The 72,089-nt window shown below is 37.2% G+C and overlaps 2 protein-coding genes across 2 annotated transcripts; one reads left to right on the top strand and one right to left on the bottom strand.

Moving 5' to 3' along the window:
* The first annotated feature begins 30,282 nt into the window (after positions 1-30,282).
* Positions 30,283-33,114, top strand: LOC149255034 (GTP-binding nuclear protein Ran1B-like). Its single transcript, XM_089454928.1, has 8 exons — positions 30,283-30,438; positions 30,551-30,627; positions 30,735-30,810; positions 31,100-31,188; positions 32,070-32,159; positions 32,269-32,448; positions 32,538-32,615; positions 32,723-33,114. The coding sequence occupies exons 1-8, from the start codon at positions 30,283-30,285 to the stop codon at positions 32,790-32,792; spliced, it is 816 nt and encodes a 271-aa protein (XP_089311054.1). The 3' UTR covers positions 32,793-33,114.
* Positions 33,115-47,396: 14,282 nt separating this feature from the next.
* On the bottom strand, positions 47,397-47,899 carry LOC149255033 (non-specific lipid transfer protein GPI-anchored 5-like). Its single transcript, XM_089454927.1, has 2 exons — positions 47,581-47,899; positions 47,397-47,461 (listed from the first exon to the last, which is right to left on the bottom strand). Exons 1-2 carry the CDS (start codon positions 47,897-47,899, stop codon positions 47,397-47,399), a joined length of 384 nt encoding a protein of 127 aa, XP_089311053.1.
* Positions 47,900-72,089: the final 24,190 nt, after the last annotated feature.

Below are 72,089 nucleotides of genomic sequence, written 5' to 3'. Positions count from 1 at the left end.
AGATTTCAGTACAATCATGGCTATTCTTGAAAAATCACATTAGGTCACAATGAAGAGGACCTTCAAGTATTTGCAAGTACTTTTAGATATTCCATTTTCTATCATAGTGATGTTTCAAGGAATCCACACTTAACATAAATACATGGTTATGTGGATTCTTATTGGGTAGGGAAAGTAAGTAGAAAAAGAGATTTATAAGCATTTGTGCATTTCCATTTTTTGGCACAACAATAAGTTGGATGAAAAAGCAACAAGTAGTGGTTTCTTTGTTCACTATATGGGTAGAAGTATATGTTAATGAAATTGTGTTCAAACATAAGGCTGACTCAAAGAACTTTTATAGTTCAATATGATAATAACAATGCCATTTTTTTAGCAAAGAACTTGACCTTTCATTCAAAGATAAAGCATGTGTATAAATAGGAAATGTGACACTTTTCATAATGTTGTGGATGCATTGATGAAACTAGTGAGCACATAAAATTTCAAGGTATTGTGAGTCTATAGGCCTTATAGTACTTAGAATTTAGCCCACAGTTTCCCTTATAGTCTTGCGAGGTATAAGTTGCAAAACATTGTGACCATAGTTTCCCTTGTAGAGGTATAAGTTGCAAAACATTGTGACCACAGTTTCCCTTATAGTCTTGCAAGGTATAAGTTGCAAAACATTGTGATAGGTGTGCCATACGCCTTGCACCCTTTAGTGGAGTAGGCATTGATCACTATAGGCGAATAAATCCTCAAATACCAAGAAGAAATATTGAGTAGTGGTAGCGAATAAATGCATGTCAATAGTAGTCAACGAATCCTAAGCAATAGGAAATGACCAATTAATCTAGTGATTTGTTGCATGTGGATTGGAAAACCCTACAAGGTTTTTTGTTATGTTTATTTATTGAGTGCTAGGATTGGTGGAAAACTATGTGCCTAAGTTTAAATTACTATTATGTTTTGAAAATTTCTATGGAATCTTTATGTTGCTTTTGAACACTCTTGTTGAGATCACAACATCTTTGTAATATATTATAACAATTTAGTTGTTAAATGATACATAGAGCATGCTTTAGAGTGTGGGGTTTTTAACCAAAAGGTGTTTTTCCAAGAAATTTATATGTAATGGTTTGTTATTTCTTTGATTTATTTTTGCTTATAGTAAACTTGTTTACTATTATGTTTGCAAAATTTCTATGGAATCTTTATGTTGCTTTTGAACACTCTTTGTTGAGATCACAACATCTTTGTAATATATTGTTATTTCTTTGATTTATTTTTTCTTATAGTAAATTTGTTTAAAGTTTTTATAAATATTTTCTCATTGGTTAGTGTAGAGAATATATTAAGAAGTTCTACTTCTCCTTTCATAAATGATTATCATAACTTCTACTTACTTCTTTTCATAAATGATTAATGACTAAATTAAATTTAAAATATGGTTGGTGGTAACAAAATTTGAAGACATCAATATACAAATACAAAGTATCAAAATACCTATTAGTGTCATTGCTTAATGACCAATGAGACAACAAATAGTTGCATGATACATGAAAAGAAAATTGTAAAATATTTTTATTACATAGAAAATTCAAATTAAAATTTCAATAAAATAATAAAAATCCATGAAATTTCAAAGAATTTAAAGTGCTGAAGTGATAAAATGAATAAGTATAACCATTTTAAAACTAAATTAAAAATTTCAATAAAATAATATATAATTTCAATAAAATAACAAAAATCCATGAAAACTTAAAGAATTTTAAGTGTTGAAGTGATAAAATTAATAAGTATAACAATTTTAAAACTAAATTAAAAACTTCAATAACATAACATAATTATAGATATGAACTTTGACATTCTGCATCTTCATTTTCATTATGCCCGCCTCTAACAAAATGATACCAAATATCGTGCATGCCTCAATTTTATTGCACAAGTTTTAACACAATGGTATCTTCGCCGCAGCAGATGCAAACAAAATGCCAACGCATCGCCGGCTCGGGCTCTGAATTAACAGTTAACTTCACTCAACTCAAACGTTATTAGTTTTAATTGGGTAAATCACACACATCTTTCCCATTTCTCGCACGGTGACTCCCAGAAATGTAAAACGCGAAATCTAAAAAGCCCTCATTATGTTGGAGATATTTAGTACATCAAAATTAACACGGCTATGGATGGATTATCCCTAATCTTTTATCATTAAGCAACCCTGTAAATAAAAGGCTATGGATTATCCCTAATCTATTATCATTAGGCAACCCTGTAAATAAAAGATATAGCAGGTTTGCACACATCCATATTATAATAGTCTCCACGATGATCCCGCTCAAAGAGATTCATTAATAACCCTAAGACAGCAAACCCTAACTCTGGATGATGTCGCCACCGTATAAATATTTGAAATCCAATCATGCCTGCAAGAATCTTATTAACTCATTCAAAGAATATACAAGAACTGTTAAAAGATCCTTTATTTCCTAAATGGCTAAACAATGAAGCAAGAAAAATTACAAAATGCTCTTTCGTCCAGAAGAGAATAGCATCCACAGAACCCACACCTATAATGTCATATACATAAAGAATAACCTGAAACAAACCCCTAACCTACAACGGCGTATACATAAAGAATATGTTACATATCCGAAAATATATATATATATATATATATATATATATATATAAGAACTAAATAGTAGCTGCCTGCAATAGATCTCAGTAAAATCGAGAGGCCAGGAAGGGGATGAAGGCGGCGACGAGAGTGGCAAATAGAGAAGGGAGGAAGGGCAATGAAGCAGCGCCTGCCTCCATTGTGGACTCGGTGCTGCTGCCTTCACCTCTGCGGCTTCTGCTGCGCTTACCATTATCATCAGAACGACCAATTCCAGAGTTCTTCTATCGTCGATAATGGGCATGGTTCGCATAGAGGTTTGGGTTTGTGAAGGAAATGAGGGCGGGGTTGATTTTCCAGAATGAATTCAAATTTGAATTTGAAATTGCGTTGATAGTACGCCATGCTTTTGGAGGTTATGGCATGGAGCATACATGATTGTATACGCTCAAGTTTTTAAATTATGCGCGGGCTAATGAAATTCAAATTTGAATTCATTCTGGAAAATCAACCTCGCCCTCATTTCCTTCACAAACCCAAACCTCTATGCGAACCATGCCCATTACCTTCACAAACCCAAACCTCTATGCGAACCATGCCCATTATCGACGATACACCACATGCCATGATACATATGCCGCTCGTTTCGATGGGCATCAATACAAACAACGATGGCATCATGCATATCTCCATCACTATGCAATCGGAATCTGTTAGCCGGAGAACGGAGGCGATGTCAGAACCCGTCTCCCAAGACTGTCCTTAGACTCTGTTAAGAGAGCATTTACTATGCTATAGTCCATGAAATAGCACTTGCCTTTCGTTATGGCTGTATTCAGTTATGATGAGACAGATTATGTCTCTGTTTCTTCTTATCTAAAACTTTGACTGAGATGTTAAGTAGACTTTCTTTGTTTACACGAATGTTGCAAATGTATCTTTCTATCAGATATCTACTAAGACTATTATTGAGAGAAAAATACTAAGATAGAGTATATCTCCACCTTTGGGAATGCCGACAACACTTGACTCTCCATCCACGAGTATGTCAAGAACACTTGTCACAGCGACTGTGTTGAATATGAGACAATCATTACGTTTCTGAGATAGTGTTTGCACAAATACTGTATCAGGATGTCGAGAAAATGAGATTTATTTCACCAAGGCAGAGCATCGAGCTCATAGTCTATTATAACCATCAAAGACGATAGAATATTTCTTCCATCGAAGCACATAATCATTATCTTCATGTGAGATACATGTATCACTATATCATGAGAATTTTCTGAATGATTTGAATTATATTCTTATGTGATTACTCCAACTACGTATATATAGGCGTTGGTCCATGTATGCAAGCTTACGTGAACTTAGTGAACCATTGCGTCATTTTATTGAGTGGACATGTCATCTCTATATATTATGAAGCCAACTTAACTATCTCTTCATCATTTTGTTGGTAGTCTTCTTCTTTGGAGGATGGCGCTTGTATTGGAGGGCTACTTAACACTAGGTTGACCCATGTACATTACATAAATTCTCAATTAACATGATTTTGACTCTTTGACTTTCCTAGACCTATGGAATGAGAAAGAAACTCATTCATATAATTTACAAAAATAATATTTATTTTTCTTGAAAAGTACAAAGATCAAAATTACATTGACAAATAACGAACCTAGTTAAACTTTTCTTCAACACTCCCTCTCAACTAGGGAAGTATTTATAATGGTACTCGATCATTCTCAATCTAAAGAATTTCTCATAAGAAGAATCAGATTGGTAATCACATCTATATAACATCATATCAACGAACATTGTCATAGTGCAAGGCCTTGACTAAAAGCTCCATCTCTCTACGAGATCATTGCTACAATGTTGGAGAGACCAATGATTTATAGACACTTTCATCATTGTCTCTTAAGTTACATACCCACTCGAGTGTTCGCTGAGTATGACCTTTTAGGATTATTCTTATCTTGGGTTCCCAACCCTCAGAGTATATCAATCCTCTTGCCTACTCTTATCTTGGATGCCCTACACATCCTCAAAGAGTATCAGATGCTAGATGATTACGCAACCCTCCATTCTTTCTTCCTAGGCAAAGACAAGAATGTTGTGTCTATCATGTGTCTACATTTCCATTCATGGAATTCAACTAGACTTACGGTTATTAGTCTTGGACTAGTGCATGACACATGAAAAAGAAAAACACAACTGTCACTCCTTTGTAATTAGGGGTAATCTAATTCAAGCTCTCTCTTGACCAGGGACCTGTCGAAGCTCCCTCTTAGCTAGGGACTCTTCTATAGCATTGAACCTTATACTATTCTGTCTTGATTGAGGACTAAACCTTTCTTTCCTTTCTGCACATGATTGAGTTCTTTAACCTTTAATACTTTTGTCTGGAACTTGTCTTTCTCTATCTAGCATGGAGACCACAAATTTCGGATGAGGTTACCTTCTTGTTCACCGACATTAGTTACCTCACTTATGAATGATGACTACCTTCTTATAATCTTTCCTAGATCTCTCAATTGAGGTCTCATGAAGATATTCCTTCATTCTTTGATACCTTTAATCAGGTCTAAGTGATATGACCTTCTTTACTTCATTTCAGAGAATATATCTTCTAGTATTTCACATATCTCTTTTATGTCTCCTTTCTTGCTACATAGGGATGAGAGAACCTTAAGAATTCCCTCCCATGAATTCAAATGAGACCTTGATATGTCCACTTACTTCTCTTAACTATGAGGATAATTACAATCCTCCTTTTTCCAGATGAGTAAATTTAAGTGATTTCATATGAATCACATGAGTCTTCTTGATTCATTGCAAACAATGCTTGACCTTATTTTGCAGAGACATCAATGAATTCTCTTCTGAGGATTGCATCTATCCTCCGTTCTTATGCAAGGAATTTTGACAAACCAACTAATTCATAGATATCCTTGTAGAAATGAAGTCACTTAACTTAACTTGATTATAAAAAGATGCTTGATTTGTGAAGACAAAATATTCACCTTGGTCATGTTGATGAAGAAGATGTATGAGGAATTCTTCTTGGATGATCATTTTTCAAATGAGGAAGCCTTTCCTCAATAGATGATTTGCTGCTTCATCAGATGTTCATCTTTCATAGTATAGATCAGGATTGCTACTAGGGTTTCAACTTTCTCCAAGTTGACGTGATCTTTTTTTTGAGGTCCTTTGAGCTATCTTGCTTTGTGGACAACTTGATGAGTATCTTGATGACCCTTTTGATGATGACAATGGAGACAAAAGCTCTTACTATTGTAGAATGCTCTTTGATCTAGGGTTTGATCAAGATTAGGGTTTGATTCTGCAATGTAGATCTTGACATCTTCTAGCTTGCTTTGATGCCCTGCTAGAAATTTGATTACTCTAGCTGTGTATATATAGGTGTTGGTCCATGTATGCAAGTCGATGTGAACTTAGTGAATCGTTGCATAATTTTATTGAGCGGACATGTCATCTCTATATATTATGAAGCCGACTTGACTGTCTCTTCATCGTTTTGTTGGTAGTCTTCTTCTTTGAAGGATGAAGCTGGTCTTGGAGGGCTCCTTGACATTAGTTTGATCCATGTACATTGTATAAATGTTGAAGAAGAGCTCTTTAACATGATTTTGGCTCTTTGATTTTGTTTAGACCTATGGAATGGGCAAGAAAGTCATTCATATAATTTACAAAAATACTATTTCTTTTTCTTGACAAGTAATGAAATGAGCAAGAAACTCATTCATATAATTTTCAAAAATAATATTTCTTTTTCTTGACAAGTACAAAGATCAAAATTATATTGACAAATCTGAAGTTAGTTACTTTTTCTTCAGTAGGAAAAAGTAAAATATTCCCATGCAAATGTATATGCTTCAACCAATTTTGATAGTTAGTAATTATCCTGTGCCAATATAGAGCCTTCCAACATATAGAAAAATGTGAAACACTCTTAGAATGCAAACTGTCTAAGAAAGGGTCAAAGGCGAAAGATGAGGTCAATAGTATGTGTAAGAAACCAACCCAGGAAAACCTTATGCTTCACATAAGCTTCCCAAACTAGGTCCAACAATAAGAAAAGGACAAAAAGATATGCTAAGATAGTTAACCTATTAATAAAACTAAAACACACTATATTAGAAGCCATCATTATCCAACATGAAGGGATATTGGGAAGGTTCCTAAATTTAAAAAGAAAATCTTTAGACCTCTTGATACATGTGGGAAAGGATTTCTGAAAATTCATTGTTGCTATGAATGCACAATAATATATGCCCACAACATTATACTTCTCTCTTGATTAATACTTGAGTTGACATAGGTGGTACCACCTTCACTTCTATCGTCTCTTCTCACCCCACCGATATAAATACTAAATAAATAAAATTATCATGAGTAATATTTTGTTTTTAATAATGATAGTTAATATCCACTAAATGAATATTAGTGCCTAGGGAGTACGTTCGCAAGAATGAAACTCAAAGGAATTGACGGGGGCCCGCACAAGCGGTGGAGCATGTGGTTCAATTCGATGCAAAGCGAAGAACCTTACCAGGGCTTGACATGCTGTGAATCCTCCCAAAAGAGAGGAGTGCCTTCGGGAACGCGGACACAGGTGGTGCATGGCTGTCGTCAACTCGTGCCGTAAGGTGTTAGATTAAGTCCCGCAACCAGCACATCTAATATATTATTATATTATATGGTATAAATATTTTTATTTAAAGTTATATATTTTAAAATTTTATCATAAAAATATGTATTAATTTATATTATATTAGCAATCATCACATCATAAATTATGTATTAACATTTATCAATCATATGTATGTTATTATTTTCAATTTTATTGCGAAATTTTGTTAAATATATTTTCAATTTTGTTAAATATACTAGTAACTGATTTATAAATTAGTTATATTTTTTAGTAAAAAATATTTAAATAAAAATTATTATTCAATTAATTATTGAAATGTAAGACAATACATTTTGGTAATTTCGGACCTACATTTTATTTAATTAAAAAATACAGATTTTAATTTTATATAAGTATAATTATAATTCAAGATATAACATTTATATTTAATATAATTAAAAAGATAAAAATTCCTTATTAAAAAAATCAAATACAAAGTAACTGTAATATCAAATTCTGAAGAATAATTAAAAAAAAAGAAGTTGAACCATTTACCAAATTAACCGAACTTATGATGTAACATTATTACATTCTATGGCATTCAAAAAGGCAAGTTTACGGTTTTTTAAATTTCACCGAAGAAATGGTCCTTTAGGAGACATCCAATAAAATTGAATACATAAGATTAGCATGGCATGGTACACGAGTGCATGATCTGGTGGTTGGGTTTGTTGGTTGTCTTGCTTTAGGACCGTGTTAGATTTTTTTTTATTGTCGCTGTTGGGTTGGAGCTAATCAGCGATATATTGGGTATTTAATGGCCTCAGAGCAGCAGGCCACTTAGCCCGATAACACGGGAGCGGACAAATATTATTTAATGCCGAATTTGCCCGCTCCCGTGTTATCGCGTTAAGTCGCATGCTGCTCTGAGGGCATTAAATACCCAATATATGGCTGGTTAGCCCTTCTGGTGGTCGGGTTTGTCGGCTGTCTTGCTCTAGGACCGCGTTAGATTCCCTTTATTGTCGCTGTTGGGCTGGAGCTAACCAGCCATATATTGGGTATTTAATGCCCTCAGAGCAGCAGGCCACTTAGCCCGATAACACGGGAGTGGGCAAATATTATTTAATGCCGAATTTGCCCATTCCCGTGTTATCGCGTTAAGTCGCGTGCTGCTCTGAGGGCATTAAATACCCAATATATGGTTGGTTAGCCCTTTCCGTCGCTGTTGTCGTTGTACGCTGGTTCTTTGGTGAATGTTCAATGTGATTTATTGTTATTGTAATGTATGATGTGATGGTTGTCATCCGATCTGACAAAATATAAATGTAATAAAAAAAGGCCCATTCCGCTTCTCTTCTCTTTGGAACTAACCCCTCTTTTTAAAAAAAAGATTAACATGACATGGCATGGCTCGGCTAAGAGATACTATTAAAATACTATTTTGTTAGCTCTATGTAGGATCACATATTTGAACCATCAAAACCAACTAAATTTTAACCATTCTAAAATAATTATGGCATACCAGGGCGGCCGGAGGGCTGCTGTCTTTTCTCTGAAATTTAAATTTTACAGAATTAAAGAAACATAATCAATATTCACCTCAAAATTTAATACTTCCAATCCATCTACCCCAAAATAATTGATATTCATTCCAAGATGGTGATAATAACGAGATGCCAAACAATCCCCATGATCACTGGTGTGACAATTAGGCCGGCTCCACTCCCATGTTTTTGCGTAGCTTTTGCGTGTGGGGGACTACTCTCTGGGCATTGTGCCGAAACCGTATCGTCTGTATCTGAAGATGGAACTAGCGACACGTTAACAGGAGGACCAGATAATCAAATTCCTTTCATATTTCAATTTCATACAAATATCCTCTACTGCAACATACAAAACCTTTCGTTTACCTGACAAAGAAACGGTCGGAGATGGCGAGCCTATTGATGTTCGAGGCGGCGGTGGCAAGTGTTGTGCTTGAGGCGGTGTGCCGCACCTGAGCGTATTTTGTCTGAGCAACTCTGGATTAGAACCAAAGATGAAATAAGAAAACAGACATTCATAACGCAATAGCAAAGTTTTAAATAAAAAGGAATAAATTCTTAACGCAATAGCAAACGACCAACGGATGGAAGTTCTCTTACTTTTTCTTGCTATAAACGCCCTACCTACTACTACACGCCCTACCTACTACTACAGTGGGGGTATTTTTGAGACATTTTTTTAAGACAAAAGAAATCGGAGTTGTCTATAATGCGACTTTTTGGAGATTTTGGTGACGGAATCCGGTGAAAGAAATTGAGGTTAAATCTTGATTTGTTACAGTGAAAATGATTTTTTAACTGCATATTTGGATTCAGCACCATAGAAAACCCCTCGGACGCTTTGATTGTGCAGAAACTAGCTATCAAACTTGCGATTCCAATAAATTGCTGGATTTTGACCAGAAAAATCCACTGGACAGGCTTCCAAAAAGTCGCCAACTGCAAAGAAATCTTTCTCAAAAATTCATTTTTTATTTTAGTTATTTTACATTAAAAATTAATATCAATTGATTTGTCTTAAATATAGACTTTAAGACAAAAATAGGTTGAGACAAAAATATTTTAAAACAAAACTTTATTTTTAAGACAAAAGTAGTTTGAGACAAAAATATTTTAAGACAAAACTTTGTACTTAAGACGAAAATATTTTGAGACAAAACTTTATATTTAAGACAAAAATAGTTTGAGACAAAAATTTAAAGACAAAAGCATTTTGAGACAAAACTTTATATTTAATACAGTGACCACTTTAGATCAAACCTATGTTTAATACGATATTTCACTTCGAATGAAAATGGAGGGCAACGCTGAGTTTCAGGGTGATCTGCGCGCTCGTTCTGAACTAGAGCTAGACTACTGTCAACAAATCCAAACTCTGCCAGGCTTGAGAATGGCTCACAATGTTAAAGACATAAATCATGCCCAGTTTGATGATGATACATTATTGCTTGCAGGAGCTAGCACAAATTCTGCTAGAACCTTCAAGAAGGAGCTGGACATTTATAGGGAGGTTTCGGGCAGCAAGATTAACTATCTAAAAAGCATGATCTATGGCTGGAATTGCTCGATCAAATATTTGACAGACATAACAAGGCTATTAGAAATGGAAACAACCCTGAACTGGGAGTCATTTAAGTATTTTGGGATCCCAATCTTCAAATCAAATCCTAAGGTAGCTCACTGAATGCCCCTGCTAGACAAGCTAAAACTCATAATACAAACTTGGGGAGCCTCATGGTTGAATAATGTTGGGAGTGTAATTCTTATGACATATGTTCTCATAAGTCTCCCAGTTTATCAGAACTACATTCTACTAGCCCCTAAAACCTTTATTAGTAAAGTGGATGGTCTCCTGAGAAGATTTATGTGGGAGAGGGAAAAATAATGAAAGAAGGCTCCATTTAATTAATTGGGACACTATTAAAAAGCCATTCTTGGAAGGAGGTCTCCAAATGCGAGATCTAGCAGCCCAAAATCTTGCTCTGGGCTCCAAGCTCCTTTGGAACATTGTTTCTAGGAATCCTAGTTGGAGCAAGAGAGTTCCGTGGAAAAAATATTTTCATGGGCAACATTTGAGGTGCTTGGACCAGCCTCCTAGAATTTCCAAAGGATCACCAGTTTTCAAACTCTGTCTCAAAGCTTTCAAACTTTTCAGTCATAAGCTTTATTGGATCCCAAGTAATGGGAAAAAAAAAAAAAAATGGGAAGATTCGATTCTTGGAGATCAGCCCTTGAATCAGATGGCAGAACTGGAAAATATCAGAGCCTGGCTTCAGGCCAGCAATCTGGAAACCCTTTGGGACATCTCCAATTAAACAAATGATGCAAAAAGTCTATGGGATGGTTGGAATTTGGGGGAGGTCCCTCATTGGCTAGATGGTGAAGCCAATTTATTGTTGGATTTTCTCCAAGGAAAATCTCCCTTAAAGGCCTCTTCTAAGGAAAAAAGAGGGTGGGGTTCTCTTTCAGGGTCTTACTCAGTGGTAGAAGGTTACAAAAGTATGATGGTTGTCCCTAGCATCCCCCTAGAGCCAACTCAATGGAAATTTATTTGGTCTTTTCCTGCTCTCCCCAAAATTGACTTCTTTTGCTGGACTCTGGCGCATAAGAGTATCCTCACTAGAGATAACCTGAGGAAGCGTGGAATGGAAGGTCCCTCCAGGTGCCCTCTTTGTGCATCGGATGAAGAAACGGCTAACCACCTGTTCTTATTGTGCCCCTTTGCTCAAGAAGTTTGGAAGGGTGTCCTGATGTTAAGACCTGACAAAATAGAGCTTCCAGGAAATATTCAGGACCTGCTAAGAAACTGGGCCAAGTTATCCCCGTTCTGTCTCTCCAAAAAAAGCCTTCTCAAGACTGGCTGGATGTGGATCCCCAAATTCACATGCTGGAAACTGTGGTTGGAGAGGAACAACGGAATATTTAGGGAGGAGAGTTGTAACCCGATCATAATTATCACTAAGATCAAAGCTCTGTTGGGGGAGGCCTTAGAAACCAAACCCACCATAAGAAATGGCATGATTCTGGACAGCGAGGAAGATCAATGGTTAAAAGAGCTTGTTCCAAATCATCAGAATAGATCCATTCCTCCTGCTAAAGCCCCTTCTCATTGGGAAATTCGTCTGGAAGAACAGGAATTCATCAAATGGATATCTGCTTTGGATGATCACTGCCTATTCTTCGATGGGGCCTCTAAAGGTAACCTAGGAAAGGCGGGTGGCAGGGGAGTTATCTTAAGCCCAGGTGGCTCAACTGAGATGTGCTTTGCTTGGGGTCTGGGGCATGAAACAAACAACAGAGCATAGGCTCTTGCTCTATGGCAGGGTCTAAATTTGGCTATCAAGAGGAATCTCCTCTCCATCTCAGTCTTTGGAGACTCCAGACTAATTATACAGGCTATGAACTCTCAAAAGATCCCTTCTCAGGTGCAGTTAGCCCCCATCCTCAAAAAAATCAGACTATTGTTGCCCAAGTTCCACAAAATCTCCTTCTATCATGTTCTGAGGAAGTTAAACTCATAGGCGGACTTGGCAGCCAACCTAGGCTCTCTCAGGAGCAGGAGATCTCTGTTAGTAAATGATGTTGAATTGGACTGCAGCATTCCTTAATTTTGGAGTTGTCTGGGCCTCTGTTCCTTTGAGAATTTCGCTGATTCAGATTCTCCAGACTTCAGGACCGAACCATTTTGAGCTGGCTACTATTAGGAAACACGGACTCATCCACAAGGGAAAATTCAGAACACAACCATGGCATTTTCGATCTCTGTTCGTCGTTGGAACTCACTGCTACGTCTGGGTAGGTGCTGGGGAGTTCACGAGGGCCTCTTCAAGGCCAATTTACCGCTCTTGGCATTCTTGAACACTATATAACACTCCGCCAGACATTTCAAAAAGAAAACGCAGTGATTCTTGGGATGATCCGGCACTCCGATGCGTTGGATCTCCTCTCTGCAAGCTAGGAAGCAGAGCTACGTCACGGAAAGCAAAAGCAACGGAATTTCAAGGCACCATTCTAAAACCAAATCAAGTTCTTTTTCAAGCCTCTATCTACATTCACAATGTAACTCATTCAGTAGACTATTCAAAAGCAAAATCTTCTTTCCTCGCCAACTGTAACAAGGAAATACAGGGTTTCAATGTTAAAGTCCTCGGCAGCTGATTTGCCGAATTTTAAATAAAAACTAACCGTTTATGTCAAAAAAAAGAAAATGGAGAGCGGAGCGCTTAGGGTTTGACGTTGCTCTGCAACTGGCAGACCTTCACAGACTGTCGTTCTGCCATTAACCTTCAGCGATAAGGCAGCTACAACACAATAAGGAACAGCTATTGCGCAATGGAATACCCTCAAGGGGAGGACATGATGCCTCCCCCTGTTGATACGAAAAACAGCCTACAACAGACTGGAAATGTCAGGATGGACCATCCAGAAGATACAGCAACAGAGAATGAAAATACGCCAACGAATAACAACAAAAATGAAGAACCACGAGTGACGTCAAACACCTGCAAGCCGGTAGCAGTTGATAGACCCAAAATCGAGCTCCCAAGTCAGCGCATCAACACTCAGATCCAGTTTATGAGGGATCATGCTTTGATAGGAAATTTCATAGGCCTTTGGCCAACGGAGAAAGCTTTGCACAGCTGGATCGCAGCCAAATGGAAGCCAAAAGGGCATATAACACTGCAGTTAGGGCCTAAGGGCTTCTTTACTGCCATTTTCAATTGTCTGGAGGACCGAAACAGGGTATTGGATGGAGGACCATATTTCTTCAACGTAGCAGGGCTGTACCTAAGAGGATGGATCAAACACTTTAACCCGGACAAAGAAGATCTGAGCTGGGCCTTGGTGTGGTTGCGCCTTTATTCTCTCCCTCTGGAGTATTGGGACGAAGACTCTTTGCGAGACATTGGGAATGGTTTAGGCGAATTCATCAAAGTGGCAGAGGAGACAAAGTTGAAGTGATACACCTCCTATGCACGGATCTGTGTATACATGCACCTTAACAAAGCTCTCCCAGACGCGGTAAGCCTCTACCATGATGATTATGAATGGTTACAAACAATAGATTATGAGCATGTACCATTCTGCTGTCGAAAATACCATGCCTTGGGCCATTTATTCTGAGACTGTCCCTCCAATATGAAATCCACGACCACCCCTTCAATGGACAAATCCGACCCGGATGGGTTCACAAAAGTTCCCAATTGCAAAAAGACCCATAAAAAGCCCTCTACCTCAGTGAAAAAACCTATCACCAGCACCTCCTTGCCTTCAACAAGCAACAACTTTGAAATCCTACTCCAGCCAAAGGTTCATATTTTAGATAATCAGAAACAACCTGAAGCCATTCCTAAGACTTCCGCCCATTTTGCTCCATCAAGCTCAAAGAAAGCCCTCACTTCTAAGCAACCCGCGGACACCAAAACGCCCTCTCCCAGTAACATGCAGAAAAGGACTGCTCAAGGTATGGAGGTAGATAGCACTCAGATGCAGCTCATGATTGTAGATGATTCAGAGGCAGAGTAGGAAATAGTACAGCACATGGAAGAGGAACCAGAGAGCTTCGACATCGGAGATCTAGATATACTGGGACTTGAACAGGCTTGTAAGAAAAAGGAATATGACAAAATTCCTGAGCGACAACTAGAGAACTTAGAAGTAATTCTCTCAAGAGCACAAAAGTAAAGATCATTAGGCATCCAAACTGGTAGTCAGTGGGATGGAAGAAATATCTTCAAAGACAACAAGAAACGAGGATGGAAAACCGATCTTCAGGGAACCATCCGGATTGGGGAGATGCTGGTGGAATATGGAAGATAATCCAAGCTCACCAAATGCTATAATCCCCTTCCCAATCGTGAATCATGAAGCTCATCTCATGGAACATCAGAGGGCTCAACAGTCCGGGGAAGGGACGATTAATAAAGAACATGCTACAACAGGAAAAGCCTCAAATTCTCTTCTTGCAGGAGACCAAGTGTAATTCCACAACGTTGGATTAGATCCTTGCCAAAGCATGGCCATAAATCAAAGAAGTGGTGGTGGAAGCCATGGGAGCCTCTGGAGGGCTAGCCATCGTTTGGGATGATAGAGCTATAACACTTACCAACGTGCATGCCAGTAAGCACTTTATTTAGGCCATTAACAGGGACAAATGTTCATGGACACTTAACTAATGTCTACTTCCCCTAGGAGGCAACAAACAAAGTAGACACACTAAACACCCTAACTCAGATCAACTCAGAAAGATCCCACCCACTTTGGATCACAGGAGGGAACTTCAACATGATTACAAGATTGGAGGAAAAAAGAGGAGGACGGATCAAGCTGGACTGTGAAAGCACGCACTTCAGAAACTACATTCATAACAACAGGCTTATAGATATGGAATTCAACAATGGATTTTATAATTGGAACAACAAGCATGCAGATGCCCACCAAATTGCGTCTCGGTTAGATAGATTCCTGATCTCTGATAATGCAATACATATTGGCGGAGATCTCTTGGCCTCTATATTGCCACTCTCTGGCTCGGACCATTGGCCTATTAGGCTTCACTGGCAAAGACTGGGAGACAATGTTCGCAGGCCCTTTCACTTTGAAGCCTTTTGGCTGAATCACCCCGATTTTCATAACCTGATAACAGAGACATGGAGAAATTTCACACCACCAGAAGGCGCAAAAATGTACAAGCTCCAATGTCGACCTTTTGATCACGCGCGAGATTTTGAACCGGAGCTCCCGCACCCCTGCAACCTCGCCTCCTGCGGCCCTCCGCAGGCCTCCCACCTGGCAGCCCCTGCTGCTGGGCCTCTAGTCTTCCTCCTCGGCACCCTCGCAGTCGGGCTCTACCCTCCTCCTCCGGCCAGTGCTGCAACTGGCTCCCTTCTGGCCTTTCCATGGCTAGGATCGACCCCTCCCAGATGCAAGACAATGAAGACCAGGCTGAGATCTTCGCCTCTCTCATTTATGAAAATGATACCATCCGAAACAAACCCACAACTTCAAAGTTCATCAAGAAACTGGCTAACATCCCAGAAATCTCCCTTCCCCCTAGTCTCCCAAGGAAGGCAGTGATCTCTCTAGCAGAGAGAGGTCTGGTTGGACAATTTACTGGCCTGTGGCCCTCTCCCAGAGTTGTACAGAAATGGGTGGAGTGCAACAGGAACGCGAAAATCCAAGGAAAAATCGCAATAGGATTCTGTGGAAGGGGTTACAACAGATTCCTCTTTGAAACCAAAGAAGACCAAAATCTCATCTTCAGAAATGGTCCCTACTTCATGGATTCGAGAGGTCTTTATCTGAACAAATAGTTCCCTAACTTTGACCCAGAAATGGATATACCTAATGCAGTCCCAGTTTGGTTTCGCTTGCTCCATCTCCCTCTTCATTGCTGGGAAGATGAATCGATCAAAGCCATTAGGAACGCTGTCGGAAAATACATCGACAAATGCGAACCAAAGGACAACATGCACGCATGTGCAAGGATCTGTGTTGAAGTCGACTTAGGAAAGGGCCTTTCGGAAGCAATCAAGTTCAAAGTGGACCAATGGACCCATATTCAGTAGCTGGACTACGAACAAATCCCATTCAAATGTAAGGTATGCCATGAATATGGTCATTTTTCTAATAGGTGTAGTAAACTAAAAGAAAATGAAATGAATGAAAATGTTGAAGCTAGTGAAGACACAAGGGAACAAGTCCAAAAAAAGAAAGCAAACCCCAAACAGTCTAGCCCAAAACCAAAGCCTCCCAGAAATCCAAGCTGCATCCTTCTCCCCCCCTCCCATCTTGACTCAGCCATTACCCTCTACATCAAACCCCTTCAAATATTTGGAGGAAGAAGACCCCTCATCCCCCCACTCTCCTCCTGATCCTTAGGAGCCCCCTCTCCCTGAAAGCCAACGCCAAGACACTATCGAATCCTCATTTCCTCTTACTATTTCCTCTCAGCCTCTTCTTGATCCTCCCCTCAACAGAATCACCAGAAGCTCATCTAAAGATCACGGGGGTTCTAGTGAACCCTCCAAGAAACTTGGCCCAGGCAAGAAATCTGCTAACCAGCATAGGGATGAGAACGCACAAAAGGACATAGCAATGGGAACGCAGACACCCATAGAAACTTATATCCTAGGGCAACATGAAAAAAAAGCAATCAACAAGGACCAAGGGGGGCAAGCACCTCCCTGCATACCGCATATCCAATGATGAAAATATTATCTTGGAACATCAGGGGACTTGGGCACCCCTCTAAGGTAGCAGCCCTAAGGGATCTTATCATTTCTGAGAAGCCAGGAATTATTATGTTACAAGAAACAAAACAAAACCATAAGGAAATGAATAAAGTCATTGAGCAACAGAGACAGTATAGAGGAAGCATTAGTGAGGCAAGAGGAGCCTCAAGAGGAATAGCAACAATTTGGAATCAAGGTATATGGAACTGTATTTCGGAAACAATAAATCAACACTGGATCAAAACAACTCTGGAAAATAAAGCAGATCAGCAAGCCATTATCATCTACAACATCTATGTGCCGAATCACTGCAGAGATAAGGATAGTTGTTGGCATGATCTAAAAGATAGTCTGGACGCAGAAGAGAACACTAACATTATTCTAGGAGGTGACTTTAATTTAATCCTCCACGCCAATGAGAAAAGGGGAGGCAGTTTTACGCCTGATCCATATAGAATACAGTTGGAAAATATCATGCAGGAGCATGATCTTATGGATGTCCCTCCAAAAAACCATAGATACACCTAGAACAACCGCAGGATGGGTGTTGGTAACATCATGGAGTGGTTGGACAGAATTCTCATCAATATTACACTTCTCTCTGCTTTCTCTATCGGATATGCTAACATTCTAACGTGCTCTGCCTCTAACCACTTCCCAATAACTCTAACGCTGGAAAATCATAGGCCACTTGGGCCCATTCCATTCAGATACAGTTCTCTCTAGAATGATATACCAGCAATTGCAGGAATTCTTTACTGCTCTTGGATCCAACACATGGAAGGCTCTCCCAGTTTCATTTGGGAAACAAAACTACGAAAAACAAAACAAGCCATCAAAGAATGGGCTAAAACAAAGTATCAAGAACCAGAGAAGGTAAAAAAAGAAATTAAGAACAATCTGGAGAGTATCAAAAGAGCAATAGAGGATAATGGCCTTTCCCAAGAGAACAAATAGTAGGAAAATGAACTCTACTTACAGCTATACCGAGTTAACAGAGAAGAGGAAACAAAATGGAGGCTCAAGTCGAGACAATTATGGTTACAAGGGGGTGACAAGAACTCAGTTTTTGTTCACAGGCAAACGATAGCCAGAAAGATAAGGCATAATGTTAGCTCCATCCTAGATGCAGAAGGTGATAGAAAAAGCACTCAGGAAGCCATTCGAAGAGCTGCTACAGATCACTATCGGGACCTGCTAACTGAAACAAAGGAAGCAGAGGATTATACAGATTTATTGCAGCATCTCCCAATAGGGACAAGCAGGGAAATGAATGACATTTTAAGTAAGGAGATAGATGACAAGGAAATCAGGAGATCCATCTAGACTCTTCAAACTGATAAAGCCCCGAGACCGGATGGCTTTCCCATCTGCTTTTATCGAGAATTCTGGGGAATAATTAAAAAGGACTTGACAAAAATTCTCAATTGGATCCAACGAAAAGGCAAAATAGGAGGATATACCAATGCTACTCATCTAGCACTCATCCCCAAAGAAAACAGGCCATCTTCCTTTGCTCGTTTTAGGCCCATATCACTCTGTAACTCCTCCTATAAAATCTTGACAAAAATCATTGCTACTCGCCTAAACCCTTTGCTCCCTTCTCTCATTTCCAAAAATCAAGGGGGATTCTTAGCCAACAGACAGACAAATAACTGATTCCATTTTACTTGTGCAAGAAGCCATCCATTCGAGTCAAACCAGAAATGAGAAAGGGTTTATCCTCAAGCTTGATCTGACGAATGCATTTGACAGAGTGAGACACTCCTTCCTCTTTGTAGCTTTGAAGAAGATGGGATTTGATGACCACTTTCTCAACCTCATTCGAGCCTGCATTTCGGGGCCACGGATCTCCTCTCTTGTAAATGGCAGACCTGGAGAAGTTTTCCAATCCTCCAGAGGCCTCCGACAAGGTTGCCCCCTCTCACCTTATCTCTTCATTCTAATGGCTGAATCCTTTAGCAGAGCGTTGGACTTCAGCCAGAGGGTTGGCTTAATCACAGGAATAAAATTTGGGGATGAGGTGAAGAACATAAATCATTCACAATTTGTCGATGACACCTTGTTGATTGGAGGGGCCTCCACCACAATAGCCAAGCGCTTCAAATCTCTCCTTGACAAATACATGAGCTACTCTGGCGGAATGGTAAATAATTTGAAAAGCTGCATATATGGCTGGAACACAATAGTACAGGTGCTTCACAATATCGCCATCATCTTTGGAGTCACATGCAAGTATGATTGGACTCACTTCTCTTACTTGGGCATGCCTGTAAGTGCTAGACCTTTGAGAGCAGAAGTCTGGGACACAGTAGTCGACAAAATGAAAAGAAAAGTGCAGCAGTGGGGATCTATTTGGCTCAACCCAGCTGGTCGCCTCACTCTTCTTAAGTCAGGTATATCTTCTCTCCCCCTATATCATTTTTCTCTTCTTCAAGCTCCGGCCTCCTTCCACAACAAAATGGAAATCATCCTTCGCCAATTCCTATGGTAGGGGGGGGAATGATAAAAAGAAATTCAACTTCATTAATTGGAAGCAGGTGATCCAGCCCCAAGACCGAGGAGGTATTGGAATTAGATCTCCTAAATTTCTCAATTTAGCCTTTGGAGGCAAAATTGTGTAGAGACTCATTACTGGACTCCCAACATGGTGGAAAAAAGTTCTAGAAATTAAATACCTCAATTTTCCTAGATAGCATCTTCTTGATCGAGATATTCCCAATAGACAATCCTCCAAAATTTGGCGATTATGCAAGAGAGAACTTGCATTAATTGCTCAAAATACTTCAAAAATCCCCAAGGGAGGTGCAAGCATCAATATTGGAGCAGACAAAATCATGGGTCAACAGCCAATAAACAGACATGGGGGAGTCCACCCTATCCTTTCCTTTTTTGAAAGAACAGGCATTCATTACCTAGACCAGATCTCCCAATGGGATCCTCACACCCTTCTTTGGTCAGGTTGGGCCTTCCCAGCCATACCCAATAGTCTTAATGCAAGTCTTTCTGTCCTTCAATCCCTTTTGCACAGTATAGCCCCTGTCAAAAAGAACGATCTTGATGTGTTTCGTTGGGACCCATCCAGATCCTCTTACACCATCCAAGCTGCTCACCATTATATTTGCAACATCAGCTACCCCATGCCAAGTTGGCACCACTAGAAGGTGGTTTGGAAATCCGAGGCAATTCCAAAAATCAAGTTTTTTCTCTAGACCCTCCTCAAAGGGAAAACCCTCACGACCAAAAATTTGCAAAAGAGGGGAATTAATGGCCCCTCTCATTGTCCTAACTGCTTAGCTGCTGAAGAATCAATGCATCATCTCTTTATTGAATTCCCTTTTGCCATCAACTGTTGGAGGAACTTGTCTCATAACAATCAAATCCCATGGAACACCCAAAACACCATAGGAGAAATTCTTTACAAATGGAAAAAAAACTACCCCTGGCAGCACAGGAAAAATAACACAGTGAAGAGAGTCTGGGACATTCTTCCCCACAATATGCTATGGAATATTTGGCTGGCACGAAATCGGAAGGTTTTTAAGGATAAGGACTCGACTGTTAGAAGCCTTTGCACCAAGGCAAGGAGTCTTGCCCTTGAGATCATCTCAGTTAAGAATCTGAGAAGTATAAATGTTAGTGAACTCAGCATAGAAGAATGCATTTTCATTGGACACCTGTTAGACAAAAACACCAGCAATCAGAAGGGCAACGCTGCTAGCAACAGAAACAACAATGTTTCCCCTAACTAGAAGATCAGCCTAAAAGAGGAAGAATTTGCAGGTTGGCTTAAAAATAGCAAGGGCGGGAGGAGTTATTTTTAATGCTAATGGGGATAACATACTCTCATACGAGTGGGGTCTTGGCCACACTTCCGATAACAGAGCAGAAGCCCTGGCCCTTTACCAAGGTCTTATCCAACTTGGGAAGCTTGGTATAGACACAATCACAATATTGGGAGACTCGGTGATAGTCGTCAGTGCAATGGTTCAGAACAGGGATCTGCCCAATGCTCTCCTTCAGCATATTATCAAATGGTGTCAAATTTTAGTACACACCATGAAAGATGTGCGCTACTATCATGTTTTGCGATCGCGCAATAAAATTGCGGATAGTCAAGCCAACAAAGCTTGTGCCAGATCACTGAACTGCCTTATTTGCAATGGCATGGAATCATTTTAGCATATACCATAATGAAGAGACCTCGTGGATCTGAACAACATCTCAGCTCATCTGATATACCTTTGGTTTCTGTTGTTTCGTTGTCCCAAAGGAACAGCAGAAAAAAAGGAACAGCAGAAAAAATGGAACAGCAGAAAAAACGGAACAACAGAAAAAATGGAACAGCAGAAAAAACGGAACAACAGAAAATATAGCAGAAAAGGAACAACAGAAAAAATGAAATAGCAGAAAGACGGAACAACAGAAAAGAAAAATGCAGCTCCAACAAGTTCGTCAAGCTTGAAGCAAGTCGGCACTGACGACAAACCTGAAGAGTCCACTGCTCGACACATCAGCCACAGTAATATAGATTGATATGCTTTGTAAATGTTGTTATTTACTACTACAGTTTGTTAGGATTTACCTTTGGTCTTTGGTTTTTAGAAGCCCAAAAGGCAGGATTAAGGAGGAATTTTGTTTAAGCTGTAACTCCTTCTTCCCTAGCTCTTCTTGGCACCTCAACATGTATTTCAGGAGCTCAGTCTCCCTCCTTTTTTCAGATTTATAATAGCAACCGAATTTGTCAAAAAAAAAATGTACAAGCTCCAACAAAAGCTAAAACATATCAAGAAAAAATAAAATAGTGGAATCTCTTTACCTTCGGCAATATCTTTCAAGCACAAAACACTCTTGAACAAGAAATGCAAAAATTACAGCAGAGAATCATAGCTGAAGGTAGATCCGAAACCATAGCAGAACAGGAACGTCAACTACAAATGCAGATCTCAGAAAGAGCAAGACAGGCAGAGATTCTTTGGAGACAAAAATCGAGGATCCGATGGCTTAAAGAGGGCGAACGCAATACAAAGTTCTTCCACCATACCACTATCCAATGAAGAATGCACAACAACATTAATCTCCTCCAAAATCGACAAGGGGAACATCTAGAGAAGCATGAAGATATAGAACAGGAACTCCTCACCCACTTTCGGAGGGCGCATCAGGAAACGGAAACTGATCGACTGCCAGCTATAGAGAAGATCATCAAGATTATTCCTAATATCGTAACTGAGGAACACAATCAAATACTCCTCAGGCCTATTTCTTTACAGGAAGTGGAGACAGCGCTGCGATAACTCAAAGTTCGGAAAGCACCCGGACCAGACGACTTCACTTCGGACTTCTTTCACAACTTCTGGGATCTAATCAAGGAGGAAGTCTGGCAAGTAGTCGAGGAGTCTAGAGTTAACAGATGGATGCTTCCATCCTTGAATGCCACCTTCATTGCCCTCATCCCTAAGGAGGAGAACAGCCAGACTCCGGACAAATTCCGACCTATTGCACTATGCAATGTATTGTATAAAATTGTCTCCAAAGTGATCGCCACACGCCTCAAGCCCCTGCTTCCTCTTCTTATATCACAGGAGCCATCAGGTTACGTGGAAGGAAGGCAGATCACCCATGGCATAATTCTCACTCATGAAATCATTCACTCCCTAAAGCAAACCAAAAAGGCAGGTATGCTCCTGAAAATCGACCTTTCAAAAGCTTTCGATACTTTAAGCTTGAAATATATTCAAAAAATACTGCTAGCCTTTGGATTTACCCCCCCTTGGGTAAGATGGATTATGAGTCTCATCACTTCTACCTTTTTCTCAATTCTTGTCAACGAGACCCCCTCCATCCCCTTCCACCCATCCAGAGGTATCCGACAAGGGGACCCTATCTCACCCTTTCTATTTGTTATTATCGCAGAAGGTCTTAGACGTTACGTCAAAGATGCCCTTCAAAACCAGTAATTATGAGGCGATAGTAAAAAAAGGTAAAGGTAAAGGATTAGGGGTTTGTCTACTGGCATTCACTAAGTGGTTTGTTTACCATGGTTGTGAAGTGATATTCAACAAAGGAAAATCATTCCTGAGACACATAGCCATGGGCTAGGTGAAGTAGATTGAGGTTCGTGTGAAGAACCTGTATAAGCTAGATGTGGAAGAATGTGCTACATTAAGCACTAAGGTAGAGAAAGTGAAGGTCGCGATGTCGATGAACTTTGACACAAAATACTTGGTCATTTGTATCATGGTACCTCGAATATTATAGAACAAATAACCACTCGCCTCTCTAAAGGAGCACTTAAGCAATAGTATATATGCAAAGGATGTACATTACAAAAGTACATAAAATGCACATTCCATGATCAGGACAACAAAGCACATGCAGTCCTAGAAAGGATCCACTATGATGTTTATGGACTTTTCTCAACAACCTACACTGTCAGACACAAATATTTTGTCACTTTTATTGATGACTTCTCACGGAAGTGTTGGATCTTCTTCACGTGGAACAAAGATGAGACATTCTCTGAGTTCGTAGAATTCAAGACACTAGTTGAAAACGAAGCTAGCAAGAAGGTGAAGGCTCTGTTGTAGAGGCTGCAACACCCTCCAAAATTTTGGCCTGCACTTAAATTTCAGAGCCTACTATGGATATTGTGATCAATCATTCCTTAGTCACTTATTGGTAAGTTGATGATCTCAAGCTCCCCTTTTCGATCTTAAGAATCGTTTATGCTTTTATCTTTACATAGAATGTGTAATCTTTGGGCATGGGGGTAATCGCTTGTCATGCAAAGGGAGGTTTGTTTTGCTTCAAGGGGAAATATTTATGAGAATGAGACATGTTTAACACTCATTTCACACACTCTTACACAAGTGTCACCTTTATCCTCCCAAAGTCTATAATCGAAGCCGCACTTGCCGTAAGCTGCCACAAAGGTTGTTGCATTAAGTGAAGTATGTGTTATATATTCTGGATGGTCTATGTTGTATCGATAAGTTTTCAAGTGTGTGATCGTAGTGAAGTTTTATCACTATTCACATAAGTTCCACTGATCCCACACTTAGCTAAATTTCGAAGTTTCCTTAGCAACCTAGCCTCATCCAACTTTACTGAAATACACACTTCACATATGTAACCCTCAAGCTTTTCCATTGCTTGTTCGAACCGTGCAATGCGCAGAAATCCCAACCTCCCTTACCATTCAAAAATGCGTAGTGGTTTCCTCCAGTGTCATTCCCTCAACCGAAACCCACTGTCTCCAAAAACTGTGCAGTTTTGTTCCTTGACTACCCAGTCTGCCTTGCAGCCTAAAATTGCATAGATGTGTCCTCCCAGGGCCTTGTCCCAAGTAGGGACACAAAGAAAGATGACATGATAGATGACTCTCAAGGAGCTGAGGAGAAAAATAAGCAAACTAAGAAACCCAAGGTATGATAGAATATTAGGACTACATGAAGACTCCATCTGATGCATAACCCTTTGGAGGCTAGGTATGGAAAACAAAGCACGTCTTTTGAAATACACCTCTTAATGTAGCTTAAAAGTTTGCTTATCATTGTCGTATCATTCCGTCTTCAATGACATTCATGGTTGCAAGAACTGAAAGTCATTCCATGTGTTTGATCTACGTGTCTTGCTCCCTTTCACTTGTTTATTACATAGCTTAGAAGATGAAGAGTATTACCACTTGTTTATTTAAGCTACTGAGGTTGTGACCAACATGATCTTATGACTAACCAGGCACGATGCAAGGCATACTAAGTGGGATGAAAGATGTTTGATGATATGTATGTAGTCAGTACACTCCTCTGCATTACTCCTTTGCATTAATCCTTGCTTTGTATCTTGCATGTACCCTCACCGCTTGTCAGATTTGGCTACCTGCTACCAGTAGTCTCTTAGCTCTTTCCTGACAAAGCAGGTGAAGGAATTTCCTTCAACCTGATTTCTTCAAGGCTCTTCATAGAAAGTATAGAGCTAAGAGAAGGAGATGTGGAATCTCACTATCAAACTCTTGAAAATACTTTGCATGTTCGAATATATCCAAACAATTAAGCTACCACTCAACAACATTGTCAATCTTGGAAGACTCAAGAAAGATCACATCTCTAGATATTATAAACTTCTTATTCACTTCATCATAGAGATGGTATGCTTTGGAGGTATGAGTACCCAAAGAAGATACATTTGTGACTCCTTGCACTGAGTTTTTTTATTTGTTCCTTAGGTATGAAGGCATAATATGAGGAACCAAAAACCCTGGGATGCCTCACCGAAGGAATGTGGCCATACCACATTTCATAGGGAGTCTTGTTTCTAATAGCAAGAGTTGGACACCTATTATTTATATACACAACACATAGAACCACATCAGCCCAAAAACTTATGAACTTAACATGTGAACTATGCCAAGTTCATAGTGAAAGTAATACATTCCAATGAACTATGTGTTGAAAAATGCAGCAAGAAATTCTCAATTTGATTTTTCCTTGATTAAATTGAAAAAATTCAAATTTCCACATCAACAGACAACTTGGATGATGTTAACTAGTTTACTCAATAAATTCGAGTTGGAGGAGTTAGAGTTCAGTTCTGCATATGCGATTGCTAACTTGTGGCAATAAAGGTCAATTATCTCAGGTTGTTGTCAGTTAAACTAGTTCTAACTTTTGGAGGAACTAGTGGAAGGTCATTTAAGTAGTGGGACTTCAGTCAAACTCAGTGATCATCTAGTTAACTGATCAATCAACCCAAAATAGTTGGGGCATGAAGAGAAGTCAAGTCCCCTAAAATTGGTGGAGATTCGAAGGTAGTTTTAATTTCTTGTAGCTCACACAGTTGCAAGAACTTGCTATAACCATAGTGGAGGAGGTAGCTTGATTAGGAGCTTCTTGTGAAATTAGAGAGCGAATGATTGTTGGTAGCATTAATAGCCTACCAGCAATTTGTTTTGCACCACACTTCAATGTTTTGGGCATGGTTTTTGAGGGTGGATATTTTTTTTATGCTTTTGGTCATGCACGTCCTCACTAAGTATCTTGGGAGGTCTGTAATAGTTCCTTGCATGCACATCCTCACTAAATATCTTTTGGGATGTCTGTACTAGGTCCTTGTAAATTTCTGTTTGCCAAGGCTTAACTACTTATGATCTTAGGTGCTCACAACAATTCAACAGTTTATGGCACTTTCCAAATCACCATTCCTGAAAGGATCCAACAAAACGACTTCAGAGGAAGATGAGAAGGGAAAACTCTTATTGGAACTAGCCTAGAACTATTGGAATTGGTTGGTCCCAATGGTTTTAGAGTTGTACTATCTAGTTTAGTGGTTCAGATTAGCTAAGGTCGGTCTTGTATTGAACTAACCTTAAAACACCAATTTCACTAGTTCTCTAATAAACTGACCAATTTTGAAGAATGTAGTGCAACATAGCTAATGACCACCAAATAATAATTTTTTAATAAAAAAATATTGAAAAGGAAAAAAAAATTATTAACTCGAGGGCCCTACAAAACCTAACCCTAGTAATTAATGGTAATATTTAATTTTTAAAGTTAAAGTAAAAGTTGACATTCTCCTTATCTTTCCTTTTTGAAAAGGAAAGATAAGGATAATGTCAGCTTTTACTTAAATTTTTAATATTAACATTAATTGTTTCGAGTTGTTTCAGAGTGGTTCCAACTTCATTCAATTTTGAGAAAGTCAAATTTTAGATCCCATTCAAAACTTAGTGGTTATTGTTTGAACCGCTTCTTTATAATGAGTCCTAGACTTTGACTTCCAATTCTTCAGGTGCAGTTATTGCATAATCATATTCCTCGTGAGACTTTGCAGCAGAAGTTGATCTTTAATCCATTGCAAGCACTTGACCTAGCATAGGGAACCATCAGCTACCCCTCTCAAGATGGTCCCATAGCCCCTCAAGAGCTATCCATCAAGAGCTATACAATACAAAAGAACCACTAGCATATGTAGTGTTGATTTCGGTTGTCCCCAGTTCATATGGTGTTACATATTCTCCCTCACAGGTATGGGTGCCCACGAGATCATCAAATAAATTGGCCCTCTCATCCCATTCATGGATTTCCTGTCAATCACCACATCTCAACATGCAATCAATGCATTAGTTATAATCATAGTATCAGAGAAATAGTCCAGATGCCAACACTTTCATTTCATCCTAATAACATAAAGTGATTGTTATCACAACATTTTGAATAGTAAAGATCTACATACTCTTGAATGTCATAAAATTTGCATGCAATTACCCCATGTTTCACATCATAAAATACTCTCATAAGTTATAACATCAACATATCAGCATCAAGGATATATCATGACATCTCATAATAAATGAACCACATGTCAATTTACATCATGATCCCTATGCATATCATATCCATCATGAGAATTCAACATCATTATCATAACAAATAAATAAATAAGCACCACATATACATCGTTAACCTCTCAATAGAACTATATACATTTACCACATACCATCATATCACGAAACATCGTTAATATGAGAATCATCTCAATACTTATCAAATATAGAACAACAATACACTATAAGCATTCTTATCATGAATTAATTTCATTTACTTGTATAAACAGTTCAACATCCCTCTAGGATCTATGTGAGGATGTGGTCCAACCCTGAACAGGATTATGTTATCCCATGAGTACTATTAGTGTCATGTTTTCATCAAGGTACCAATTACTTTTTCAATATACATTTCTTGTTCTTTCTATTAGGAAGTTAACCATTACATCATAGGTATACTCATCTAAGTACATCATTAAATTTCAAATGAGTCTTATCATCTTGAGCCTTGACCTCTTGTCGAATATTCTTCCTTCCCCAAGGACATTTGAGTCAAATTCAATGTTAAGATATTATCATTTGTACAATCATTTAAATCATCAATATCACGTTAAAATTCCATGATCACTATACATATTGTGCTTATCCAAATGGAACACATACATGAGGTCATCCTTATTTAAGTCTTAGGTTATGCTTAATCCACCTGCATGAAGGCTTAATCCATTGTTATGCTTCCATTGTAGCCCAGTAGGTCAAGACACTTGGCTCTTACTAGAGCAGCTTGGGTTCAAGTCCCCACAATTGAAATGATGTGCTTTTTGTCCCCTAGTGATTTATCCATCACTTGCATGATTTTCATTGTGAATCTTGGCTTATCTCATCAAATTCCCACTTGATATCTTTTATCAAAGATTCATCCATCTTCAAGTTAGACTAGGGATTCTTCCACCTTAATTTTCACTCATTAAATCTTCAGTTTATAGTTTGAAATTCTTGGAACCACTACCACCATTACCATCCATGAATGATTTGGTATGCCTAATATGTTTGACAATAAATTCTTTATCGATAATCAATTTACACTTAAATTTCTTATTAACTCAAAATACCACACACACAATATATTAAAAATAATAATAATATAAATATTCACACTTCCAATAAACAATAAAGTAAAATAACAACTTATCAATTTCAACATAATATTTTAATATTAAATAAAAAAATTCAATTTTTATTACTCATTTCAACATAATACTTTAATAATAATTAAACAAATTTAAGCTCTATTATCTAATTTATTAAATGACTAAATCCACATTATATAAATTCCTTCTCATTCCTTAAAACTTGGTGAGTCATTTTTATACTATACTTAATACATGTTTTATATAATATAAAATAACACTCATATTATATATATATATATATATATATATATATATATATATATATATATATATATATATATATAAACCTTTACTTATAATTTTAAAATTTAATTTAAATATATTTTCATAATACCACATCGTATAAATCCTATTTTTTCTAATAAAAAATTATAGTCATCCATAAATATTAATTATAACTTCAACCCATTATATACTTTATATTAACGAGTTATATGAATTACATGGTGTCCATTATATTGTTTTAATATTGTTTTAATATTAATGTATATGTATATTATCACTTCTGTTAAATATAAGCACTAATTTTAATAACCTTAATGCATTAAGGTTAACACATGCAACCTATTAAGTTTTTTTCTTTAAAAACTCGTCTTGCCTTAAAGCAGCCTCTCCGTCTCTCATCTTTCACATTCTCCCGTGTGCCCGACACCTCTTTTCTCTCTGCCTTATTATCATATATCTCTTAATGACATCAGTGTTGTGACGTTTATTACTTGTATCGTTCTACGTGGAGAATTCACCAATATGGCAGATAAATAATTTGGCATTTAGCAAATTGGCAGGGTTTATAAAACAACATTTTTTTTTTTATCACTAGTTTTGTCTCTCTTATTTACTTTTTCTTAGCGAATTCCTATAAGTGGTTTTGTTGAGTCTATTTTTGATGCTCACGGTAGTTTTGATTCGGCTTTTGGAAGTACTTTGGAGTTTGACTAAATCGCATTTTGGGGCTCGTCTTAGCATAAACATCATGCATATGATGCTTGTGAGGTTTCGTCGATCTTGAGGATGTGACAATGTTCACCATTGATTGCTTTAAGCATATGGAGGAGGATTAACTAGATTTTCCTTCATAAGTGAATATTTGACACTAATGCAACCAATGTTTTCTCCAATGTAATAAACACAACACTCCAAGAGAGGGTATAAGGATTATTTCCATGTAGAAAATCTTAGTCAACACAATATGAATTATGTAATTCCCCAATGCCACAACCTGAACAACGAGTGACGATACATAGCAAAACATGTATTGCAATAAAATTTATTATGAAAGCGTAAGCTCCCCAAGAAAATATCATATAGAAGTAGGATAAAGCATTTAATGTTAACGTTTCCTTATCTACATTGGCTTTTGGAAAACCTACAGTCAAGGCATTTGGATTTCTTTTCTGGCCTCTAAAGCGGTTATGAGGCAAACGAGCCACTGGCCTCGCCAGACATCTGGTTAAGACCACAATCTCATGATGTACTATCATAACCCCATTTCTCAAGAATAAATTATATATATATATATATATAGTCATATAGTCATAAGGTTTTACATACCCGAGATTACCCTTTGGAATTATATATACAATTTCCTATGATTCATTTACCTTATGTCACTTTATGCACGTCAATTGTCATACGGGTATGGTTTAAGGGATTGGTGTACTACTTTTTAACTTTAATAAAAATATCTATATGGTTTGGACGCATGTTAACCACACGGCAATGGTTCCGGGGGTAACTTTACGTTTTCCCTTTAGCCATCATGTGGCACCCCTTATCCATTACTGTGAGAATTATCTCCTACTCTGCTTCGTACTGTACGAGGCCAGCAGGCTGTCCAGTCTTTTCGCCTTGCATCAACGGTGGAGGGCACACTTCGTAATCCAATGGTGGCAGATCGTCTCCGTGGGCTGCCGCCTAAACTAATGCTTGCCTTGGGTGATGGGATCATTTTTTTGGGAACTTTCTTTGCGGCTTTGCTCTGGTTCAGTCCATGCGTTCTGTCTCGGAGAGCCTAGCTCGCAGACCCTATTCAAATGCCGGAGGATTCGTTTCCAAACCCTTCAGGTAGATAACCGCACAATGTCTTGTTCCTTCTGTAACCTTTTGGCTATGCGTTCTTTTCGATTTACTGATAAACTTCTCGATTATGCTCATGCATCATGCGTTTGCAGGGTTATTCAGCAATGGGGTCCTCCTACAACACTGGAACGAGTGTTGTTCATTCGTTGGCCAGAGTTTTCTTTAGTGGTAAGTGTCTTGGCAAGCACGAGGATAAATTCCTTGAGTTTTTGTTTTACTGTGGTTTGCATTACTTCTATTGTTGTCTAACATGTGCTATTCGGGTTGCTCCTTGTACAGATTAGGCACCCGTTCCTCACACGACCTAAAGACTAAGGAAAACCCCACCCCTGTTCTGTTCCGAGTTCCAGGTATGGGGAATCCTACCGGCCGCGGCTATGTCTGTTTTGCTTCAGAGTTTTTCTTGTGTTTAGAGGAGGGTAACCCTCTAGGTCACCTTTATTTTTGATTGAACCAGGGTGGGGAGGGTTATTCGTTCCCTCCAGGCTCCAGTTACCATGGACATGACAAATGTAATTTTAGACTCTTGAATTTGGATGTCCGACTGTAATTCCTCTGCTCGGACAATTGTAATTGTATATATATTTTAACGCACACCTGTGCTTATTTTGCTCATGGCATATTAGGCTCCTTGTTTACTAGACTATAATTTATTGTGAGGGTATACTGCTTTTAATGACAGAATATTTTTTCCTTGTTTGTGCTTGTTTAAAGGTTACCGCACCGCGGCCTTTCTGTACAGGAATTTGTACTCATTTTTGTTTTATGAGTTCATAGTATTGCACAACTTTTATCTATGTCACATTTTTTGTTTGGTTTAGCTGCACATTCCTATACAGTTTATATGATGTTTTATGTAATTGATTGAAGAGGGTCTTATACCCTAAGCTTACAACCTCCCTTGTTGAGAGGGTCCAAACCCTACCCCTCAATTACATTGTTCTTTTGAATTAATTCCTGATTGCTTCTAGGTTATTAGTACTTGTATGCTGGAAAGAGTTAAAACGAGGACAAGATAATAACCCTACCAATCTGCTGTTCCATTCTATTCCAAACCCAGTTTTCCTTTTTGAGTGTTCCATTTGGCTTAGATAATGTCCATAGAGCGGGTCTCTAGCTGCGCCACTCCGCTTTTTGGCCTTCCTTATTACAGAGGAAATGCTCTACCGCATCGTAACACAACCTATAATAATCTATGCCTTAGATTAGGGTCGATACAGTTTGCGGCAAGCAGATGTTGTTTTTTTCTTTTTTTCTAATTATATACACCTATGTCTCTTAAAGAAAGGGGCTCGGCCCAAAGGCTGCAAGCCATTACTGAGTAATGTTGGTCTTGAGTTGATTCCATTCACTCGTCTAATTTCGGGTCTTCCTAATCATTTATTTGTTTCCTTCTTATTTACTGATTGGGATTTTGTTTGTTGCAGTATTCATGGGCAATGTGAAGTTATCATGTTTGATGTTACTGCACGATTGACTTACAAGAATGTCCCAACGTGGCATAGAGATCTTTGCAGGTATCTCTTTTACAGAGGGGTTGGATCTCTAAGTAGAAATGAAGGTTCCTTAATTGTGTGGTGGCACAACTGCCTGAACCGATTAGCTAAATATCTTTGTGAATTTCAGGGTGTGTGAGAACATTCCTATTGTTCTTTGTGGAAACAAGGTTGATGTGAAGAATAGGAAAGTGAAAGCTAAGCAAGTTACTTTTCATAGAAAGAAGAATCTTCAGTACTATGAGATATCTGAAAAAAGTAACTACAACTTTGAGAAGCCATTCCTGTACTTGGCACGAAAGCTCTCAGGGTGAGCCTTTAATCTAGTTTCTGATGCTCCCTAATATGAATGTTATACTGAAAAACTTGCATTGATTCTATAATGGGTTATTTTTATAGGGATCCAAACCTTCATTTTGTGGAGTCACTTGCTCTTGCTCCTCCTAAGGTTCAAATAGACCTTGAAACCCAGCAGCAGTAAGTAGAATGCTATTTTCTTATTATTTTTTGTTAACTTTTATTGAAATAATTTGTTCCATTTCTAAAAGATTGAAACTTTGGCTTACAATCTTTTATGTTGTCAGGTACGAGGCAGAACTTGTAGCAGCTGTGGCCCAACCCCTTCCAGATGACGATGATGATGCTTTTGAATAGCTTTGTTAAGATGCTTTTGCATATTTAGGGATTGGCGGATTCAATTAGTTTTGTATCATTGGAGTTTTCTCTTGAGTTCCGACATTTAATTCTAATTTGTATTTGGGGCTTAGAATAGCATTATCGCATCTCTCTATATGTGATTTGGGTACTGTGCAGATGTTTTCATCAGTGGAGTTGGCTAAGCTATCTTAGTTCAACTCCATTACAGAGCTATTTTTATATGCTAAGACAGTTTTTTCCATTATATACTCTTGCACATTTTGCACAAGAACTTTTTGTACTCTTCAAATATTTCAAGAATGCTCAAGTGCCTTTCGTTGTGTACTGTTGTGGGAAATGCTAGTTGCGATGATTGTTGCTTGTAATATATTATGGCTTGTTAAAACTTTCTCTGAAAATTCTAGCTATGTCTGAGGATTTATTTCAACTCTGAAATTGGTTTTCATAGTTGATAATTGTGGCTATCAAGCCTGCCTGGGTATTCTTGTGGGTATGTTGTCTATCGAACACTTAAAGGTATCACCATTTCATTAATTGGGCTCTCGATTGATTTCTGCATAAAGATTCACATTGTCTAAATCTAAAGTCATTTCCATTCAATAGTCTATAAATTCTTCTTTAACTATAGTAAAACTGGGAGATGGAATGCTTATCAAAGCTAAGGTAGCATCTTGAATCCAAACTTCTGACTCCCATTTGAAGTAGATATTAAAGCTTTATAAGATGGCACGTTGTTGAAAAGTTGACAGTAATTAAATATGCTTGAGGGACATTGCATTTATATATGGGTGGCCATGTTAAGTGTTATCACTCAGGTTGTTCCCTAGGAAAGTTGTAAGAAGGGAATACAGCCGAGGTAACCACTAACCAATCTTTTAGACACAGATTCTATCCAATTTGCATCTAGAGAGGGCTCTCTCTTTATGATTTAACTTTGTTTGTGTGAGGTATTAGGCTAGTTATGAATTTCAGGGGTTTTGTTTGATTTTTGGATGGTAAGATTCAATAGAACAGGGTGTAAGCTTGAAAATTTCAGTCCATTGGGCTAATGGAGTCTATGAGGATGGATTGCTGGATATGGCTTCTTAACAGAGGATGGTACTATAGAGCAAGGTAATCAAACATGGAACAATCTAAAGGCTGAAATCAGATGGAATGAAATCTAATGGACGAAGGGCAATTAAGAATCCTTCATCATGTAGACAGAGGGAAGTGAATGATTATGACCAAGAAGCAATTAAGAATTTCTTAGCATGTAATCAATATGATAGAATCAGGGGAAACAGGAGCAGTTAAGAATTCATTGTTTATGCTAATTATGAAGAAAACACAGAGAATAACAAAGACTGAAAACAGAGTGCAGTTAAGCAAATTCTGAGTTAATCTTTCTCTTTATTATTCAGATCATGAAACATAGATGACATAATAGACAAGAAAACTATAAAACAAGAGATATAAGGGTACTCATTGATCCATAGTTTGATTCAAGAATTCTGTAACAGGTCCTTTGCTATCAATTCCACATCCAAAGAGTCTAGCAACAATGGATTCCAACAGCTTTTTTATTCAAAAATTTCGGTATTACAGCGCAGTCCAAGGAACGTATCACCAACCCCAAATACTTCGAATGGGGAGGTATTTATGCAAAAATATTACAAAATATCTCAGGGAGATAATATCTAGTGATGAGTTATTGTTTTTACAAGAAATAGAGACACGTAGTCTTGAAAACAGTGAAGAAATAAATGAAGAAGTAAATGATGTTGTGCTGGCTACTTTGTTTGGTGAGATATGTTGACTGTAGGCTCTGTGAGTCAGTCTGCAGTTGTCTTCCGCTGATATTTTGTGCTGCTGATCTAGCTTTCTCGGGCGTCTTTACTTCTGATTTGATACGCCTTTATCTCATTCATTCCTGTTCTCCGCAGTATGGTACAAAACTTGTGCCTTTATCTTAGGATTTCTAGCATACTTTGCCACCACTGTTCATCTGATAACTTGTGTCTTTCCAGCTTTCTCAAAGTCTCATCAGTGTCTGTGTACCTGAAGAAGTTGGGCTAGATTGCGAATAGATGTTTCACTTCGTGCTCAATATAAAACAGATTTTCCACGCTGTCGTAGAGGCTTTGACCAGATGGAAGTGCTCCTGAAGTAATTGTTGATGCAGGATTTTGATCAGTAATATATTTATTCAATTTACGGGTATAATCTACGTGTTTCAACAGGTGGTCATTACTCCCCAAAGGACTTGGCAAACCTTTATTATGCAAAATTGTGAACTTTTCTGTGAAAGAGTTGATCTCTACTTGCATGTCCTGGGATCTTCTTTCCAAATTTTGCATCAGGGTTCTCATGGTCAGAATTCTTTTGATTTGCAGTATGGTGCCTTTCCTATCTCTGATGTCCAGTGCTGCTAATTCTTCACTGGTCTTGGTGTTCAAAAAGTGTATCAGCCTGTTGGCTTGTTTAGGCATGTGTCCCAATAAAGCTCTTGCTTTTTGAATCTCTACTTGGGCTGCTGCTATTAAATCAATTTGCTCATAAATAACCTGAATAGATCTCCATACATTTCCAAGAGATTGATTAATGTTAGCCCACAAAATTGCTTTGATTTCTGCCAAAGGTTTGTCCAGGGAGAGATCCTTTTCCAATGATCTCACTTTATTCTCCAACGCTTTAACTTCCCTTGATTTCTCTGCCACAGTCATTTTAGATTTGTCATAACTTCCCTTGATTTCTCTGCCACAGTCATTTTAGATTTGTCATAACTTTTTTCAATCTTTGCCAATTGTTCCTTGACCTGTTTCAGTTCTAACACTTGGAGTTTTAAATCTTCCATGGCTCTTATCAGTTGCTCTGTGGTCATGCTGATATTGCTGCCTGCTGCTACTGTTGTTGATGTACCTGCAATGATCTATGTCGTGGATGCCAGGATAGTGGGAGGCACTGCTATTATTATTGTAGGAGGGGCAGTTGTGACTGTTGGAGCTACTTCAGGTGGCTGGAAGGTCGACTCTCCCCACTTTTATTTTAGAGCTTTCTCCAAAGCCTGCTCTATCTCACTTAATATTTCATTCAATCTCATAAGCAGGTCCATCATGTCCTCCTTTGATTTCTGCTGCACAACTTCTGTAGTTTGTGGATGCATAGTAATAGGCAGCTTCAGTTGTTTTCTGAGGGCAACAATGTTAGGCCCCTATACTACTAGTGTAACCCCTTATTGTTATTAGTACAACCCACTTATTATATTGATGTACCCATGTAGTGCCCATATTGTTACTAATGTGCCCCATAGAAGCCCACTATTGTTATTATTGTGCCCTTACATTATTATTGTTATGTCGGCTCTGGTTATGTTATGACCCCTTAGACTCCTATATATATAAATGAGGTCTTTTCATTTGTATCATCCAAGAATTGTTCATTTATGTAATGTAAAGGAGGTTGCCCCCTCGAAGAGGCTGAATTCTAAGGCATTGATCTATCTTTTCTTGAGCTGGTTTCATAACATTTGGTATCAGAGCTTTGGATTCTAGGGTTTCGCTGCTCCAAACAGGTCATCGTGGCATTTTCGCTATAACTTTTTTCTGTGACGTTTCAGAAGTCGCAAAAAAAACCCATTTTAGAAGAAATCGCGCTGAACCTTGGGTCCGAATTTCAGATCTTTTCGCGTGATATTTGCGGAGATATGATCTGAGGAAGTTGGTCTTTTTGCAGACTCCTGAATTACATTCCAAACATGTGACCTCGGGAAAATCGTCATAACTTTCTTTCTAAGCATCGGATTGAAATTTTGCAAGAAGTTACAGAAAGAGGACGGACTGTAGTTTTCTTTTATATATTTTACAGAGTCAAATATTGAAACAGTGACACGTGGCACTTCATACACGTTCGCTCTACGGAACTAGTCTACAATCAGGTCACTGCGGGAGATTGTGCATAACTCTTTCTTGGAGAATCCAATTTGGATCAGACTAGTGGCATTGGAAAGAGGACGCAGAAGGCTACTACAGGTTGCAATTTCAGAACTTAAAGATCAAAAAGTACAGAGTTACAGTCGTTTCAAGGTCGAGCTCCTAAAATAAAGAAAAAGAAAGATGAGGAAGTTTGATGGCAAGGATCCGGTAAATTGGATACTTCAGATGGAGCAATATTTTGATCTACATGGTGTACAATTGTTACAAAAGGTATGTATTGCATCTTCATATTTAGAACCAGACCAATTTTTATGGTACAAAGGGCTTTGTTCTCGTAAACAGCTTGTTACGTGGTTAATTTTCACGGAGGAAATGATAGCACATTATGAGGATACAAAGAGCAACACCTTCTTTAGAGCAACACCACAACAATTGAAAAGAGTAAAAGGGCTTTGTGACATAGTGGAAAGCAAAATTATGGAAACCAGGAAGCGTACCCCTCACAACTATAAAGATGGAAGTGTTGTTTCTCCTAGCCTTCCACAACATACAAGGGTTACACCACAACAATTGGAAGAAAAAAGAGAAAAAGGGCTTTGTTACAATTGTGATAGCAAATGCACTAAAGGTCATAAGTGTGCTAAGAAGAAATTATTTTACATAGAATATGAAGAGGAGGAAGAAAAGGATCAAGAAACATCAAAAGAAGAAGATATACGCCAGGACCCCACCCTCGAGAAAGAAGAAATGAATCCAACCATATCTTGTAATTCATTGTTCGAAATTACCACTCCTCAAACTATCAAGATAGAAGGTCATATTAAGAAGAAAAATGTTTAAGAAGTGAAAGATCACATCGAGCATCAAGAAATGAATTCGACCATATCTTTTAAAGGATTGGAAGAAATTACCACTCCTCAACCTCTAGAGATAGAAGGACATATCAAGAAGAAAAATGTTCAAGCAGTGAAAGATCACATCGAGCATCAACAACAAGTTCTCCAACTTTTAAAGGATAACGCCACTTCGGTGCAAAATCAAATGAAACAACAGGTAGATCAACATCGTAGTGAAAAATGTTTTGATGTAGGTGATTGGTTATCTTTACCGCTACATCTCAAGCAAGCTATTTATGAGAAGGAAATGTTGGCAATACTACATGCACTTAAAAAATGGCAACCTTACCGAATGGGAAGACTCTTCAAGGATGAGGATGTGGAAGCATTGTTTTGTGCTATTTCTATTATCCAACCAGATTGGATAAACAAAGCAAGGGATGAATGGAAGAAGGACGAAGAAGTATGGCCACTTATTCAAAAGTTGCAAAAGATCCCAATTCAAACAATATTGCCAGAAATTGAAGAGGAACGAAAAATCATATTGGAACCTGGAGCAATCATAGAAACAAGAACCCAACAGCTACGAAATCGATCAATTTCAGAGTATCTCATCAAGTGGAAGAACTTACCCGCTGAAGATTCCACATGGGAGGACAAGAATTTTATACAGAAGTATCAAGAACTACTCAAGCGTTGAGGACAACGCTTTTTGAAGGAGAGGGGCATGTTAGGCCCCTATACTACTAGTGTAACCCCTTATTGTTATTAGTACAACCCACTTATTATATTGATGTACCCATGTAGTGCCCATATTGTTACTAATGTGCCCCATAGAAGCCCACTATTGTTATTATTGTGCCCTTACATTATTATTGTTATGTCGGCTCTGGTTATGTTATGACCCCTTAGACTCCTATATATAGAAAGGAGGTCTTTTCATTTGTATCATCCAAGAATTGCTCATTTATGTAATGTAAAGGAGGTTGCCCCCTCGAAGAGGCTGAATTCTAAGGCATTGATCTATCTTTTCTATCTTTTCTTGAGCTGGTTTCATAACAAACAATGTCCTCTTCCTTCTTCTTCATTAATGCTTTTATGCCTTTGGCATCTTTGGGATCATGCCCCAGTTCAATAATAATATCTTCCAAGGATTTTATCCTGTTATATTTAGCTAGAGAAGAGGCCTTCTCCAAATCTAATTGAGCAGAGGGGTTGTTCAATGAGTTTTGCAATTTATGAGCCAACATTGCTTTATCTGCTAGTGTGGAGTAGACCATCTCTCCAGTCTATTTGGCAGCTCAATCTAGTCCATAGGATGAATGTCCTTGGCAAGGACCTCCAGATTTGTCCTGATGTAGTCAGCTGCTGATTCTGGTTGTTGTACCTTGGGCTTGAAGTAAGTCATGATCATTCTACCTTCTTTAATGTCATATGCAGACATTAACCTTTGCAACCATCTTAAGATATTGATTTTAGATATGCAGCCTGAGTGGGTCATTTCGGGTCTTTATCTCTGTGAATGTTCTTTTGATGTCAAAGCCTTGCTTGCTTTGTGGCCTAGTAGATGAAATTTCCACACTATGCTACCTTTCCAAGTCCTGCCTATGAGAGTCGATTGATGTTTCAATCGCTGGTGAAGTCTGTTGGTTGACTACCCTTTCACCTCCTAGACTGCCTGCGGTTTCCTCAATAAACTCATCTTCTGATAGAGGGTTTAGTCGTTGCCTTTTTTCCCCAGGTTGTTTTGCAGGACCACTGATAGGTGTGTCTTCTTCCCTGTCCCTTTTCTTGCCCTTTTCCTCATTTAGAGGAGTCTGTAATGCAGGAATCTCTGCTGCTTTGGTTTGGGCTGGAGGAATTTGCCTTTGGTCTTGTTCTTTTGATGTTGCTGGCAGATTTGTCATTATGTGTTGCTTTGTATCTACCACTTCCTTTCCCTTTGATGTCCCCACAACTGGTATGCTGGTTTGTTGTAGAGGCTGCAGAGAAGTTGCAGCAGAGGATGTCCCAGCTTCTATTTGTTGTGGCAACTTGAAAGATACCTATCCAAAAGAGTCCAGGTCAAGAGTTTTTTCAAGGTCTTTCATAACTTTTTCCATTTTTTCCTGCTCAATAAGTTCTTCAACTAATGTACCCTCTTCCCACTCATCTTGATTTGCATATTGTTCAATCTCTGAGATGTTGTGATGTATATAGACAGATAGCCTGTTTCTGACTTTTCTGTCACTTATAAAGCTATTTGGGTCATAAGGAACCCACCAAAAACTCTTCTTCAATCTAAGGTCATGCTCTAATATTTTCTCAACATCTTCCCATGCCTCCCTCTTATTAATGACAAAAGGGCTTAACTGGTTTTTTATTCTCAGTTGAGCCTTTTTCTTTGCACTACAAAAGTGGGTCAAATCTGCATTGATAAGCTACCTGAAATACTCCAAGGCAAATAGTCTCATAGACACATATTTGGGCAGCTTGAAAGGGCACAGTTCGCAGCCATATATCCAGTCACCTATTATATATTGCTTAGAAAGCTATAAAATCTTCTTTATATCAGCAGAGAGTCTAGGAGGAGGAGCTCCTATCAATAGAGTGGTGGTTGGATGCACAAACAAGTCAATGAATTCACATTAGGTATAAGGGGTGTGACAGACAAAATGGAAGACTGAGGTCCAAAAGATCATAGACCTCCACTCTCCCTTTGAATCCAATTTCCTAATGGGGACAGAAAAGCTGTCTGACTGATAATAGAGCAGGAGGTGGTATATGAATGAGGTGTACTTGAAGACTCCTTCTCTATCCAGATTTATGAATTGCTCATTGATTTTGTTAGCAATGAAAGTGGCATAGTCATACTTGACAACCGGGGGTTGTCCTGGGGTAAACATTGATAACAGCGCTAAGGTGGTCTCCTCAACATGCTCACTGGTTTTAAATCCCAAGATGTAGGATATCATATCAATAATGAGTCTTCCTGGTTTAGTGAACCAGCAATGCAAATAGGGAGGTGGGGCTTGAGGCTCGCAATCAGGTTTCATGAATAATCGAGCAATACGGGTTATTTCTGCATTAGGCAATTGAGAGCCTTGCTTAAGAAAAAATCCCATGGAAAGAAGAGCCAGAGGCTAGGTGGGTTGGAAATGTAACATCTCATTGATGGATTCAGCAGTTATGTAAAAGAGGACAGTTTGGTATGAGGTCATAACAGCTTTATTGACGGGGTCATAATTGGCACAACAATGGTGAATAATATCTGGGAAAACGTTGACTAAGGGAAGGTAATACCTGGGGAGATTGAATTCCCATATTCCATAGATATTAGAGTTGTTCAGGTAGCTGTTTCTAATTTCGCAGACTGCCTAGAGGTGGTTCGTGTCACGAGATAACTCATTAATCTGAAAGTCTTTATCAGCCAAGGGTAACCAATCCTGGTCTTTATGTGGTGCATTGAGAGGAGCAATGTTCAGGGCCACATGAGGTCGGGTTTTTGTGGGAAAAATGAGCAAAGGAGCACTTTTGGGGCCTCTCTCTGAGAATTTCAGACCAAACTTAACTTGAATTCAGCTCTTCGGATAATTTTTACAGAGGAAAAACGAAATTTGCAGGGTTTATTGGTAAAATGGGTAAATACTTGGGTATACAGAGTAAAACAATGCAGCTCTAGGCTGACCAACGAACCATGGAGCAGGACGCTGGAGTGTTGACCCAGTGGCAAACTTGGACTTGATTTGCAATCAACTAGATGTAATTCGCATGTAGCAGTGCTCGCAGTAAACAATGGTGAAAATGACAGTTTATGGAGCTTTTAACAAAATTTGGCTTCGCGGGGCTTTTGGCACTTTTCAGTCGGATGATGTCATCGGGATGTGACGTTTTGTTGTGACGCAGGGGTATGGAATGCTGATGTGGAGGTGGCGTGGCGATGATGTCAGTGGGCGGGGTTAACAGGAGGGCGGTAAGCGGTATCGGCCTGCATCGCTTATGAGCTGAAATGGTTTTGGGCAGAGGGGCCGCGAGCAAGGCGGGAAGGTGCCGCGTGTCCCCAGTACGGCGGCAATACCACCCATTCCCCGGGCGATAAAGTTCGGCGGCAGAGGGGGGTGCTATAAGATCGTGGGCCATTGGATGAACGGGCCCAGATCTAACAGCTGGCGCTTGGCGGAGATGGCGAGGGTTTAATGCACGGGCCCAGTGTATGAAAATGTGTTTTTTTTAATGGTACTGGGGCGGAAATGATTGGTTCACAGAGTTTGGTTATAATTAACTCGGGTGGTTAATAATTCCATGGTTTGCTTGCGCAGGTTATTAAAGGGTTTAGAATAAACCTTTAATCCCTTTTGTGTAGGACTATGGTTATAGCTAACCTGGGGCGGGATTAATAATATTTTGGGGTTTTATATATTTTTATATAATAAGGGAATAGGTGGGATTTTATCCGGGAGCTAATATAATAAAAGTTAATGGTTAACATGGATTTTGAAGAAGAAAGCACTAAGTTTAAAATGTTTAAAACATTAGGCTAAGGGGATGAAAAAGGGTTTTTACACAAGAAATGTGGCTTCTTTGCCTAAAGTAAAAATGTGGTTTTACTTAGGCTTTTTCATGAAATGAAATGGAGTGATTTAGTGATATTAAGCAAATCTTAATATCCTTGGGGGAAATTAGTAAATGATATGGAAAAGGATGAGAGGGAATTAGTCATGCTTCGGCTATAGTACCTGTGATAGTAGTAAGATCTAACCACTCTGAGAGACAAAACCTATCACAAGTTTCTTGCTGCAACACCAAAACTGCCTATCCAGCCTACTGTACCTAACATTTTTCTTCTTTTTCTATGGGTGCATTTGGACTAGCAAACCCTTTTTCAGCTCTTCTTTTCTTTACATGATAAACCTATCTAAATCTAACATTTTTCCTTCCAAGGGCTCAGATTAAGCAGTTGAGCTCCTTTGCTTCCCTACCTAACTATTTGCCTGCCAAGATTCAACAGTTTGGACAGGTTTCATTCTCTATCTCTAAAACAAGTAAATTAAACATGAACTGGCCAAGATTAAGCTGTTTGGCCATTCATCAATGGTGGCATAAATCAGCAAGTTGCACACCATCAGGTTATTTGCAAAAATGGAGTAGTAGTGGCAATTTGGACTTGCACACTTTCCTGGTCTATTTGATTGGGGTTCATTTCTTTCATTTTTTGTGACCATTTCATTCTTTTTTGCCCTTTGATTTTCCTTTTAGGGCATACCCTCTTTACATTTTTTGATTTTTTGATTTTCTGACAATATGGAAAACTTTTACAACCACTAAAAGGTATGAACATATTAGAGAACTTATAAATGTCAACCATGAAATATGACACCTATTAGTATAGGAACCTAACATTAAGCTCACGTGGTCTTGGAGGAAAGCATTTTCTTCTTTGTATTAATGCTGGCGTGATTTAGATTTTATAGGAGTGTTCCGACATCAATTGTCAGTCCTCACTTTTATATATTTATCACTTATATTCATGCCAATGCTGGGTAACTTTGGCTTTGAAGGAAATAGTTCTATGCCGTTTTCTTGCTTAAGCATCACATTTTATCTGATGTTGGTTTGACATGTTTAATGCTCAAGCAATATTTTCTGAAGTGTTGCTTGTCTTCATGTCTGTTCGAAGAAAAGCACATCAGGCATGGAATGCTGCATTGTGATGTTGGTAATTACTGGTGTGGAAATGTGAATGCTGGACTGAGTGCTCCACACACACACCTTCTTATTATTTAATTGGCAGAGTAAACCTACAGATTTAGAGGGGTGCCAAGTTTTGTTGGAACACAAAATAAAACTTGGGCGTAAATTTAGTAATGAATTGAATCCCCTCTTGCTAAACAAAGGTAATATTAATAACGCATATGCGCTGGTTTCTATCAGACAGTGATTTCTGTGGTGGTTTCTCTTATACACGAGTACTATTTGTGAACTTTGAATGTGAAACTACTTTGAAATAACATTCAAAATGATTTTATTTTTTTAAATAATTTTTTATGATGATGATGATGATGATGGTTAACGTCCACTGAGACCAAATTGGTCTATCGGACCTACAATTTTCTTAATTTTTACTTGTCTGGCTCCTCGTCTTTCTTGGCGAGACTGGTGTTGTAGCTTTCTTTCTTTTCTCTACGGTCTTCCAACTTCCTTTGTCTTGCATCTCCTTCATCTCTTCTGGTTCTTGGGACATTGGTGTCTTAGCTTCGCGATCTATAGTCGGAGAAGTTTGGTTTAGGAGATCTGCTTTGCTGTTAAATGAAGATTTATTTTCTGCGGTATTCAAATCCTCATAACTGTTGATTTGTTGGGGCGGGCTTTCTCCTTGTTTGCTTTGAGAGTTGTTTCCTTCTTCCTTGATTTCTTGTGACTCAGAGTTTTCTCTAGAATATTCTTCTTTGATGACAGTGTAATGTTCTTTTTGTGCTCCTTCCCACCATGTAGATTTGTGGTGGTTTTTTCTAGCAAAATTTTTCTCAGAGGCTTTTGGGCAATTTTTGGCTAGATGCCCCGTCTCAAAGCACGATCGACATCTGAAGAGGACACTTTCATAATCAAGCTTCTGGTTCCACACATAGTCTTCACTTGTTAGGTTTATTTCAGCTGGGAATCCGGCACTGAAATCCATTTCCACACAGATGCGTGCATAGGTGGTTCTGGCATATTCCTCTGTTTCTGGGCACCTGCAGTAAAATTTCCCAATTGCATTTCCGATGGCTTTTAGCGAGGAGAGATTCCAGAGATGCAAGGGCAGGCTTGGCAATCTCACCCAAACTGGTGCTGAGGTTATCACTGCTGTAGAGGGATCGAATGATGGGTTCCATGGCTTCATGAATAGGCCTGATTTTTCCCAAAACCAAGGGCCGGAATCTAGAATACATTGTCTGCTTTCAGGATTTTCAAAATCTACTATAAAGAAACCTCTAGCACAGGGGTAGATATTAATTTCATCAGAAATGATAGGCTTCCATACCTCCGAGATCCAATTGTGGAGTGCTATCAGCCGCGGCCAAAAACCATTGAACCGGCAAATTAGGGCACTTTCGGAGAACTTCAAAGCTTCATCGAGTGAGTCCTGGACCACTTGGATAGTGGGAGCTGGGGCTTCACTCACGATATGGGCAGGAGATTGCCCTCCAGAGGCGGATGAGCCACCAGTTATTTTTGCGAAGCTCGGAGCCATATTTTACGCAGATCTGCACCAGATCTATACCACAGATTCAATTCAATACCGCAGATCTATACCAAAAGCTACAGCGGATGATCTCGCGTTCACTTTGAGCCTGTGATGTAAGTTCCAGTGATGAAACCCTAGCAAGCTCCGGAACCGCGACTAATCGCCTGAGAAAGACGAGGTATTTAAAGATTTTATGGCCTGAGAACCAGTTGGAAACCCTCTGAGGGCTATAATTGACTGAGATCGAGGAGTGATCTCGCATGCGCTCTGAGCCCGTGATTTAAGTTCCAGTGATGAAACCCTAGCAAGCTCTGGAACCGCCACTGATCGCCTGCGAAAGACGAGGTATTTATAGATTTTACGGCCTGAGAACCGGTTGGAAGCCCTCTGACGGCTGCAATTGACGGAAATCAAAGAGAAAACGAGGAAGATGCGGAAGAAAAATTGGATGTCAAAACAGCGCGAGCTATGGAGGTATTTGTGTATATCCGAAAGACCAAAGCCGTAGAAATCCGAACGTATATATAACCGAGACAGTTCAAATTAGAATGCGAGACCGCACCGAGGATTAGAATGCCGAAGAGCCTCCGAACGTATATATAACCGAGACAGTTCAATATTGCGAGACAATTCAAGTTAGAATGCGAGACCGCACCGAGGATTAGAATGCCGCAGAGCCTCCGAGACCGTAACGAGGATTAGAATGCCGCAGAGCCTCATGAACGAAATACGGGAGAATGCCTCTATATAAAGGAATGTTCTATTTTAGGTTCCAAAATAGTTTGAATTATGGACATTTATTTTTTTTAAATAATTTTTTATATTCTCTCTAGAGAGACAATTATGGACATTTATTTATTTTTAAATAATTTTTTATATTGTCTCTAAAGAGACAATAGTTTGAATTATGGACATATTGTTTCTATAGAAACAATATGAAAGTGAAATTACTTTGAAAGAACATTCAAAATTATTTCCTTTATTTTTTTTTTAAATAATTTTTTATATTGTCTCTATAGAGACAATATGTTTTTAATCTCAACTATTTTCTCTAAAAAGACACAAATGTAGAAATTGTCTCTAAAAAAACAAATCAAATTGTCTCTTAATAGACAATGATTCTTGTCTTTATAGAGACAATAATAATGTGTGTTCTATATTGTCTTTATAGAGACAAATTTTTGAAACATTATATTTTGAGACACCCGCTTAGAGACAATATTTAAGACAATACACAAGTTTCTTTTTGTCACAATTGACTCAAATATTGTCTTAAAACCCTGCTACATGTAATAGTTACCTAAAGTTTATAACAAAAATTTCTGATAATTTTTTCATCACTTTAAACTAAAACAAACTAAATCTGCCTATGTTTGTCCGCATAAGCGGTAGATTTTAAAAGGAAAATGCCCGATAAATTTTCAAAAATTGGAACTACAACGAAGGAAAATGTAACATAAATTTCCAAGAATTTTGACTAAAATTAAAGCAACCTTCTTTATTATGTGTCCTCAAGCTTCTTTATTATATTTTCTCATCCTAAACTCTCGTTTTAAAAGAAAAATGCTGCATCTTTTCATTAATTTAAACTAAACTGCGTTCTTGATTTTTTTTAAAACTAAATAGAGGTTTTGATAGAAAAATGCAAAATAATTTTTCAATAAAAGGTTTGATAATTTCTCGGGAAATTTACACTGAAACGAACAGAATCTCTGAGCTCTCTAGTTTTTACGCGATAAAGTTAAGTTTCAAAAGAAAAGTGCAGGATAGATTTCAAGAATTTAAACTAGAGAAAGAAAAACCTGCAGGCTCTCGTAAGTTAAAATAAATAAATAAATAAAATTGTTCCATAAATCATTGAGAATTTAGAAGGTAAGGAAGGAACATCTGTATTCAAAGTAGATTCTAAAGGAGTGCCGGGTAGATGTTGCAGAAAAATCGCCGCTCTCAAATTTTCAAGAACTTAAACTAAAGCGAACGATCTCCTGTGTTCTCAACATAAACGGAAAGAAAGAAAGGAAGCTCTAACCCCGGTTTTAAAAGAAAATGTTTTCAAGAATTTGAGCTGAAACGAACGATGTGATATCTGCATAAAAATAACATGTCAGATAAATTCTCAAGAATTTCAATTAAAATTGCGATATCTGAGTGCCGGACAGGTGTTGCAGAAAAATTGCCACTCTCAAATTAGGAGTGCCGGATAGATGTTGCAGAAAAATTGCCACTCTCAAATTTTCAAGAACTTAAACTAAAACTGCCACTCTAAATTGCAGATATCAACGATTCCGCCCCAAATTGCGCAGGTACAGGGCGTCTAGGTTCTTTCTTTTGCAGATCCTTGCAATCTTTATCGCAAGATTTGAAATCTTGATCGATATGAAGATTAGAACGATTTTTAGTGAAATTTAATGCGCTCGTGCAGATATTTTCTTTTATGATCGCGGTCGCCCGTGCTCCTCAAAGTCCAGATATCGCAATTTTAATTGAAATTCTCGAGAATTTATCTGACATGTTATTTTTATGCAGATATCACTTCGTTCGTTTCAGCTCAAATTCTTGAAAACTTATAATTTTTCAAGAATTTGAGCTGAAACGAACGATGTGATATCTGCATAAAAATAACATGTCAGATAAATTCTCGAGAATTTCAATTAAAAATGCGATATCTGGGCTTTGAGGAGCACGGGCGACCGCGGTCATAAAAGAAAATATCTGCACGAGCACATTAAATTTAACTAAAAATCGTTCTAATCTTCATGTCGATCAAGATTTCGAATCTTGCGATAAAGATTGCAAGGATCTGCAAAAGAAAGAACTTAGACGCCCTGTACCTGTGCAATTTGGGGCGGAAGCGTTGATATTACAGGCCGCAGGGAGCGAGAAGGCGAGGGTTTGATTTATTTGAAAGCCAAGGCAATCGCTGCTACGGAAAAGCTGGCAAAGGCAGTCGGACCTGGCGAGGATGGCAGCGATCGATAAACAGCAGTCATTCGTTGGCTGTGCGCTGGTGTTATTATTTCCAGTAATGTAGTCTACACATGGGAATATATTTATGAGGGGGGTTGTGCAGTCGGGAGAGGAACAGGGCGGCTGTGAATCGGGTTCGCCGACGGTGCTTCCTGCTGCTGCCATGAAGGACACCACGCCCATGACTACCATTAAGAACTGGCAATTTCTGCCACCCACCATCACAGTGCTGATAATCTCGAGCGTCTATTCTCTTAAACAAATCTCGAATCAATCGGTTGCCGATATTCCACGAGGTTTACTTGTGTCAAACGTGCTTTCGCATAACACTTTATTTCCACGCCGTTAGGCGCAAGGCTTTCAAAAAAAAATCAGAGAACAATCATTCGATGGCTTTGTTTACTTGACAGAATATTTGTCTTTATAGAAAAATTAAGTTTAATATAAATTATGTGTAATATTATATGATTTTATGACATTAAGGATTAGAATCTTTTATAAATTTATAGAGGAAGAATAATAAAAATTTGTATTTATAATATTGATGCTTTTTTATTTTAAAGGCCTTTCGATACACTTATCTTTTGAGGTCAAATATATTCCACGATGGGTCCAATGAGAAAAATAAGGACAAGAGAAGAAATTAAAAATAAATGAAATATTAAAAACATAAAAATAAAATAATTGATTAATAGATTCTTATATTTATCTTTACATAATTTCAAAATTTGATTAATATTAACTTAAACTCTATCCATATAAATAAAAATATTTAAACTCTACTAATTAATTATAAACTGATTTTTTAACATTTTTCTTTGATTCCAATTTTTATAAAATTGTTCCTTTACATTTTAAAATCTTCAAATATGTCAATAATCAATATTGTGATGTCTAAGCATCTTAATATTTGGGCTTTATCCATGGCTTGCATGAAATTATTTCTTTACACTTTAAAGGGAATATAGTGTTGAACTAAATAACGTAATTGTGAGTAAATCTATGTTTTACCGTTTAGTCAGTTCTTGTAACAAAATACCTCATATCTATTGGTGATTGCCTAAGAGGTACATTGTAAGTTGGGAGAAGCATTCTTAAGAAATAAGATTTCCAATCCCCACAATTACATTATTTAAATAATGTTTGTCATTAGTTCAACAATGTCCACCTTGACATTGCAGTGAAGAAAGCCAGATTACCCTTCCAATAAGATATTATCTGGAAAAAAATAAAGCAGGGTGCACGAAAAATCCTAGGTTCAAAGCTCTGCGGGCGCATTCTACAGCCCGCGACTGAACCCTGAGGCCCGCACATTGCGCGTCCTGCAAGCAGCGAGCTTGCCCGCTCTCGGCCGATCTGAACCCTGCGGTCTTCTGCATGCAGTGGTTGGGCCGCTTCATGGACCGATCTGCCGGATTTTGACTCTCCCGCTCCTGGGGATTGAAACTATGGAGGGGTTGGGCTCTCCTCAAGCGGCTCCCCCGCCTCCTCCGCCGAGTTCACCTGTTGAGGCCTTCTCCCAGCTCTTGGCTGGTCTCCCAAAGAAGAAAATAGCAGAAGCTACGAAGTTTGTTAAAAAACTAGATGATATTCCGGTGATCTCTCTTCCTCTAGAAACCCCGATCCAAGTTGCTCTGTCATTAGCTGAACGGGCTCTCATCGGCCAGTTTACAGGGCTATGGCTGTCTCCAAAATCCAGCGAGAGCTAGGTCATCAAAAACTGGGCGCCGCTAATCAAGGAAAATGTCACCTCATACTTTCTGGGGAGAGGTTACTTTCTCTTCGAATTCACATCAAAGGAAGACAAAGACCTGATCTTCCAAAATGGCCCCTACTTCATGGGCCCTCAGGGTTTGTATCTGAACAACTGGACCCCAGACTTCGATCCGACAGTTGATGTACCCAAAGCAGTCCCGGTGTGGGTCAGACTTCCAAATATTCCAGTGCACTGTTGGAATTGGGACTCACTGAGACACATTGGAAACTCCCTGGGGAAATTCATAGACCGAGCAAATAATAAAGATCAATATGACTGTGCCAGGATCTGCGTAGAGGTTGATCTGGAGGTGGGATTACCAGAGGCCATCACAATAAAGGTCGGAAGTTGGACGCATTTACAGAAATTGGATTATGAACAACTGCCCTTCAAATGCCGGAAATGTCATGTCTATGGACACTTCGCCAGAGATTGCCCGACCAACAATGAGCCTGCGCAAGGGAAGGAGGACGGATGGAACCAAGTCAAGAGATCCAAATCACATCCTAAGAACCAGAAACTCGGAGGCCCTAACGACAAAGGGTCTCATCAGACTGCTGCTCACCAGATCTCGACCAAGACTACGCTAGAAAACAAGTTCAACCCTCTGAGCTCGCCAACAGAGGGCACCCAAGAGATCTAGGTACAAAAGGAGACAGAAATGACTCAGGAGACCGAGGTCCATAAAACATCTCCTTCAGGAAAAGGTACCCCCTCAGCCTCCCTCAAAGGAGCCAATACTGAAGACCCCAAAGATAAGATTTTAGAAGATGAGGAAGAAGAACAGGAAGCTGAAGAATCAGAATAGGAAGGGGAAATAGGAGAGTCCCAAACCTCGGTAAGAAGATCTACAAGAGGCCGGAAAACGGACAGGGAAAAAAGGGAGCAGGAGACCTACAAAGAAAAACTTCAGGGCAGCCAACCAACCTTGGAAAAACTGCTAGCTCCAAAGTCAAAGATGCTGAAAAGCCAGATCCAAGGCTCCAAGGGAGCCCATCAAAAACACAAATAATGAAGATCATCTCCTGGAATTGTAGAGGTATGGGGAGTAAAGCTACGGAAGAAGCCATCAGAAACTTAATCAGAATAGAGACTCCAGACATACTTCTCGTCTAGGAGATAAAGCTGGAAGACATAGTCTTCCTTCAAATAAGCAAGAAACTTTGGTTCAAAAGTGAAGTAAGAGCAATCTCTGCCCGGGGAGCCTTGGGAGGAATCAGCACTTTATGTAACATGAGCAAATTTGCAGTCCTATTTGAGGCTAGAAATACCCACTGGTTGCTGCTGAAAATGCAGAACCTAAACACCAAGGAAATTTTTTGTCTTTTTAATGTTTACTCTCCAGTCAATGTTGGGGAAAAAAAGAACTGTTGGGACTCCATAAGACAACAAGCAGATTTGACAAACATGGAAAATATAGCCGGAGACCTCAATCTCATTCTCCATTCATCCAGAAAAGGGGAGGCAACATAGTACGTGATCCAACAAGGGAATGGGTGGAGGACATTTTGCAGGACTGGGACATGCTGGAAATCAAACCCTCTTCCGGTAAGTACTCTTGGTCTAATAAAAGAATGGGCCCTGGCCATATTGTTGCCAGGCTAGATAGATTCTTTATTCAAAGCTCCTTCTTGCTGCTAGGCCTAGAACCAAGAATGCATATTCTTCCTAATAGCATATCGCACCATAAGTCCATTAAACTAGAGCTTCTGGCTCATCTTGATTTGGGTCCTATCCCATTTCGTTTTAGCCTGCTCTGGATAAATGAGCCAAACTTCATGCAAATTGTCAAGTATTGCTGGAATCAGTCGGTCAAAGGCTCGCCTTTCTATATCTGGGAAGAAAAGCGCAGAAGGGTAAAAGGAGCTCTCAAAAGATGGGCTAAAACTCTGTCTAATCTGGCTACTGAAATCCATGAAAGCCTCGCTTGCCTACCACCAAAAGCGTATGGAGAATGATACAATCATTAAGGAGGTGCTAGAACGGGAATCTCATCTGCAGTAGTGCTACCACAAGGCTTGCTTAGTTGAAGAAGAATATTGGAGATTAAAATCCCGCAATCTCTGGCTCAAAGCAGGGGATAGGAATACTGCCTTTTTTCACAAACAAGCCCGGGCAAGGAAATGTTTTAACACTATCTCGGAGATCAAAGAGGATAATGACATTCATAAGGATTTTGAGAATATAAAGAAAACAACCTTTTTACACTTTCAGAGCTTGTATAGTGAGGACAAGGATCCAAATCAATATTTAGATCTGCTAGATGTTATACCTTCTGTAATATCTCAGCGAACAAAGGAAAATCTTGAGGCCAAAATCACTAAAGATGAAGTGAAAAAAGCCCTCTTTGATATGGATCCGGATAAGGCCCCTCGGCTGGATGGCTTTCTCGACCAGATTTCTCCAAGCTTGCTGGCCGATTATAGAAAAGGATTTGCTCAAAATGGTGCAAAAATCTCAGAACACTCAGAAAATAGGAGGCAACGCAAATTCTACCTTATTAGCCCTTATCCCCAAGGAGAAAGGCGCCAACATCTTCAGCAGATTTCGTCCGATCTCCCTATGTAACACTGGATACAAATTAATCACCAAAATAATTGCAAACAGATTGAAGCTCATCCTACCCAAAATAATCCCTGAGAACCAAGGAGGCTTCATCCAAGGAAGGCAGATCGTGGACAACTTCATTCTCGTCCAAGAGGCAATTCACTCAAGTCTTCTCCGAAAAGAGAAAGGTATGGCAATTAAACTTGATTTAGCCAATGCATTTGATCGAGTAAATCATAGCTTTCTTTTAAATGTTATGAGTAAATTTGGGTTTGGAGAAAATTTCATTAAATGGATACAGGCATGCATCTCGGAGCCATGGATCGCCCCTCCAGTGAATGGAAGAGCCACTGACTTTTTCAAAGCTTCGAGAGGACTTAGACAGGGATGTCCTCTATCCCCTCTACTATTTGTCATCCAAGCTTCTGTCCTCAGCTTCCTGTTAAACAAAAAGATGCAAGATCAAGACATCAATGGACTGTGTATTGCAAGAGGGGTAAAAAACATAAATCATGCCTTGTTCGCGGACGACACTTTGTTACTGGGACCTGCCACACTCACCTCTGCATCAAAATTCAAAGTGGTTTTAGATGACTTCAGTAAGGCCTCAGGCAGCGCTGTAAATAAGAGCAAATGCCACATATACAGCTGGAATATTACACCCAGGGTGTTATCTGATATTTCTAGATGTTTGGGCTTCGCAGCCTCTTCCTCATGGTCTTCTTTCAAATACTTGGGACTACCTGTACACCATAAGAGACCTACAAGCAAAGACTGGCTCCCACAGCTGGAAAAATTCAAGTCAAAAATACAAGCCTGGGGCTACTCTTGGCTAAATACTGCTGGAAAATCAGTTTTAATTAAATCAGTGCTTATCAGTCTCCCTTTATTCCAATTCACAGGGCTCCTTGCTCCGGCAACCATCATCAAAAAAATGGAAGAATATATTCGAAGGTTCTTCTGGAAGGGAGGAAAACAAAACGAAAATAAGATTCCTCTTATCAGTTGGGAAACCATTACCAAGCCTTTGTGGGAGGGTGGCTTAAATTTTAAAAATCTCTGCCAGTAGAATGTGGCAATGGCAGCAAAGATCATATGGAAAATCATTGCACCCAATCCGGGCTGGGCTCAAGTGGCTCTCTGGAAAAAATATTTCAGGGGATCCCGCACCAGATGTTTGGATAATGTTATTCAAAGGCCTAACTCGGCATTCCTGAAGCTGTATGCTAAAGCTGCCCCTCTAATTACAGCGCACTCCTATTGGATTCCAGGTAATGGTAAAAAGGTCAGCATTTGGACTGACAGAACCATGAATAAAGAATCAGTTGAAAACAGAGCCTCCATTAACACGCTGCGTTGCTGGATGGACAGAGAGGGACTGCGCACGCTGTGGGATATTTCACTATGGAACAATGATATTTGGGCAGGTTGGAAACACATCGAGGTGCCGGAGCAATTGACAAATGAATGGGCCACGTTACTTGATTGCTTGCATGGAATGGCGCCCACGCATATGAGGAAAAGAGATCAGAAAGGATGGGGAACGAGCATCAGAGGTTACGCAGTCTCCCTGGGGTATATCAAATTGAATGAGCGACCATATGTTCCCCCCAATCCAGCTCCATGGTGAGGTGTATGGCGCACTCCTTCATGGCCCAAAACTGACTTCTTTGCCTGGCAGCTCTGCCACGGCAAAATCTTAACCTATGACATTCTACAGAAGAAAGGTTTCTACAGTCCCTCCATCTGCTCACTGTGCAGTGAGAACGCAGAGTCAGCAGTTCATTTGATTCTTGAGTGTAATTTCTCCAAGCAGGTATGGATTTCACTTATTCAAAATCTGGATCCAAATTTCAAGCTCCCTTGCACCATGGCGGATCTCTTTTCAAACTGGGCAACCAGATACCCTGGCCCAGATCCTAAAAATCTTATTATTAAAACAACATGGGCAGTCCTCCCAAATATCATAATCTGGCAGATATGGCTTGAACACAATAGAAGAATCTTCAGAAATACAAAGCAGAATCACAAGAATTTAGAAAACAAAATCAAATGCCAAATCAAGGAGTGCTTGGCTGATATAAAAGATGACTCCAACCTCAGTCAACAGGACATCATTTGGGGATCGATTCTAGGCCTTCAATTCCAACCAGCAGTCAGAAATGCCCCTATCATTAAAGACTGGCAAATAAGGAAGTCTGAAAGTGACTTTCAAGACTGGATCAAAACGCAAGCAAGACACTCCCTCTTTTTTGACGGGGCAGCAAAGGGTAATCTGGGCAAAGCTGGAGCAGGAGGTGTTGTTTTAAACCCAATAGGAGAAAAATTCCACTCCTATGCTTGGGGTCTCGGATATTCTTCCAGCATTCAAGCGGAGGCCTTAGCCCTCCTTCAAGGTCTCAAGATCCTCAAAGAATTAAACATAAAAGAAGCCAATGTTATAGGCGACTCCCAGATCATCATAAACACAATGGCTTCCAAATCCCCAGCTCTGGATCTTAAACTAGCAAGACTGATAACCAGAATCAAAGGCTTGGAAAGCTACTTTCAGGATTTGAATTATTATCATGTGCTGAGAACCCATAATAAAGAGGCGGACATAGAAGCCAACAAAGTTGTCCTCCTCTCTGTCAGAACCAAGATGAAAGACGGAAAAGAATCATGGGAACCCATTCCATAATCTGATCGCTGCCATGTTCTACTGCTTGATATTAAATAAATTTGTCTACATCTTCAAGTGGGGGAAAATCTCTGAAATTGATTCCATGCACTCTTTAGTAAGAAAGAATTCTGCAAGCTCCAACTGCATACTTAGTCACTGCAGTGAGCGGAAACAGGGCAAAGAGATCTCCAATGTAATCAGATTTTCGGCATTCAGGCCAAGATGAATAGAAACACTCCATAACCAATTCTGTTAAAAAAAAAAAAACAATGTCCACCTTGACAATAATATTTCAAATCCCTTGAGTTGTGCAGGTTTCCTTGACACACTGTCAAGGTTTTACCACGTAATTTCTTTTGTGTTACAATATGTGTTTGATTCAGTTTCCTAATTTCATTTCATTTCTTTCTTTACTGAATGATAATGGCTCTAAAACCAACAAGTGGTATCAGAGCTAAGTACAAGTTGAGTTGTTTGGAGAAAATTAAAATCTTGTGAAGAGCAGAGCCATCAAAGAGAAAGTCGTTGCGTTTGAGGTGTGCATTCCCGAAGAGAGACACATGAGCACTGTCACACTCGAAGAAGGGTTAGTGTTGATGAGTATGTGAAGTAGACATTCGACCACTCCGTTCACCGCTTAAGTGAGCCCCGGCGATGCAGAACCCTTGCTACCATGACAATGCCCCGAGTTGTTCTGAATCGAGCAACTGTGGGAGAGGGAAAGGATCATGAGGTTTTTCCTAAGGTTGTTGTAAGTTGACGATTGAGTTCTTTGCTGAGGAAAAAGAGGCGTTGTTAGTTCTCAGGTTGGTTTAGGGGGCATAGCCACTAATAAGATAGAGAGAGATCGTTCCCATCAAAGAAAAAAACCATAGAGTTTGAGCCGCCTGCTGCCAAAGAGTGCCAGAGAGAAGGGGAACCGCCGGAGAGAAAGGTCCAATGAAGTTACCTAGTCGCAGTGAAGGCAACCTTGATCCTGACAGAGAATGATAGAAAACTCGCATGTTGGTTAATCAACCATTGGAGTCGCAAGTTTTCCATGAAAAAATAAGGTCAATTTTTTTAAGAGCCCACAAAAACCCATAGTGCGAGCCCGGTCGTTGAAGTATTGGAGCAAAGTCGTCGTTGTTGAACGTCATGTGTGAGGAGAATAGTGTTGCACACTGACAAAGCTGGCAAGGTTGAGGTATTTTTCCTTGATATTTGCATTCCTGAATTTTATAAAAAAATATAATAGTTTGAAGGAAGAAGGAAATATATTTTAAAAATAACCCAGCCACACGATGAAGGAACGCGAATTTTGTTGCATTCATATTTTTTTTCGAAAATTATTTTTTATGAGTAAACGATGAAGGGAAATTAAGAATGAATTTTTATAGAAAGAATTTAGAGGCTCATATTTCTGTTATGAAGGGATTTAAAGGCTCATATTTTTGTAGAAGGGAAGAGAAAACCCTAGTAGAAGGAAAACCTAGAAGCTAATTTTTTTTAAGGAAACCAGAAATTTGAAAAGAAAATAAACCTAGTTGAAAGAAGGAAACCATAGTAGGATGATTTATAGGAAGAAATGGAAAAAATGATGAATGCTAAGTTTGAGGTGGAGAAGTTCATCAGTAAGAACAATTTCACATTGTGCAAAGTGAAAGTTAGAGATTTGTTGGTGCAACAAGGGTTGCATAGAGCTTTACACAGGGTTAAAAATAAACGTGTTGGCATGACAGATTTGGATTGGGAGGACTTGGATTCCCAAACTCTCAGTACCATCAAGTTGTGTCTGGCATATGAAGTTATCTTCAATATTGTTGAAGAAACCTTGGCATCGGGTTTATGGGGAAAATTGGAAACATTGTATATGACCAAATATTTAACCAACATTATTTATCTGAAAAGGAAATTATATAGCCTTCGAATGAAGGAGGGTACAAAAATTGCAGAAATTTTAAATTCTTTTAATAAAATTACTTTCCAATTGTTAGATATGGAAGTTAAATTTTAGGAAGAAGAAAAAGCTATTACCTTGTTGTGTTCTCTGCTTGATTCCTCAGACCACTTTGTAACTTCTATCAGTTTGAGCACAACCAAATCTTTGGAATTCGATACGATTGTGGGAGCTCTGTTATCTAAAGAAGTACAAAGGACGTCTAACATTGAAACCTCTGCACTAGAAGCCATGGTAGCCAGAGGTATGTTAAAGGAAAGAGGGGAGAAAGCAAGGAGTTTTTCTAGATCAAAATCAAAAGGGAAAAAAAGTATAAAACCAAATGTTGGTACTCCAACAAGATTGGACACCTCAAAAAAGATTGTTGGAAAAGAAAGGAGTCTATTGAAAACCCAAAGAAGTAAGAAAATCAAGTTGATTCAGGAATGATTGATGAATTTTTATCTGATGAATTGGGTATGGTAGATGAATCTTTATCTATTTGTAATTTGTGTCAGAATTATGAAAAATAGTTGTTAGATTCTGGTGCTTCTCATCGCATGAGTTTGCACAGAAATTGGTTCACTTCATATGAAGCTGTGAATGGTAGTTTTATGTTTATGGATAATATTGTATCTTGTCAGACTATTGGGATGGGAAATACCAAAATTAAAATGCATGATGACATAGTTAGAACATTAACTAATTTTAGACATGTCACTGAGTTGAGGAAAAAATTGATTTCTTTGGGAGCGTTGGACTTAGAAGATTATAAGTTTACAAGTTAAAATGGAGTATTGAAAGTTTCAAAATGCGCTTGGTTGTTATGAAGGAAGATAAGATCAGAAATATTTACAAACTCAAAGGGAGTACTTAGGTCAGTGAGGAAGCAACTGTATCTGAGAAGGAAAAAGAAGGTACTGGCCTATGGCATCAATGGCCGGGTCACATAAGCGAGAAGGGTTTTCAGGTAATGATGAATCACATGTTTCTTCCTGATTTTAAATCCTTGAGGTTGGATTTCTGTAAACATTGTGTGTATGGAAAACAATGTAAACATAAATTTAAAACTAGAAGTCATAATAGTAAAGAAATTTTAGACTATATTCACTCTGATCTTTGAGGACCATCTCCTATTGTATCTTATGGAGGTGCATTATAATTCTTAACATTTATGGATGATTTCTCCAGAAAATTTTGGGTTTATATGTTGAAAATAAAAGTTGACGTATTTAATTTTTTTTAAACAATTTAAAGCTATGGTGGAAAAGAAAAAATACAAATCAATTAAGTGTTTAGGAACTGAAAATGGTAGTGAATTTACTTCCCTAGAATTTGAACAATACTGTAAGGATCATGAGTTTGTTGGACATAAAATTGTTGTTTATACTCCTCAGCAAAATGGTGTTGCTAAATGTATGAATCAAACTCTTATGGAAAGAGCCAGAAGAATTATCAACAATGTTAATTTGAAAAAGGAGTTGTGGGCATAAGTAGTATCTACTGCTTGTTATTTAGTAAAGAGATCACCTTCAGTTGCCATTAATTGTAAAATTCCCTAAGAAGTTTGGTCAGGTCAGTCTTATGATTATTCACATTTAAGGATTTTGGGTTTTGATGTTTATGCTCTTATTCCAAAGCATCAACGTTCAAAGTTAGATCCAAAAGAAAAATGTTATGTCTTTGTTTGGTATTATTATGTGGTGAAAGGATACACGTTGTGGGATCCTTCATCACGGAAGATAGTCATTACTAGAGAAGTAACATTTAATGAGTAGTCTCTTTTAAAATCAGATGTTGAAAAAGTTGAACAGGAACAGGTATCTTCAAATCAACAAATGTATTTGGAGGCTAAACCCTTTTAAGAAATTCTAAAGGAATGAGAGACTTATGAAGAAAAATGTGAAGAATATGCAAAGAAAACCGTTGAAGTTCCAGAACCAGTTCAATAACCAATCACTCTAAGAAGGTCTGCAAAGGAAAGAAAAACACCGAAAAGGTATGAAGATTCTGCTTCATCTATTGCATTGATTACTGAAGATGGGGAACCTTCTTGTTATCAGGAAGCAGTGGATGATGCAAATAGTGAAAAGTGGAAAAGGGCTATGGATGAAGAAATGGATTCCTTAGCCAAGAACAAAACCTGGGATCTTGTAAAACTTCCTGAAGGGAGAAGTGTTTTTGGATGCAAATGGGTCTTCAAATTGAAGAAAAATTTTGATGGAAGTATTGAGAGGTATAAGGCGAGGCTGGTAGCAAAGGGGTATTCTCAGGTTGAAGGTATTGAATTTCATGAGATTTGTTTACGAGGCGCAAAACTTGTTTCTATTTTGTATTGTGTTAGCACTAACTGCATTACTTGATCTTGAGTTAGAACAATTATATGTTAAAACAAATTTTCTTCATGGAGATTTGGATGAAGATATTTATATGGAACAAACGGAAGCTTTTGTACAAGGTCACAATAGAAGATTAATTTGCAAGCTCGGGAAATCATTGTCTGGCTTGAGGCAGTCTCCTAGGCAATGTTACAAGAAGTTTGACTCCTTCAAAGTGAGCCAAAACTTTACTAGAAGTGAGTATGAACTTTGTGTGTACTTTACGAGTTTTAATGGCATATTCACTATCTTGGTCTTGTATGTTGACGATATGCTTATTGCGAGAAAAAGTATGGAAGAGGTCAACAGGTTAAAATCTCAGCTCTCTAGGACATTTTAAATGAAGGATATTAGAGCGACAAAACATATCTTGGGCATGGAGATACACAAAGACAAAAAAAACAGAAAACTTTGGTTATCAAAGAAGAAGCAAGTGGAGGAAGTACTTGAAAAGTTCAGTATGAATAATGTGAAACCTTTTAATGTTCCAATAGCTTCCCATTCTAAGCTTTTTTTCTGTTTTGAGTCTTAGAACTGATGAAGAAAATAAGTATATGTCTTATGTACCATATATAAATGCAGTAGGCAACTTAATGTATGTGATGGTATTTACAAGACTTGACATTTCACATGTAGTTGGAGTTGTCAGCAGATTCATGGAAAATCCAGGAGAATAACATTGGTGATCGGTGAAATGGGTGCTTCGGTATTTAAGAGGCACAAGTTACCATTATTTCATGTTTAATGGAAATGAAGGTTCAATTTGCAGATATGTGAATATTGATTATGCAGGTGATTTGGACAAGAGGAGATCTACTATAGGATATGTCTTTACTCTTGTAGGTGGAACAATTAGTTGGATGTCAAAGCTTCAAGAAATTGTTGCTTTATCCACTACTGAAGCAGATTATATAGTTGCTTTAGATGCTTGTCAAGAGGCAATCTGGTTGAAAGGTCTGATTGATGAGATTGGAGAAAGTGAATGTATTTTAGCTACAAATCCAGCTTATCACAACAATACCAAGCACATTTATGTAAGCTACCATTTTTTGAGACATGTGATCGATGGCGAAAAATTAGCTCTCAAGAAGGCCCATACCAGGAGAATTGTGCAGACATATTCACAAAGTCAGTTCTAGTAGAGAAGTTGCAATCGTGTTTGGCTTCTCTTGGCATGCAAAAGAGATGATGAATGGGAATGGGAAAGGGATTAGGAAAATTGTTGATAGGTGGAAATTGTTGAACTAATGACAATAATTATGTAAATAATATAATTGTGGGTAAATCTATGTTTTACCGTTTAGTCAAATCTTATAACGAAAAGAAGTTTTGTAACGAAACATCTCATATTTATTGGTGATTTCCCAAGAGGCTCATTGTAAGTTGGGAGAAACATTCTTGAGCAATAAGATTTCCAATCACTTTCCTTGTTGAGGTTTCCTTGATACACTGTCAAGGTTTTACCACATAAAATTCTTTGTGTTACATTGTGTGTTTGATTCAGTTTCCTAATTTCATTTCATTTCTTTCTTGAGTGAATGATAATGACTCTAAAACTAACATATAGTTTGTGTATTTTAAATTCTAGTGTGTCATGGCAAAAATACGAAATTGGAGAAGAAATATTTTTTTGCTATACTTCAATAGGAATGTAGAGTATTTTAAAAATATACTCTATCTTTATGCTTTTTTTAATATTACCTTTTACATCTTATCATTATAGGAAATATATAAATAAAATTTTGCTATATTTTAATGGAAATATAAAATATTTTTAAAAGTAAATGTTATTTTTATATTTGCACTAATATTTTTTTTTGTTGTGGATTGATTTTCTACAAGCCTGAATTAGCTAAGAAGATTTGGTTTTTAATTGCTGCCTTGCTAAAGTTTATATACACTTTTTATAATTCAATATATTCCTGTAGATATTAGATTAATCTAATGATAAAAACACGTGGTTTCCTTTTATAAGGTTATCTGTTTCAAATTAGATAGGATTTGTAAGTTTTAGGTACTAACTATATTTATACTTGTTGATTTACACATTGCCTTCATGTTGACAATGATGAATTAAGTGTTTGTGTGTGTGTGTTTATGGGAAATAAAAAACATAAAAATCCTTTCAACTATACACTACCCCTCATATATATAAAAGTTGGGCCAAGAGAAATATTAGAGAAAACATTGAAAAAATAAATAAATAAAATATTATATCATTTTTTAACAAATCACAAATTCATGTTGCCTTGTGAGATGCTTTACAACCTAGTATGGGGGAGATGGTCAAGAGTGTTTGTAAATGAGTGTAAACATTTAAGTGTTGGCTCGACATTGGGAAGATGTTGTAGTATATGTAAAATGTAGCATTAAATTAAATAATAATAATAATAATAATAATGTGAGTTCAATTAAAAAGAAAAAAAATAGTAAAAATAATAAATCTATTAGATTCAATTCAATTTGTTATATTATAATTTTTATTTTATTAATATAAAATCATAATACACATATCACATTAAAATAAATTTAAACTAGTATAGATCCATATAAGTATGGATCTAATATATGTGGAGAGGGACCAAATCTCTTCAAGTGCAAACTTCTTTTAGAGTGCAAAAAAAAAAAAAATTTGCATCCTTCTCATCCCTTAATATATCCTGATGAATATGTAGTGAAGCTCTCTATAACATCTCCTCCACCAATAAGTAAATTACCTCAATAATTGCATTATTTTTTTATACTCATTTACTAATCTCTTATGATACATTGATACAATCATTTTATCATTAGCCTCATTGAATCAAAGAAGTGTCTCTTTCCTTATGTGAAAGTGATATTTTTCTTCTTACAACATAATTTGCCTTTTGATACATTGATACAATCATTGAGCCATGAGGCTCATTCTACAACCTAGTATGAGGGGATGTGTAAGTTTGTTCGCCCGTCCATTCCTCCTTAAAATAAAAATAAAAAATAAAAAAACATGTTCTAAATAGAAAAGTAATGTCTCTATAAGAAAAAAATGAATATGTTGTAAAGTAATTAGAAGTAAAAAAATGTGTGAGTAAGATGTTTAAGTTTATAAAAAATTATATATATATTCTATTTAGCATTCACAAATACAATTTAAATAATGAAAAATAACACATTGTATTTTGCACTCTAAAGAAGTTTGCACGTGAAGAAATTTGATCCCTCTCGGCTCATGTTAGAACCAGACTTAAAATGGATCTATGCTGGTTTTATTATTAGCCTCATTAAATCAAAGAAGTGTCTCTTTCCTCATGTGAAAGTGAAATTTTTCTTCTTACAACATAAGTTGTTTGCAAATTAGAGGACTCCATATGGTTACTATTTTTATACTATAACTTTACAAGACATTTTGATACAAATGTATATTAGTATTCAAAACCCATGGAAAGGGTTTCCCTTTTTTTTGTAAGATTGCACTATTAATTCATTACTTTTACTTTTATGTTTAACTAGGAAAGGTATTACATTGTATTATTTGAATTCATAATAAGTGGATTGACATTGTTATAACCTAAGGTGGCGCTAGGCATTACGCCCTTGCCCTTATTTAGTGTATATATGTATCATATATTAATGTCAATGTTTATTATAGCGGTAAGTCCTTGGTTCAGAATTTGTATTGGGTTATTTTCATCTCTTATATTATTTAAATTATTGACTTAGGTCGCCATGATTATAATCACATTTACATGATGATTGTTGGGTAATTATGTTGCCACCACATACCTTAGACTGTGTCATGCATGCATGCAACTTGGGAAGTGACATCCAATTATTTTTCCCTTATGGGAAGTGGCATCTCATTCTCTTTGGAGCTTCTCAGTGAAAAGTTACTCTGCAATGGGGTTTGGGTTCCCTACTTCAATTCAAGGGCTTTCCGTTGGAGAAAACAGTCGAATCTCTTGCATTCTCAATGACAAGTCTCTGAATTATATCAACACTCTTGGATTCACTACATATGCTTGATATATTTTCTCTCTAATAAGTTTTGATGGCCACTTGCTTGTCGTTTACATTTGGTTTCTCTAGTTATTGCATGGTTTTTTTGTCCTATTTATATTGTAAGCAATTTTCTAACTTCCTCGTGCCATTGTTGTGATGGAAGACCTATGGCTTTACTTGCACATCGGTCTACCAAATGTGGCACCCATAAGGATCTAGCTCCACAGGGTTTCGACACAACTTCTTTTGTATTTGAATAGCTCTTGGAAAGGGTAAGATGACCTTGGCTTTTTTTAAGGGTCTTTTCCTTGTTTTTTCATAGGATACCATTCGACTAGTCATGACTTCCTTCTAGAGTTTATTTTTTAGCAGTTTCGTTTCTTAGAATTTTATTATTTTTGTTTCGGTTTTCAGGAATAGAGACTGGTCCCACCTAGACTATCCCTCACATGTATAAGTGTTAGTCTTCATTCTATGAATCCTTGTCATTTTCCTAATTCCTTTTGAAAATTGTTTTCTTAGTACCATTGCTCTAATACAATGATTATTTTGGTATTGTGGCATGCATGTTCTTTTACCTTTCCTGTGTAGTTACAGTATGGTAAGGGAAGGTTTTGACTCCAACCAACCAACAAGTTCTTATTAATATTATTATTTTTGTTTCACTCTAGGTAGGGGTTAATAACCTACTTAACGGTTGTATTGATTTACAAAACCCTAACTCTAATGTATATGGGTCTAGTTCGTTACCCTCGAGTCTTTCAATTTGTAATTATGTATAGACTTTGTCAATTGTAATTTTAAGAGATAGGTCATGGCCTATAATGCACTATTACATGCATAAGGGACCATTAGGTCTAAACCAAACTATTTTCTACTCTGTTGCACCACAAGTAGAAAATAATTTGGTTTAGAATATAGTTTGGTGCAACAAAGTCGAAAATATTACATGGATAGGGCACCATTAGGTCTAAACCAAACTATTTTCTACTCTGTTACACCACAAGTAGAAAATAATCTGGTTTAGAATATAGTTTGGTGCAACATAGTAGAAAATATTCTGGTTTAGACCTAATAGTGCATTGTAGGACATGACCTATCCCTTAAAATTACAATTGACAAAGTATATACATAATTACAAATTGAAAGACTAGAGGGTAATAAACTAGACCCAAATCCATTAGAGTTAGGGTTTCTTAAATCAATACAACATCAACTCCATGACATGGGTTATTAACTCCAATCTGGATCCAAACAAAAAGACTAATCTTAATAAGAACTTATTAGTTGGTTGGAGTCAAAAACCTCCCTTGCCATGGTTAGGTAAAAGAACATACATGCCACAATACTAAAATAATGACTGTATCAAAGTAATGGTACTAAGAAAACATTTTTCTAAAGGAACTTAGGACAAGGACAAGGATTGATAACGTGAAGACTAATCCTTATACCTATGAGGTATAGTCTAGGTGCGGCCGGTGTCTATACCTACAAACCAAAACAAAAACAAAGCCTCGGAAACCAAACTGCTATAAAATAAACTTTTGAGGGAATTCATGACTAGTCAAATGGTATCTGACCAAAAACAAAGAAAAGACCCTTAAAAAAAGGGCAGAATTCATCTTACCCTTTCTAAGAGCTATTTGAATACAAAATAAGTTGTGTCAAAACCCTGTGGAGGTAGATCCTTGTTGGTGCCACATTTGGCAAATCGATCTGCAAGTGAAGCCATAGGTCTTACATCACAAGAATGACATAAGGAAGTTCGAAAATGGCTTACAATAAAAGGAGGACAAAAAAAACCATGCAATAACTAGAGAAACCAAATGTAAACTACATGCAAGAGGCCATAAAAAATTACTAGAGAGAAAAGATATCAAGCCAATGTGGTGAATCCAAGAGTGCTGATATATAATTCAGAGACTTGTCATTGAGAACACAAGAGATTCGCCCGTTTTCTCCAATGGAAAACCCTTGAATTGAAGCAGAGAACCAAAACCCCATTTTTCACTCAGCAGCTCTAGAGAGAATGAGATGCCACTTCCCATAAGGGAAAAGTAATTGGACGCCACTTCCCAAGTTGCATGCATGTGTGACACTGACTAAGGTATGTGGTGGCAACATAATCACCCAACAATCATCATGTAAATGTGATTACAATCATGGTGACCTAAGTCAATAATATAAATAATATAAGAGATTTAAATAACCCAATACAAATTCTGATCCGAGGACTTACCACTATAATAAACATTGAGATTAATACATGATACATTTTTACACTAAAGAAGGGCAAGGCCGTAAGGCCTAGCGCCACCTTAGGTGATAACAATGTCAATCGGCTTGTTATGAATTCCAATAACACAATGTAATACCTTTCCTAGTTAAACATAAAACTAAAAGTAATGAATTAATAGTGCAATCTTATAAAAAAAAGGGAATCCCTTTCCATGAGTTTTGAATAGTAATATAGGTTTTTATCAAAATGTCTTTTAAAGTTATAGTATAAAAATAGTAACCATATGGAGTCCTCTAAATTGCAAACAACTTATGTTGTAAGAAGAAAAATCTCACTTTCACATGAGGAAAGAGAAACTGCTTTGATTCAATGAGGCTAATGATAAAATGATTGTATCAATATATTATAAGAGATTAGTAAATCTGGAGTATAAAAAAACAAATATTGTAATTATTTATGTAATTATTGAGGTAATTTATTTATGGGGGATATGTTATAGAGAGCGCTTTACTACATATTTATTGGGATATATTAAGGGATAAGAGGGATGGAATTTTATTTTTTTCAAATTTTTCATTCTAAAATAAATTTGCACCTGAAAATTCGATCCCTGTAGACATATACTAGATCCATATTTATATGGATATACTAGATCCATATTTATATGGATCTATACTAGTTTAAATTTATTTTAATGTAATATATATGTTATGATCTATATTATTAAAATAAAAATTATAATATAACATATTGAATTGAATCTAATAGATTTATTATTTTTACTATTTTTTTCTTTTTAATTGAACTAACATTATTATTATTATTTTATTTAGTGTTACAATTTACATACACTACAACATCACTTCCATATTGAGTTAATATTTATATGTTTACACTCCTTTAGAAACACTCTTGACCATCTCGGACACGCTAGGTTGTAAAGCATCTCACAAGGAAACAAGAATTTGTGATTTGTTAAAAAGTGATATAAAAATTTATTTAACTATTTTTTTCAATGTTTTCTCTAATATTTCTCTTGGCCCAACTTTTATATATATGAGGGGTAGTGTATGGTTGAAAGGATTTTTATGTTTTTTATTTCCCACATACACACACAAACACTTAAATTCATCAGTGTCAACATGAAGGGCCATGTGTAAATCAACAAGTATAAATATAGTTAGTACCTACAACTTACAAATCCTATCTAATTTGAAAGAGATAACCTTGAAAGGGAAACCACGTGTTTTTATCATTAGATTAATTCAATATCTACAAGAATATCTTGAATTATAAAAAGTGTATATAAAGTTTAACAACGAAACAATTAAATACCAAATCTTCTTAGCTGATTAAGACTTTTAGAAAATCAATCCACAACCAAAAAAAAAAATATTAGTGAAAATATAAAATAACATTTACTTTTAAAATTAATTTATATTTCCAATAAAATATAGGAAAAAATTATTTATACATTTCCTATAATGATAAGATGTATAAGGACATTAAAAAAAATGAAATATTAAAGAAAGCATAAAAATAGAATATATTTTTAAAAATACTCTACATTTCCATTGACGTATAGCAAAAAAATATTTCTTATCCAATTTCTTATTCTCGCCATCACACACTATAATTTAAAATACACAACCTATATTCCATTTAAAGTGTAAGGAAATAATTTAATGGTAGTTATAGAGGAACCCCATGCTTAGAAATCACAATATTGATTATTGACATATTATCTTATGAATATTGGTATTCAAAAAAAATGTTAAAAGATTAGTTTATAATTAAATAGTAAAGTTTTTTGTTTTGTTTTCTATTTTTTATTTTTATTGACGGATAGAATTTACATTAATATTAATTATAATTTAAAATTACGTAAAGATGGAAATAAGAATCTATTTTTGATTTTATTTTTTCTTATTTTTTTTAATATTTCTCTGGACCCTATATATATATATATCGAAGTCTTATAAGTAAGTTAATAAATATAATCTTAAAATAAAAATACGTATCTTTTTCATTAAATTAATATATATATATATATATATATATATATATATATATATATATATATATAAATAATCTTTCTTGATCATTAAATCCTATGAATTGATTTAATTTTTTATCAAACAAATATACAATTGAAAATAATGAACAAATATAAACGAAATATTAAAAAAACATAAAAATAAAATATATTTTTAAAAATACTCTATATTCCCATTAAAGTATAGAACAACTTCATGGCCATCACAGATTTGAGCATAAAAACAAATTAACCTATTTTCCTGGTAGAGTATAAGAAAAGCAATCTATATTCCTCTTAGAGTGTAAGAGACTTTATTTATCAATAACTTTATGTTGGCTATGGAGAATCCAAATGGGAGGTTGAGAAGTGTTAATTATGATAATTGCAATATATAAATATTGAGAAGTGTAGTATTGATAATTGACATATATAAATATTTTAAGATGTAAAGGGATTATAAAGATTTTAAAATGTAAAGAGATTATTTTATGAATATTTTTATTTAAGAGAAATTTAAATGATAAAAGATATAATTAATTAATAATATATATATATATATATATATATATATATATATATATAGATATATCTTTTGTAAATTAATATTTTTAAAAAGTGTTATAAGAATTTATTTAATTATTATTTTATGTTATTTCTAATATTTTATATTTTCATCTGGTCTTCATATATATAGCTGAAATTTTAAAGATAGGAAAAATTTCTATTTTCTTTGATATTTATCTCACTAGTATATACATATAGAGTGTTAATATTAATATATGTAACTTTCAACTCTTATCTAATTTTAAACATTTAATCTTCAAAATTAAAACACATAATTTTATCAAATTTTAAAATATAATCTTTAAATATAATATACATAATTTCTAATAAAAATCTGTTAAATTATAAAAAATATATAATCTGTTAAAGTTATATATTAACTTTAACCTTGCCACACCTGAACAATAAATTTTATGTCCTCATTTATCTCTGGAATAAATTCTTAACCAAAAAAACTGAAGCAAGCTTTATAAATTAAATGCTTAACCAAAAAAGTAAAAATCACCATTACAAGATAATAATATAAGATTTATATTAATAATAATAATAATAATAATTAATATAAAATTTATTAAAAGATTAGTAATTTCTAAAAATTATCCAGATAAATATAAAATTAATTAATATAAAACTTATTAAAAAAATGGTAGTTTTTAAAAATCGTCTATAATAATAGATTAAATAAAACTATAAATATTTTATTATTATAAAACTATGAATACCACTTGCAACATTATCTCCAAAAACAAATTATTGTCCTAACTAAAATCCTTTAACAAAAATTCACAAATTATACAGTGACATTTTTGTTTAATTCAGGCATCTCCATAACACAATAGATAAAAATACTTTTAAAGCTATGGAGAACATATACAAAGACCTAAACCAATGCAATTACAGCTTTGAGCTTTGATTTGTACATAAAACCATTATGTAAAAATTAAAAATTCACACTGGAAACATATATACAATATTGGTATATTTATGCAAATGAAAATAGTACCCTAATTAATACAAAACTAGTTATGGTTTAAGCTCGATGATACCATGTTGTGTTTTCAGAATGCACAGTTGAAAGTAGTATCATGAATGTAGTTTTATATATATATATATAACAACTCGTGAAGGTATCCATTGTGCGCTCACCTAGAATTTTGCAACAACAATAAACCACAACCCGACAACAATACATAAATAAATTTCCCTTACATTTAATCTATCTGTATACTGCAACGTATTATAGAATAGTCCCGCCACCCCATTTGATTCACTCTTTGTAACTTGAACACTGTAGCAAGGGCACACTCAGCTTGTGGGAAATTTAGGAGAACAACCACTAATTGGTCAGCGAGTTCCAACACACTTGGATGATCGTTGAAGAGGTGATGTTTTGCAAGAGCACTCAGAAATTTTGAAGTCTTCGAGCGTCCCTCCATCCCACAGCTGACTCACGTAACATATTTAGGGATCAACACCACAAATAGCTAGTGCTTACCGCTAAAGGATCGACTTCCCGGTCGTAAACGCAAGAGCCGATGCCTTAAAATTTGCTTAATTTGGCCGAGAATACCCAAAGGCTCTCTACTCATATACTTAACCATGGTGTCCCAAAATTTGGCACAGAGTCCACACAAAAGCTTCAACACCTTCTCATGAGCAACGCTTGAATTCATAATGGCTATTATCATAAAAACAAGAAACCAAAGTGTCGAGTGATTTAAACAGACACGCAGGATGCTGAAGAAACTTTCTGTGTAGATTATAAACAAAATGTTCTCCTTGGTCAAACCCAAAATCACTAGGAGCTTAATTATCTCTCGACACAAATCAATCTCACGCCAGGATGTGTGTTTTGTCCTCCACATCATTAGAAAATCGTAGGGCTAAAACCTTGTGGAAGTTGTTATGATCCTCGCGCTTCTCAATGAGATGAATTTTCACATGGCAGGCAACAGTTTCCCCTATCCACTTCATCTGTCACCATGGATTCACAACCTGATCTTGATCTTGGTCGCTTTGTTTCTCACCACAGCTTCCTATTCATTACGCTTAAAAACCTGCGCAGTGAACAAGTTTGCAAGCCGCAAAAACGTCAGTGCCATTCACCTCACTTCTCCAACATCTGATTACATCCATGACGAATTCGTTCAGCACCAAAATGGCCTCCCAATAGCGACATAGGCAGAATTCCAACGGTCTGGTGGGGGCAGTAGCGATGGAGGCCGCTGTAAATGGAGGCGTTTAAGGCTGAGAAAAAGTCGCTGGAATTTGGGTAAAAAAATTTAGATGGTGAAAATGAATCCAGCACCATCAAAAATTTGTAGAACACTTAAAATTTTTAAGTTTAACAATTATAACTTGGATTTACAAAAATATTTACTAAAATATTTACTAGATTTTCTCTAAATATAACCAGAATTTCCATAACTTTCAAAACAATTCCTCCACAATTTCCATAACTTTCAGAACAACTCCTCCACAATTTCCATAACTTTCAAAACAACTCCTCCGCATGGGTACACAACGCGGCCGTAAATTCCTATATAAATTCCTATCGCACCACTGTTGGCAAACTGTCATGTTTCCAATGGGCATATGTATGGTGGGGCTTATCGCTTGCCTAGAGAGACAAACCTTGAAGTTGGAGTAAACAAGTACAACTAGCCAGTGCCGGAAATTTTTCAACTGGTCGAACATTTCCGCGCAATTCTTCCACTTTGGTAGACAACTCCATTTTTTTTATAATTATCAAAAGTCAACTTTGTATTTTTATATAATTTGTTAACTATTATAAAATAAACTTTAAAATAATTATACTTCAAAAACTAATAATTTATTAATCTAACTTTATAATGATAAAAAATAACTTCAATTTTTTTAATCATAAGTGTCTCATTTCCAATCAATCGACAAAAAAATAACCACGACAACTAATCATATTATGTAACTTAACTTATCTAAATTACTCATTAAAATAATTTATAACAACCCCCTTAGAGAGTACTTAAAAGTCAAATTCTAAACCTGCATCCAAAAATTAGCTCGTGGATTGTTAAACCTTAGCTTAACAATAGTAATATGTAAGTGGTATCATGGTGAAAACTACAAATTATTATTATTAGTGTTGTCTACTAAACTCATAATTTTATGATATTAAATTTGAATGAGGTTAAAAAAAATTAGAAATCTAATCATGTAAATGTTTGAATAATTTTTCACATAATCAAAAACCTCACACCCAAAATCTTGAAGTTGGACAGCTATAACTTAAATGTCCCAAAAAAATTCTACCGTATTTCATGTTATTTTGGCGTTCCCGAGAAATTGTGGGCTGTTAGATTACGCCTTTACGATTCCTTATTTATTAACTCGTACCATAGGGATATAAGTGTTAATGTGATAGGATTCGTAGTGTTTGATGTGTTATACGGCAAATACGTGCGACAGATCATCAAATTTCAGACATGTATCCATATACTCATCACAAATATACACATTTTTCAGTCACCTCAACAATTATGCCGCGCGCTTTAAAACGAGAAAGATCTCATTGTACATCACGATATTAATATTGTCAACGTCCACATATTTAAATGACAAATCACATAAGTTCAATTTATTTTTTGAAAGCAGGGATTGATTAATGGACTTAATGGACACTATTAAGAGAATTGGGATGGGTGCAGGCTGCAGGCTGGTTTGGAATTTCATGATCTTGGCTAAAGCTTCATATGTTTTCTTGATTTAATGGTTTGAAATTTCATGATCTTGGCTAAAGCTTCATATGTTTTCTTGATTTAAAGCTGGACGTTGCTATGTGTTAGAAGCTTGTCAATTGCAATGGCTAGGGACAGATTGAGTACCTTGGATAATACCTTACTCTCTTATCATATTCTCTCCAAACTTTGCTTGAGAGATGCAATACGCTGTTCTCTGCTCTCACGTAGGTGGCGATGGCTTTGGACTTCATTAACCCATCTCAAATTTTCGGATAACTGTTTTACCCGAGAAGTAATTGACAATATTCTCTTCTTTCATTCTGGTCAGCTTGAAAGTTTGGAGATTTTCGGGTTCTATTCTGACAAAATGTTGTGGAAATGGATCAATTCTGCATCCCTTAAAAGAGTGAAACAAATCAGTCTTAAAGTTAAAAATCTTCCTACCTCTCTATTTTACTGCGACTGTATCACAGTTTTGAAGCTTTACTGTTGGAAATACACACAGAAAGTCACACAGCTACCGCCTCATTTTTGCGGTTTCAGATACCTTATAACCTGTTCTCTAAAAGGCGTT

This window comes from Pinus tabuliformis, chromosome 7, assembly GCF_031772625.1.
Source record: "Pinus tabuliformis cultivar Carrire ecotype Pingquan chromosome 7, CPIR1, whole genome shotgun sequence".
NCBI classification, from domain to species: domain Eukaryota; kingdom Viridiplantae; phylum Streptophyta; class Pinopsida; order Pinales; family Pinaceae; genus Pinus; species Pinus tabuliformis.
This window is presented reverse-complemented; position numbering and strand designations above follow the sequence as displayed.

Bases quoted from the DNA above. Each gene is read 5' to 3' on its own strand.
- LOC149255034 (XM_089454928.1), top strand. From the start codon at position 30,283: ATGGTTCCGGGGGTAACTTTACGTTTTCCCTTTAGCCATCATGTGGCA. The intron at 30,628-30,734 runs GTAGATAACCGC...ATGCGTTTGCAG, and splicing joins TTCGTTTCCAAACCCTTCAG to GGTTATTCAGCAATGGGGTC. The intron at 32,616-32,722 runs GTAAGTAGAATG...TTATGTTGTCAG, and splicing joins GACCTTGAAACCCAGCAGCA to GTACGAGGCAGAACTTGTAG.
- LOC149255033 (XM_089454927.1), bottom strand. From the start codon at position 47,899: ATGGGCGTGGTGTCCTTCATGGCAGCAGCAGGAAGCACCGTCGGCGAA. The intron at 47,462-47,580 runs GTACAGGGCGTC...GTGCTCGTGCAG, and splicing joins TTCCGCCCCAAATTGCACAG to ATATTTTCTTTTATGACCGC.